This window comes from Giraffa tippelskirchi, chromosome X (assembly GCF_054371585.1).
Source record: "Giraffa tippelskirchi isolate mGirTip1 chromosome X, T2T-mGirTip1v1.2.pri, whole genome shotgun sequence".
Lineage (NCBI taxonomy): Eukaryota > Metazoa > Chordata > Mammalia > Artiodactyla > Giraffidae > Giraffa > Giraffa tippelskirchi.
The window spans coordinates 55,676,318-55,737,265 of record NC_137289.1 but is presented as its reverse complement, the minus strand read 5'-3'; the positions used below and the strand labels follow the sequence as shown (position 1 = coordinate 55,737,265).

General features: G+C 41.8%; 2 protein-coding genes across 8 annotated transcripts; both read left to right on the top strand.

The window, feature by feature from the left end:
• The first annotated feature begins 7,654 nt into the window (after positions 1 to 7,654).
• GPRASP2 (G protein-coupled receptor associated sorting protein 2) lies at positions 7,655 to 13,060 on the top strand. Of its 2 annotated transcripts, XM_081567011.1 has the most exons (4): positions 7,655 to 7,909; positions 9,029 to 9,092; positions 9,438 to 9,514; positions 9,852 to 13,060. In XM_081567011.1, exon 4 carries the CDS (start codon positions 10,183 to 10,185, stop codon positions 12,718 to 12,720), a length of 2,538 nt encoding a protein of 845 aa, XP_081423137.1. In that variant the 5' UTR covers positions 7,655 to 7,909; positions 9,029 to 9,092; positions 9,438 to 9,514; positions 9,852 to 10,182; the 3' UTR covers positions 12,721 to 13,060. The 2 variants fall into 2 exon arrangements, with proteins under 2 accessions (XP_081423137.1, XP_081423138.1); XM_081567012.1 differs by lacking the exon at positions 9,438 to 9,514.
• Positions 13,061 to 16,197: 3,137 nt separating this feature from the next.
• On the top strand, positions 16,198 to 36,053 carry GPRASP3 (G protein-coupled receptor associated sorting protein family member 3). 6 transcript variants are annotated; one of them, XM_081567005.1, is made up of 9 exons: positions 16,231 to 16,305; positions 16,461 to 16,531; positions 27,133 to 27,340; positions 28,868 to 28,966; positions 29,419 to 29,814; positions 30,893 to 30,991; positions 31,386 to 31,481; positions 31,819 to 31,897; positions 32,217 to 36,053. In XM_081567005.1, exon 9 carries the CDS (start codon positions 32,367 to 32,369, stop codon positions 34,071 to 34,073), a length of 1,707 nt encoding a protein of 568 aa, XP_081423131.1. In that variant the 5' UTR covers positions 16,231 to 16,305; positions 16,461 to 16,531; positions 27,133 to 27,340; positions 28,868 to 28,966; positions 29,419 to 29,814; positions 30,893 to 30,991; positions 31,386 to 31,481; positions 31,819 to 31,897; positions 32,217 to 32,366; the 3' UTR covers positions 34,074 to 36,053. The 6 variants fall into 6 exon arrangements, with proteins under 6 accessions (XP_081423133.1, XP_081423135.1, XP_081423134.1 ...); XM_081567006.1 differs by having other exon boundaries at positions 16,233 to 16,531; XM_081567007.1 differs by lacking the exons at positions 28,868 to 28,966; positions 29,419 to 29,814 and having other exon boundaries at positions 16,198 to 16,305.
• Positions 36,054 to 60,948: the final 24,895 nt, after the last annotated feature.

The window sequence follows — 60,948 nt, the reverse complement described above, 5'->3', positions numbered from 1 at the left end:
ACATGTGTGCCCACTATCTTGAACCCCCTTCCCACCTCCCTCCCCACCCAATCCCTCTGGATTGTCCCAGACCACAGGCTTTGGGAACCCTCTTCATGCATCGAACTTGCACTGGCATCTGTTTTACATATGGTAATATACATGTTTCAATGCTATTCTCTCAAATCATCCCACCCTTGGCTTCTTCCACTGAGTCCAAAACTCTGTTCTTTACATCTATGTCTCCTTTGCTGCCCTGCATGTAGGATCATTGTTACCGTCTTTCTAAATTCCATATATATGCATTAATATACAGTATTTGTCTTTCTCTGTCTTACTTCATTCTGTATAATAGGTTCCAGTTTCATCCACCTCATTAGAGCTGACTCAAATGCATTCCTTTTTATAGCTGAGTAATATTCCATTCTGTATATGTACCACAACTCCCTTATCCTTTGTTCTGCCAGTGAATATCGCTAGGTTGCTTCCATGTCCTAGCTATTATAAATAGTGCTGAAATGAACATTGGGGTACATGTGTCTTTTTCAATTCCGATTTCTTCAGGGTATATGCCTAGCAGTGGGATTGCTGGGTCGTATGACAGTTCTTTTCCCAGTTTTTTAAGGAATCCCCACACTTTTCCACAATGGCTGTACCAATTTGCATTCCCAACAACAGTGTAAAAGGATTGCCTTTTCTCCGCACTGTCTCCAACATTTTTGTTTGTAGACATTTTGATGATGGCCATTCTGACTGGTGTAAGATGATACCTCATTGTTGTTTTGATTTGCATTTTTCTAATAATGAGTGATGTTGAACATCTTTTCATGTGTTTATTAGCCATCTTTATGTCTTCTTTGGATAAATGTCTGTTTAGTTCTTTTGCCTGCTTTTTGATTGGGATGTCTGTTATTCTGGTATTGAGCACATGAGTTGCTTGTATATTTTGTATTATTTTTGAATCAGTTTATTTTAATTGTAGGATAATTACTTTACAATATCGTGATGGTTTTTCCATACATCAACATGAATCAGCCACAGGTGCACATGTGTCCTCCCATCCTGAATCCCCACCTTCTTCCCTCCCCACCTCAACCCTTTTGGTTGTCCCAGAGCACCAGCTTTGAGTGCCCTGCTTCATGCATCGAACTTGCACTGGTCATTTATTTTACATATGGTAATATACATGTTTCAGTGCTATTCTCTCAAATCATCCCACCCTCGCCTTCTCCCACATAGTCCAAAAGTCTGTTCCTTGCATCTGTGTCTCTTTTGCTGCCTTGCATATAGCATTGCCATTACCATCTTTCTAAATTCCATATATGTGCATTAATATACAGTATTTGTCTTTCTCTTTCTGATTTACTTCACTCTGTGTAATAGGCTCCAGTTCCATTCACCTCATTAGAACTGACTCAAATGCATTCCTTTTTATTGAGTAATATTCCATTCTGTATATGTGCCACAACTTCCTTATCCATTCTCAGCCAATGGACATCTAGGTTGCTTCCATGTCCTAGTTGTTGTAAATAGTGCTGCAGTGAACATTGGGGTACATGTGTCTCTTTCAATTCTGGTTTCCTCGGTGTGTATGCCCAGCACTGGGATTGCTGGGTCGTATGGCAGTTCTATTCCCAGTTTTTTAAGGAATCTCCACATTGTTCTCGATAGTGGCTGTACCAGGTTGCATTCCCACCAACAACGTAAGAGAGTTCCCTTTTCTCTATACCATCTCCAGCACTTATTGTTTGTAGACTTTTTGATAGTGGGCATTCTGACTTATGTGAGATGATACCTCATTGTAGTTTTGATTTGTATTTCTCTATAATGAGTGATGTTGAGCATCTTTTCATGTGTTTATTAGCCATTGCTATGTCTTCTTTGAAGAAATATCTGTTCTTTTTCCCACTTTTTGATTGGGTTGTTCATTTTTCTGCTATTGAACTGCATGAGCTGCTTGTATATTTTGGAGATTATTTGTCACTTGCTTCATTTGCTATTATTTTCTCCCATTTTGAGGGTTGCATTTTCACATTGCTTATAGTTTCCACATTGTGTAAAACCGAGTAAGTTTAATTAGGTCCCATTTGTTTATTTTTGTTTTTATTTCCATTACTCTGGGAGGTGGGTCCTAGAGGATCTTGCTGTGATTTATGTCAGAGAGAGTTCTGCCTATGTTTTCCTCTAGTTTCATAGTTTCTGGTCTTACATTTAAATCTTTAATCCATTTTGAGTTTCTTTTTGTGTATGATGTTAGAAAGTGTTCTAGTTTCATTCTTTTACAGGTGGTTGACCAGTTTATCCAGCACCACTTGTTAAAGAGATTGTTTTTTCTGCATTGTATACCTTTGCTTCCTTTGTCAAAGATAAGGTGTCCATAGGTGCACAGGTTTATTTCTGGGCTTCCTGTTTTGTTCCATTGATCTATATTTCTGTCTTTGTGCCAGTCCCATACTGTCTTGATGACTTTGGCTTTGGAGTATAGTCTGAAGTCATGAGGGTTGATTCCTCCAGTTCTATTCTTCTTTCTAAAGATTGCTTTTGCTATTTGAGGCTTTTTGTCTTTCCATACAAATTGTGAAATTATTTGTTCTAGTTCTGTGAAAAATATCATTGGTAGCTTGATAGGGATTGCATCAAATCTATAGATTGCTTTGGGTAGTATACTCATTTTCACTATACTGATTCTTCCGATCCATGAACGTGGTATATTTCTCCATCAATTTGTGTCATCTTTGATTTCTTTCATCAGTGTTTTAGATTTCTATATATAGATTTTTTGTTTCTTTAGGTAAATTTATTCCTATCTATTCAATTATTTTCAATACAATGGTAAATGGGATTGCTTCTTTAATTTCTCTGTTATTTTATTGTTAGTGTATAGGAATGCAAACGGTTTCTGTGTATTAATTTTTTATCCTGCAACTTTACTACATTAATTGAAGAGCTCTAGCAATTTTCTATTCGTATCTTTAGGGTTTTCTTTTTTTTTTTTCATGTGCAAAATAATCTGATACAAAGTTACTTTTATTTATTCTCATGTGTCATTACATGTACTTTTCAAAAGTTGTGACTTTGCTTGTGTGAAACTTTTTTTTTTATAAATTTATTTATTTTAGTTGGGGGCTAATTACTTTACAATATTGTAATAGTTTTTGCCATACATTGACATGAATCAGCCATGGGTTTACATGTGTTCCCCTTCCTGGACCCCCCACCCACCTCCCTCCCCATCCCATCTAGGGTTTTCTATGTATAGGATCATGTCATCTGCAAACAGTGAGAGTTTTACTTCTTCTTTTACCATGTGGATTCTTTTCATTTATTTTTCTTCTATGAATGCTGTGGCTCGGACTTCCAAAACTATGTTGAATAGTAGTGTTGAGTGTGGGCACCGTAGTCTTATTACTGACTTTAGAGGAAATGCTTTCAATTTTTCACCATTGAGGATAATGTTTGCTATAGGTTTGTTGTATATGGCTTTTATTATGTAGAGGTATGTTCCTTCTATGCCTGCTTTCTGGAGAGTTTTTGTCATAAATGGGTGTTGAATTTTGTCAAATCCTTTCTCTGTATCTTTTGAGATAATCAGGGTTTTTATGTTTGAATTTCATAACATGGTGGGTCACATTGATTGATTTGCAAATATTGAAGACTCCTTGCATCCATGGATCTTGTTCTCATGGGTGGGGCCATGCTCAGTAAATCTTTAATCCAAATTTCTATTGATGGTTGGAGCTGTGTTCCCTCCCCGCTATTTCACTTCAGTTCAGTTCAGTTCAGTCTCTCAGTCATGTCTGACTCTTTGCAAACCCATGGACTGCAGCACACCAGGCCTCCCTGTCCATCACCAACTCCAAGAGTTTACGCAAACTCATGTCCATTAAGTCAGTGATGCCATCCAACCATCTCATCCTCTGTCATCCCCTTCTCCTCCTGCCTTCGATCTTTCCCAGCATCAGGGTCTTTTCAACGAGTCAGCTCTTCGCATCAGGTGGCCAAAGTATTGAAGCTTCAGCTTCAACATCAGTCCTTCCAAAGAATATTCAGGACTGATTTCCTTGAGGATGGACTGGTTGGATCTCCTTGCAGTCCAAGGGACTCTCAAGAGTCCTCTCCAACATCACAGTTCAAAAGCATCAATTCTTGGCACTCAGGTTTCTTTATAGTCCAACTCTCGCATCCATACATGACTAGTGGAAAAACCATAGCCTTGACGAGACAGACCTTTGTTGGCAAAGTAATGTCTCTGCTTTTTAATATAATGTTTAGGTTGGTCATAACTTTTCTTCCAAGGAGTCAGCGTCTTTTTATTTCATGGCTGCGGTCACCATCTGCAGTGATTTTGGAGCCCAGAAAAATAAAGTCTGCCACTGTTTCCACTGTTTCCCCATCTATTTGCCATGAAGTGATGGGCCCAGATGCCATCATCTTAGTTTTCTGAATGTGGAGCTTTAAGCCAACTTTTTCACTCTCCTCTTTCACTTTCATCAAGAGGCTCTTTAGTTCTTCTTCACTTTCTGCCATAAGGGTGGTGTCATCTGCATATCTGAGGTTATTGATATTTCTCCCGGCAATCTTGATTCCAGCTTGTGCTTCCTCCAGCCCAGCTTTTCTCATGATGTACTTTGCATATAAGTTAAATAAGCAGGGTGACAATATACAGCCTTGACATACTCCTTTTCCTATTTGGAACCAGTCTGTTGTTCCATGTCCAGTTCTAATTGTTGCTTCCTGACCTGCATGCAGGTTTCTCAAGAGGCAGGTCAGGTGGTCTGGTATTCCCATCTCTTTCAGAATTTTCCACGGTTTATTATGATCCACACAGTCAAAGGCTTTGACATAGTCAATAAAGCAGAAATAGATGTTTTTCTGGAACTCTCTTGCGTTTTCAATGATCCAGCGGATGTTGGCAATTTGATCTCTGGTTCCTCTGCCTTTTCTAAATCCAGCTTCAACATCTGGAAGTTCATGGTTCATGTATTGCTGAAGCCTGGCTTGAAGAATTTTAAGCACTACTTTACTAGTGTGTGAGATGAGTGCAATTGTGTGGTAGCTTGAGCATTCTTTGGCATTGTCTTACTTTGGGATTGGGATGAAAACTGACCTTTTCCAGTCCTGTGGCCACTGCTGAGTTTCCCATATTTGCTGGCATATTGAGTGCAGCACTTTCACCGCATCATCTTTCAGGATTTGAAATAGCTCAACTGGAATTCCATCACCTCCACTAGCTTTGTTCGTAGTGATGCTCCCTAAGGCCCACTTGACTTCACAGTCCAGGATGTCTGGCTCTAGGTGAGTGATCACACCATCATGATTATCTGGGTCGTGAAGATCTTTTTTGTACAATTCTTCTGTGTATTCTTGCCACCTCTTCTTAATATCTTCTACTTCTGTTACGTTCCTACCATTTCTGTCCTTTATTGAGCCCATCTTTGCATGAAATGTTCCCTTGGTATCTCTAATTTTCCTGAAGAGATCTCTAGTCTTTCCCATTCTATTGTTTTCCTCTATTTCTTTGCATTGGTTGCTGAGGAAGGCTTTCGTATCTCTCCTTGCTATTCTTTGGAACTCTGCATTCAAATGGGTATATCTTTCCTTTTCTCCTTTGCTTTTCACTTCCCGTAGATGCTCATATATATATTCGTTGAATGAACGCAAGGCACCAGCCACTTTAAGGAGGAGAAAGAACAGTTCAGAGAGGCAAAGAGATTCACATACACCCACAGATCTCGGCAGAGCTCAGACTCCCTTCTTTAGCCTGGCATTCACCCAAGATAGAGTATATTTTGGAACAAAGAAAACATAATCCACAATTCAGCTAAGGCCATTGAAAGAGCTCAGTGAAAGACTTTCCTGTGACAACTGACATCTGTTGTCTCTAGATACAGTATAGAATTGTCTCTAGATTTTTTTCCTGTCATCTAAATATTGTACAGTTATCATGTCTCTTTGTGACCCCAATAATAAGTATCTAATAACAAGTAAAAGCTGATAGGTAAATATATGAAAATTCATGGTAAGAATAAGGTTCCCTTTTCATTCTGGTAAGCATCAGTGATTTTCAGTAAATAGGGACTTTCTCCAAGATGAACCTCAGAGGATTGTAAAATCCCTCTCCTTTAGCAAAGAGAGATGGTTCTTAAGAGGGTGGTTATAGTGGTGAGTGGTGAGAAATGAGCCCCCAAATTGATCCTCCCTGGGCATGAAGCCCAATTTGAGTGAAGAGGAATGGACAGTCAGGATGGTGAGTGAATTCCATTCCTACTGCTGCTGTAACATTATCACAATATTGCTGGTTTTAAAAAAAATCAAAAAATAAAAATACTGAAGGTTCCACATAGGAAAGGGTTTCATTGGTCTGAAATAAAGGTGATAGGAGGACTTCATTCTTCCAAGAGGTCCTGGAGGAATCTGTCTCCTTGCTTTTTCTACCTTCTGGGTCTGCATGTGGGCCTTGGCCTCTGGCTTCCTTCAAAACCAGCAACATCCTATCCACTGGTGGCATCTTGCATGCAACTTCACTGTGACACTAAATCTTCTGCCTGCTTCTTCCACATTTAAAGTAGCCTTCCATGGCATTGGCCAAGATAAAGCAGTGTAATCTTGCTTTACACTTAGCTGATTAGCAATCTTAATTCGTCTGCGATCTTAATTCTCCTGTGCAAGGTAACATCATAAATTTATAGGTTCTGGAGAACAGGACATGGACGTTTTGGGGGGACTTTTATTCAGCCTACCAAACCGAGGGTGACATTTAGTTGGGTCTTAAAATGGGCAGCAATACCAACAGGTTTGTGCTCAACCAGAGATGTTCTTAACCAAGGTTGCTGTTTGCCCAGTGGAGCACAAATGAAGGGGATGGAGACTACAAGGAGGATGTAGAAGTGTAGGAATCAGAGGATTCAAGAACCAGCAGATTTCTGTCTTGGGGAAGTGGGTGCCTGGTGGAGCCAACTCTAAAGAAAGGCTGGGGGAAGTAGACTGGTGTGTATGGCAAGCGTGTGAGATCCCAGTTGGTTCTAATCCTTGGCATATTCGTATCCTGCCAAAGATGATGAGCCCTTGGAATCCCCTGCAAGAGATGACCTGACAGGAGCCAGGAAGAGGAGCCAGGACTGCCCCTACGTGATGCCTGACCCCTGGCTATGGGGTGAGAAACGGAATTGTCTGAGCAGGTGCGGGTCCTGTCAGGGAAAGAAAGGTCCTCTTTCCTGGGCAACTGTGGGGACAGTGAATTGGTAAAGCGTGCCACCACAGCGACTGAGAGAACAGCAGTGTGGCAGAAAGAATGACGACACTGGAGCAGACAAGTGGTTTGTCTCCTCAGCCAGAGGTCTATCAGGGGCTGCCTTCCCTTAGAAGAGGGGCAGGGGCTTGGTCTCCACGGGCATCCCCTCCCACTTTCCTCCAGCCCGCGGCCCCTCAGCCACCCGCGCCCAAAAAGGATGGCCGGCGTGATGGGGGAAGGGAGGGGGCAGACACCGAACAGTCTGCAGGTTCACACGCACACACTGCGGGGCGGCCTGTATCCATCCGCTGCTCCCTGCAGTGCGACCCCTCGCGACCCTCCCAGCCCCGGCCCGCGACCCCCCTACGCTGCAGGGCCAGAAGCGTGGGGGTGGTCACCCCACGGGGGGGCAGTGGAGGACTGGCGTGGCTCCGCCCCGCAGGCGGGCGTTCCTCCCGGCCCCGCCCCCTCTGGGTCGGAACTACGGTGGGCCTGGGAGGGGGCGTCGAGCCCATTCGTGCCGTATCCCTCCGCCCCCCTTCCCGACACCCTCGCCGCAAGCCGTCGGTGCCGCAGCCTGCGCAGCCCCTACCCGGTTTGGCGCAGCGGCGCGGGAGGTGGGGACGCCTCTTTCCATTCCGCCCGCACGGCGAGCAGTGGGAAAAGCGAGAGCAGAGCTGCGACCCTGCGCCTGCGAAGGCAAGTGGGGGTGTCGCGGGGCGACGACTGGCTCACAGCCTGCCCCTGGCAGCCTGAGGACGGGGAGGCGAGCGGGTCGGAGCGGGGTCCTTAAAGAGATGCGCAGCGCTGGGGGACCCCTGGCCCTGAGACGACGGCGACCTGCGCGGGCCGGGCCCGGGGTCTTGGCCGTAGGTCTTGGTCTTGGCCGTAGGGATTCGCTCGGATGCTGAGGAGGCGTACGGCGTGGACTAGTCCCTGGCAGGCTTTCCGGGTGCCTGTGCCCCGCCCTCGACGGTGCCTGTGCGGGGAGAGGGCTGTGCGGGAAGCTGCTACCGGCGAAATGGCGGAGGGAGCCCGGCTGGGCCCTCCGGAGAGGCCGCCGGAGCCGGGACGGGAGTAGCCCGGGTTATGATTCTGCCAAGGTGCCTATCGGACCCTCGTGCCGGGTGCTGTCCCTTCCCACAGGCACCTTTTTGATGCCAAAGTCTCCTGTCTGGGCAGTAGGTCTGGCGATTTCAGACCACGGGGTGCATCTGTAGAGGAGAGGCTTGAGGAAAACGAGGGATGGGAAAAAGACCTGTTTTTCTGAACGTGTATGAGGGGTGGGGGTGGGCAGCAGCCATTGACTGGACATCTGAGTCGGGGTGGGGTGATTGCTACCAGCGGCAGGTCAGGCATGCAGGAATACTTTGTAAATTTCTTGTCTACCAGGTTTTTACACACTTCCCTTGCCTTCCTTCCTCTTCGCAATCCAGAATTGGGGGTGGAAAAGATGGACTGGGAAGTAAAGGTGGGACAGAAGCCATAGATTCAGGTACCACTGCACAACCCGTTTTCTAGAATATGCGGGCACCCTTCCCCCAATTTATGCTGCGCAAGGCAAAGGGATGTGGTGCACCTAGTGGTGAATCCTCAGAATAGGAGAAGGGAGCAATGCGAAAAATGTGACGTCAAGAGATGCTGTTTGTTATCTGGACTGCTGAAATACAGGACCTAAATAAAATGAGAATATTCTACTAAGAGGAATCTAAATGTTGAAAAACAGTATATGAATTCCCATACTCGGTGTTGATCTTTCCACCAGCCTCTTAGTTGCTACCTTGGTCTCTGAATGTCTTTTTCATCTTTTGTCCATAGACCTTCTTTAAGGCCGGTTACTTCTGCAAGGAAGGAAAGAAGGAAGAGACTGAAATCTCTGAAGGTTTGTGCAAAGAGGAGCAATGCAGGGGACAGCTACAGAGGAAGATTGACAAGTGTTTTCCATCTAGTTGGGTGTCGCTGATTCACATCTCCTATTCTTTTTTATATTTGCATGCTGCTGCAGAACCCCTTGATCATTTCCTGTCCTGCAGGAGTGTTAGGGTTGTTGGGTAGGTGTGGATTAGGCAGTGAATGGGAGAAGAAGACCAGAGAGCAGGGACCAAGAGAAAGAAAACATTAGACAAATTAGACACTTAAACAAAAAGACATATTTGTATCAGGGGTCAGGGTGTCTGTCAACCAAGCAGTCAGACTCCATTTTTACTGTATGTTTACTTATCCATAGGACAGCCTGCTGTTTGCTTAAGGCTTAATACCACTGGAACAAAACAAGGAGAGGAAGACTGGGCCACATTAGTGCAGGTATGAGAGTGGGTACAGCTTTTGGGTGAGGTAGAAAAACCAACACAGGTCCAAGAGTGATTAGGGTCTGGTCTGGGGGCTCCTCAGCCTCTCCCATTGCCAGGATACTTTTGCACTATTTGTGCATGTGTGTGGTAGCAAGCAAAGCAATGTGGCATCTCTGGAGTTAAAGAGTGTGTTTGGGTAAAATGAGGATGACAGAGAGACTTTCTAATAGCTCAACTTTGCTATTGCTATTTGTCAACCAAGCTTTTAAGGTCCAGTCTCTGTGTGAGTTCTTGCATGGAGTGACACAGTTGGAAGAGACTCAACGTCCCATGTCGTTCTTGCTTCCTAGATTGGCTTCCAGTGGCAGCTCTGGTGGTGCTGGGATTGCTGCTGACCATCACCATTGACAGGTCTGCACCCTGCCCTGGGGACCATCCATCCTCTCCGAGCTTGGTTGGGCTTCTCGTGCACTCTGTCTGTGACACTGGCTGGCGCTGGGATTGGAAAGGAGGCTGACTGAGTGCTGGACCGGCGACTGACTCTTAAGTTTTGTTTCCAACTATATTGTCTGAATCATCGAGAGATCACCGAGTGTGAAGATTCAGAACTGTGACAGGTCTGTGGTAGAGACTGAGACTTGGATCGAGGTATTTAACTGGGTCTTTTCTGTAACTTGTACTATGACCGGGGCTGAAGTTGAGCCTGGTGCCCAGGCCAAGCCTGAAAAGAAGCCTGGAGAAGAGGTTGTGGGTGGGGCTGAGAGAGAGAATGAAGTCCCAATGGTGGTCAGACCCAAGGTTAGGAACCAGGCAACATCTGGGGCAAGGTCCAAAACTGAGTCCAAGGCAGTGGCTGGGGCAAGGCCTAAAACTGAGTCACAGACAATGGCTGGAGCAAGGCCCAGAATGGAGTCGCAGACGATGGCTGGGGCAAGGCCTAAAACTGAATTCCAGGCAATGGCAGGAGCAAGGCCCAAAACTGAGGCTAGGGCAGTAGGCAGGGCACGTCCTAAGACTGAAGCCAAGGCGATCCCTGGAGCAAGACCCAAAGATGAAGCCCAAGTTTGGGCTCAGACTGAGTTTGGGGCTGAGGCAATGTTGCAAGCAGAGGGCATGCCCCAAACCAATGCAGTAGCCTGGCCATTGGTCAATACTGAGTCTGGGTCAGCCACTAAACCTATGGCCCTATCCATGGATAGGGAACTGGTCGGTATGGATAGTGAGACCTTTCCTAGCTCCCAGGTTCAGACAGGAATCCAACCCTGGTTTGGATCTGGGGAGGAAACTAGTGTGGGGTCTTGGTGCTATCCCAGGGCCAAGGCCAGAGAGGAGGCTTCTAGTGAGTCTGGATTCTGGTCAGCAGATGAGACCTCTACAATGTCTTCGTTTTGGGCTGGAGAAGAGGTCAGTATCAGATCATGGCCTAGGGAAGAGACCAATACCAGGTCTAGGCACAGGGCCAAACATCAGCCTAATCCCAGATTCAGGCCCAGATCCAAGCAAGATTCCTGTATTGATTCCTGGTCTGGGTCGGAGGAGGAGTCTGGCAACCCATTCTGCTTGTGGGCTGGAGAAAATACCAATAACTTGTTCAGGTCCAGAGTCAGGGATGAGGCAAATATGAGGTCCAAGCTCCGGACAAAAAGAGAGGACTTTTTTGAATCTGAGTCTGAAGATGAGTACCATAAGGAATCTTGGTTTTTGCCTGGAGAAGAGGCCAATAGTAGATTCAGACCCAGAGACAAGGAAGAGCCTAATACTGTCTTGAAGCCCAGGACCCAGAAAGTTGTTAATAACAATGACAGGGGCAAACAAGAACCCAGGTTTGAGGAGGAAGTCATTATTGGGTCCTGGTTCTGGGCAGAAAAAGAGGCCAGTATGGAGGCTGGAGCTTCAGCTATCTGTGAATCTGAGGCAGGGGCTGAGGAGGGGGCCATTGGCGGATCATTGTTCTGGACTGAGGAAGAGTCCAGTTTGGGAGCTGTGGCCAGAGAAGAGACCAGACCAGAGTCTGAAGAAGAGGCCATATTTGGGTCCTGGTTCTGGGACAGGGATGAGGCCTGCTTTGACTTAAATCCTCGTCCTGTGTACAAAGCTAGTCCAAGGTTCAGAGATGCAGCCGAGGAGGAAGTTAATGTATCATCCAGGCCCAAAACCTGGGAAGAGGTCACTGTCGAATTCAAACCTGGTCCTTGTCATGGGGTTGGCTTCCCATCCCCAAGCCCCTTTAGAATTCCTGAAGAAGCAACAACATCTGTATACACTGAACTGTTTGAGGGAAAGCCCAAGAATGTGGAAGTTACCCCAGAAGGGGAAGAGCAGGAATCTTTGCTTCAGTCTGATCAGCCTGACTCTGAGTTCCCATTTCAATATGATCCATCCTACCGGTCAGTCAGGGAAATTCGGGAGCATCTTAGGGCCAAGGAGAGTGCACAGCCTGAGAGTTGGTCCTGCAGCTGCATACAGTGTGAGCTTAAAATTGGTCCTGAAGAGTTTGAAGAACTCCTTCTATTAATGGACAAAATTCGAGATCCTTTTATTCATGAAATATCTAAGATTGCAATGGGTATGAGAACTGCTTCTCAATTTACTCGTGATTTCATTCGTGATTCAGGTGTTGTCTCACTAATTGAAACCTTACTCAATTATCCCTCCTCCCGAGTTAGGACAAGTTTTCTGGAAAATATGATTCACATGGCTCCACCTTACCCAAATCTGAACATGATTGAGACATTTGTGTGTCAAGTGTGTGAGGAAACCCTTGCTCATAGCGTGGGTTCCCCTGAACAGGTGCTTGGGTTACGGATGCTTAGACACCTCACCTCAACTACTGACTATCACACACTGGTTTCCAATTATATGTCTGGATTTCTTTCCTTATTAACCACAGGCAATGCAAGAACAAAGTTTCACGTTCTGAAAATGCTATTGAATTTGTCTGAAAATCCCATGGTGGCAAAAAAACTGTTCAGTGCCAAGGCTCTATCAATATTTGTGGGTCTCTTTAACATAGAAGAGACAAATGATAACATTCAAATTGTTATTAAAATGTTTCAGAATATCAGTAATATTATAAAAAATGGAACAATGGCCTTAATTGATGATGATTTCAGTCTTGAGCCGCTTATTTCTGCATTCCATGAATTTGAGAAGTTAGCTGAGGAACTGCAAGTCCAAATAGACAATCAAAGTGATCCTGAGGTGGGACAGCAAAGCTAATATGATTATCCACCTGCCTCTGATCAGCCTTATGTTCCCAAAGAACCCTGAGTAGTGCTTTGGTTTTCAGTCTGGTTTTATATTGTAACTTATATTTTAATGCTGATATTAACTTTGTCCAATTCTTTGTTTGAGCTGGATCATTTTGTGGATGCCAAATGATTATTAGTGCTGAAAAAATTTCTTGATATTTGTCTTGCTGTCAGATTGCTGTATTTTTCAGTATTGAGCTTCTAATGAACTGAGCCGCCCGTGTAAGTTACCCTGCTATTCATTGTTTAAACATATTGTTCTCTATTCGAGTCAGTGTTTTCAATAAAGTTCTGTGTGAAAAGTTGCAGAAGTGACCCTTCTTCAGTTTAAAATCTAGATGTAGATACATCGTGCACACTGACAGACAATTCATAGTATGACATACGTACCCTCATTGAAAAATCCCATTCCTGGAGCTTAAGAAGGAAGAGATTACTGTGGGCTGTGGTGCTTGAGGAACGCTTCAGAGAAGAGGGACTCAGACTGGTCACTGAATAGTAGGATGAGACAACCCATTAGGTCATTCTTGGAAGTGAGCAGTGTGGTGTGAAGAAAAGTGTGTAACTAGAAAGATCTGTTCTGGTAGCATGGCTATAACCTGACTTCCTGGAATAGGTACGACAAGTTTAGTGAGGGATACAGTTGGAATAAGGCCACTTTGAAGAACTAAGCTGGCCAAATCTGCACATTTTGCAACTCAAAGTAGAGGTGCTGCTCAGTGCCACCTGAAGAGAGGATGAGTAGAATACCAATTAAATGGAGTCAGGAATAAGATTTCCTTTGTGATCCTAATCCAAGGAAAGTATTAAGGAAATACCATGCAGCTATTAAAAGAGATCTGTTTATTGGCATGGAATGACACTGATGCTTTTATATCTGGTGACAGAGAAGACTGTGACATCATCTATGGAAAATTATTAATAGATTCCATTTTTAAAACTGGTGTGTAAACAGACACAATTTCCATACAATTTCAGTAATGACTTTCTAAGAAACTTCACATATTCCATATCCTGGAAGAAAATACTGTGCTAAAGAAGTTTTCAGAGACAGGCATTGGGGAGATACAAAATAAGACAAGGGTTTGACCTTTTAATATGCTTATAGCTAGTGCTTTAAGTTACAGGTGGACATGTTGGAAGGGATATAGTTATGTAAATGAACGTGTTAAAATAATTTTTTAGAGATTAAACTCATTTAGAAAAGTTGCAAAGGAATGAGACTTCAGAAAAAGTAGCTTATGAAACGTTTTAAAAGAAAAGTAAAATCACCAAGGTTGCTAAGTTTCTACTAGTCTCTTGATTGTATGAAGATGGCAGCCTTTTGACATGACTGTTGCATACAAAAAGATCATCACATTTCCTTTTGGAGTGGACAAAGTGGACAACAAGTTCCAGAAGCAGATAGTGGTAATGATTGCACAACACTGTGAATGTACTTAATGCCACTGAATTGTACACCTTAAAATGATTAAAATCATTAAGTTTTATGTTATGTGTATTTTCCACAAAATAAGAAAAATACTATACCATACCTTCAGACAAGAATTGCAGAAGTCAGGGATAGAGTTGGTTTGGAGAGCGAATACAGGCTTGTGGGAAATACCATATGTCTTGTTATTTTTAGACACAGTGAAAATGTTTTGTCTGAGGATGCTGTTAATTTTTGAAATGGTAAATTTATGATTCATAAATTAGAAATCACTGCAGATGGTAACTGCAGCCATGGAAGAACTGCTCCTTCCAACTGCTCCTTGGAAGAAAAGCTATGACAAACCTAGACAGTGTATTAAAAAGCAGAGACATCACTTTGCCAACAAAGGTCCGTATAGTCAAAACTATGGCTTTTCCAGTAGTCATCTATGGACATGAGAGTTGGACCATAAAGAAGGCTGAGCGCCAAAGGATTGATGTTTTCGAACTGTGGTGTTGAGAGTCCCTTGGACAGCAAGGAGATCAAACTAGTCAATCCTAAAGGAAATCAACCTGAATAGTCATTGGAAGGAATGATACTGAAGCTGAAGTTCCAATATTTTGGCCACCTGATGCGAAGAACTGACTCATTGGAAAAGACCCTGATGTTGGGGAAGATTTAAGGTGGGAGGGGAAGGGAGTGACAGAGGATAAGATGGTTGGATGGCGTCACCAACTCAATGGACATGAGTTTGAGCAAACTCTGGGAGATGTTGAAGGACAGGGAAGCCTGGCGTGCTGCAGTCCATGGGGTTGCAAACAGTCGGATACAACTGATTGAACAATAATAAAATTAGAAATTGACATATGGAAGTGTTTTTCAACACAACAGCCACTAACATTATGAGAATGGCTGAAGGAGATGTGTATATACAATATACACAATGTAAACAAAACCTGTTTAGCTGCTAATTTGAGTCTGCCTCTTTTGCGACACCCATGGACTGTAGCCTGCCAGGCTCCTCTGTCCATGGAATTTCCCAGGCAAGAGTACTGGAGTGGGTTGCCATTTCCTTCTGCAGGGAATCTTCCCAACTCAGGGATCGAACCTGCATCTCCTGCATTGCAGGTGGATTCTTTACTGCTGAGCCACCAGGGAAGCAGGCAAAATATATATGTATTAAATTTCATACACATAGAAAATTAATAAATGTTAGTATAACATCGCTGGATCAGGTACAAAGTTGATTAATATCTGAAGGGTGATAAACTGAAATCATTTATGTTTTCTATTCCACTAGACATGAATCATTTCCATATCTATTGGACAAAATACCTACAAGTTAATATCAGCCTCTCAGGGTTGAAAACTTGCTCAGTCAGCAGGAAGTGAATCCCAGCGCTGCACTGAACTAGTATCCAGTAACTTACGTGGTCTTTACCCAACTTTTGTATACTTTTTCTGACAGTGCAACACCTCCCATCCAATTTTAGGCTCCAAGGTTTTTGGAAGTGGGGCAAAGTGGCAGTTTTGCCTCCATTCACAAACCAGAAGTGATAACAGAGATCGTCCTGGTGGTGAAAACTGGAGACTGAATGTTGGTTTTGCCTATCAGTATTTTCAACACAGATCTTGCGTGTGTTTTAATACATCACCCGAGTTTTATCAGTGCAGTCGCTCAGTCGTGTCCGACTCTTTGCGAGCCCATGGACTGCAGCACACCAGGCTTCCCTGTCCATCACTCTCGGAGCCTACTCAAACGAGTTTTATACAGAACATTAAGTCAGTTGGTCTCTGAACTCCTCATGGAGTGTTCCTCGCCAGCCCTGTGTTCCTACAGAGCAAAGCCCAGGCCTAGGACTGGAAGCGTTGGCGCCAATCCAGCCTTCCTTTCAGCCATCTTCACCACCACCGGGAGCTTCAGGTTGTTCTAGCAAGCAGCTCAGCCCTAGAGGCAGAAGACTGTACCTTGCTTGCTGCTGCAGGGTTGCGGCAGACATGCCGAATGTGCGGTCACGTGAGGCTGAGGGTGGGTCACATGACGGCGCTCTGGCTTGGACCGGCGTAGAGGGGTGTAAGCACTGAAAGGGTCGGGAAAGGCTTGCACCTGACGCTTGACGGACGGCTGTAAGAGGAGTGGTAGGATGTAACGGTGGGTGGGTGGGTGTCTCTTCAAGCTGCACTAGCCTGAAAACGAATTGCTCAGGTGCCCAGGATTACGGTATTTGTTGGCAGAGGACACTATTCCTCAGCCAGTCGCGAGCGTCTTAGCTGGGGTTCTGATTTTTGTCCAGGAGCGCAAGAGGCCGGAAGTCATCCTGAGGGAGGCGTATGTGGAGAGAAGCAGCGGCCGCTGTTGGAGGAGGTGGGTTGGAGGCCGGCCGGCCGGGAAATAGCATCCATGGGAGGTGGTGATAGAGACTAGATCCTCGTGGAGGAAGCGCCTGGGACCTTCGTGCTGCCTCCTGCTCCATCCTGCTTTCTGAACGCCCCTCACCCCACCCCAGGCTCCCCGCCCAGCGCAGCGCAACTCTTGTTTCTCTGGGTAGGGGAGGTGGACACGAGGAAGCAGTTGGCTTCAGGGGTGCCTAGAGAGAGGACACGGTGAAGTGACAGTTTGTGAACACCTGTGGTCTTGCATCAGGAAATGCAGGTGTGAAGATAAGAGCTGTGAGCTACACTCCCTTCATCCCAGCTCGTTGGCCCTCTGTCTGTCTTTTCCAGCTGGTGAGACCAGCTCAAAATTGGGGCAGGCGGTGGGATATACAAGGCTCCAGCTGCCTAGAGCTGTAAGAGGGGAATTAACCCCAATCTGGGCAGCTCTGGGGAAGGGGAGATAACAGACTTAGGCGGAGGGAATCTGTTTGTTTTGGGCCCTTCGCGTAAGAGTTCTCTTTGGGATACGGCCAATTCCCAAGATGATTCCTGGATCTGTGCCCCAGGTAGCAGCTCCCTTCCATCTAGGAACTCAAAAGCTGCTACTCCTTGGAGGCTCCCTCCTGCTAGGTCTTTGAATAGGGTTTTTCTGGCAACCACCTATGAAAACTGCTTTATGGGTGGTTTCATGTGTGTCTGCTCTGCTGACACTTTGCTGTCTTTGTCTTTTGCTTTCTGCCCATTTCTTCAGGCGTGTTTCTTTGGTCTTACACTAGGTGTAGGTCCTTGGTATATCCTTATCCTCTTTCTAACTAAATATCCCCACTCCACCTACCCACTCCCTCCCACCTCCATATCCACCAGATCCCAGGGCAGTTTAAGAAAGTGCCAATAGGAAATAATGATTTTTCCTAAGCCCACTCGTATCCTTATTTTTATACTCAGTATAGAGTTGAAACTATGCAGTAATTCAACTTCAGGCCCTCCTGTTTACATTTAAAAGCTGGAATAGAGCAGTGGGCATGTGGGTAAAATTACAGAGATTGAGGCCTTAGGGCTGCCTCCTCCTCTCTTACCCCCTGCCTCTTTTGTTGTTATCCTCTTCCCTCCATTCCCCAGAATTCTGGTAATATATGTATTGGGACCAAAAGTTGTGGCCTTTCCCTGCAAGCTTTGTTGTCTTGTCTGTGTTGTTTTAGAGTTTGACAAAACACCTCAAACATTAAGTGGTATGTGAAAGTCGCTCAGTAGTGTCCAACTCTTTGCGACCCCATGGACTATATAGTCCATAGAATTCTCCAGGCCAGAATACTGGAGTGGATAGCCTTTCCCTTCTCCAGGGGATCTCCCCAACCCGGGGATCGAACCCAGGTCTCCTGCATTGGGAGGACAGATTCTTTACCAGCTGAGCCATAAGGGAAGCCCTAGAATACTGGAGTAGGTAGCCTATCCCTTCTCCAGCAGATCTTCCTGACTCAGGAATTGAACTGGGGTCTCCTGGATTGCAGGCGGTTTCTTTACCAACTGAGCTATCAGGGAAGCCCTTAAGTGGTATAAGAGAGAGTACCTCTGACCTTTGTCTCTGGATCCTTGCACAGAGCCAGGAATTTCTTGAACCTTGGGAGGATCTTTGTTATGCTTATGAATGGACTGTGGTTGGTCCCTACTTAGCTTCAGGATGTGAGAATGTGGGCTGGTCACTATAAAGGGACAACCACGTAATTAGAGTTGGAACTTTAGGCCAGCAGGAACTTCTGAGTGGGGAGGAGGCTAGATTGGGGTTCAGTCATGTGACCAGTGATTTAGTCAATCATGCCTATGTAATGAAACCCCAGTGAAAACTCTTCCTGGTCGGTAACCACACTGATTTCCAGGGAGGATGATATTGCCCTGAATCCATGAAAAGAGGGCATGGCATTTGTCTGTATGTCTGAGATGCGTCCATACCTTGTTCTGTGTGTATCCTTTCTAGTAAAACTATAATTCTACATATAGCACTTTTAGTGAGTTCTTTGAGTTGTTCTAGTAAATTATCAAACTTGAGGGGGCCATTGTTGTTCAGTCACTCATTTGTGCCCGACTCTTGGCAGCCCCATGGACTGCAGCACTCCAAGCTTCCCTGTCCTTCACTATTTCCCGGAGTTTGCTCAGACTCATGTCCATTGAGTCAGTGATGCCATCCAACCATCTCATCTTCTGTTACTTCCGTCTCCTCCTGCCCTCAATCTTTCCCAGCATCAGGGTCTTTTCCAGTGACTCGGCTCTTCGCATCAGGTGGCCAAGGTATTGGAGCTTTGGCTTCAGCATCAGTCCTTCCAATGAATATTCAGGGTTGATTTCCTTTAGGATTGACTGGTTTGATCTCATTGCTGTCCAAGAGACTCTCAAGAGTCTTCTCCAGCACCACAATTTGAAAGCATTGGCAGTCAGCCTTCTTTATGGTCCAACTCACATCCATCCTGACTACTGGAAAAACCATAGCTTTGACTATATGAAACTTTGTTGGCAAAGTCTGCTCTTTAATATGCTGTCTGGGTTTGTCATAGCTTTCTTTTGAAGAAGCAAGTGTCTTTTAATTTCACGGCTGCAGTCAACATCCACAGTGATGTTGGAGCCCAGGAAAATAAAATCTGTCACTGCTTCCACTTTTTCCCCGTCTATTTGCCATGAAGTGATTAATGGGACCAGATGTCACGACCTTATTTTTTGAATTTTGAATTTTAATCTAGCTTTTTCAGTCTTCTCTTTCACCCTTATCTGGAGGCTATTTAGTTCTTCTTCACTTTCTGCCATTAGAGTGGTATCATGTGCATAACTGAGGTTGTTGATATTTCTCCTGGCAATCTTGATTCTAGCTTGTGATTCCTCCAGCCTAGCATTTCACATTATGTACTCTGCATAGACGTTAAATAAGCAGGGTGACAATATATAGCCTTGGTGTACTCCTTTCCCAATTTTTTACCAGTTCATTGCCATGTCCAGTTCTGTTGCTTCTTGTCCTGCATACAGGTTTCTCAGGAGGCAGGTAAAGTGGTCTGGTATTCCCATCTCTTTAAGAATTTTCTACAGTTTGTTGTGATCCACACAAAGACTTTAGCATATATCAATGAAGCAGAAGTAGATGTTTTTCTGGACTTCCCTTGCTTTTTCTGTCAGATGTTGGCAATTTGATCTCTGGTTCCTCTGCCTTTTCTAAATCCATGTTGTACATCTGGCCATTCTCGTTTCATGTACCTTTGAAGTCTAGCTTGAAGGATTTTAGGTCTTCCCTGGTGGCTCAGTAAGTAAAGGATCTGCCTGCAATGCAGGTGACCTGGGTTCAATCCCTGGGCTGGGAAGATCCCCTGGAGAAGGAAATGGCAACCCACTCCAGTGTTCTTGCCTGGAGAATTCCATGGACAGAGGAGCCTGGTGGGCTACAGTCTATGGAGTCACAAAGAGTTGAACACGACTGAGTGACTAGCACTTTCACTTTTCTTTCAGTTTGAAGGATTTGAGCATTACCTTGCTAGCATGTGAAATGAGTGCAATTGTATGGTAGTTTGAACGTTTTTTGGTGTTGCCCTTCTTTGGGATTGGAATGAAAACTGACCTTTCCCAGTCCTGTGTCCATGGCTGAGTTCTCCAAATTTGCTGGCAAATTGAGTGCAGCATTTTAACAGCATCCTCTTTTAGGATTTGAAATGGCTCAGCTGGAATTCCATCAACTCCACTAGCTTTGTTCATAGTAATGCTTCCTAAGGCCCGCTTGACTTCACACTCTAGGATGTCTGGCTCTAGGTGAGTGACCACACCATTGTGGTTATCTGGATTATTAAGACCTTTTTGAGGGGGTCATGGGAACCCTTGAATTTATTGCTGGTCAGTCAGAAGTGTGGGTGGTACTCCAAGACTTGTAACTGGCATCTGATTTGGGAATGGGGACAGTATTATTGGGGAGTGCACTCTTAAACCTGTGGAGTCTGCCTCTAACTCAGGGTAGTTGGTGTCAAAGAACTGATGATGTCAAAAAAAAGTGTCACACATGCCTATTTTTAGCAGCCACCTCTCAATTCATATCTATAAACTGACCTTTGATCCTATGCACCATGCATAAACAAGTTAAATTGGGTGAAAAAAGCAGCCTGTGTTTTTGTGGCATACATCTACAATTTAGATGATTTTTAAAGTTCTCTTTCTATTTTTATTTTCTTATCACAGCTCCCTCAGTCTTTATTTTCTGTTACAGAAACTTCACATGGTGGATACACTGCATTTGTATTTGGGAAACTTCACAAGGCAGTCCAGCGAGATACCTCTAAGTCCCACATGCATCCCAGTGCAGATACTTAACTAACTCACGCCTGTGGATTTTTTCAATCTCAGCCAAAGGACAGGGAAGTGTGAGGTGTGGAAGTGTGTGTGTCTATGCATGAAGATGATTATCTCTGTTCTGATCACTCCTTGGGTAGCACTTATAAGGGCTAGATCATCCCTCAGTTTTTTTTCCTGGGAGTGTAGTTGAAGTAAGTACCTCAACACATATGTGGCCCTTTTGTTTCTCCCTCCTTTCTGGATAAATATTATGGGTTTTCTCATGTAATAAATATCAGGACCCATTCAGATGTCACTTGACCTACAGTGTTGCTACCTGGGGATAAAATTAGAGTGGAATTGTCATCTGTCCTATCATGAATGAAAGATATAGGACAGGAGACAATCTGTCTATCACAACTGATCTTCTGCTCTACCCCATTTCAAAAATGCAACCTTCAGTGGGACCTCATCTAGATAATTCTGCCAGGCTCCCAATGGAGGGTTTCAAGGCCCTGTGCAATTCTCCCATACAGTTCTACCTTTCCATCTCCATTTCCAACACATTCTTCCAAGTCTGGGCCAGAACTAGAATGAGATAAAGACATAATTTAAGGAGGCACTCACTTGTGCCTCACCCACTCTAATCCCTGCTCCACTTTGCCTGTACTCAAGCTGCATTGGACTGTCTGCCGTTTCCTAACCCAACTGTTCTCTGTACATTGCCACTTTTGTGTATCTCCCCAGGCTGTTCTCTCAGTCTTCAATATCCTCATGCTCTTTCCCTGCCTATGGGAAACATAGCCATCCTTTTAGGCTCAGCTCAAATGCTAGGACCTGTTTGAAGTCTTTCTGAAACTCGCACCCTTACTCTTTGTCCCTTGGTAGGAAGTAATTCCCCCATCCTGTGTACTTACACAGTATTTTATTCACCCCTATTTTAGCGTTTGTTTCTTTATATCGTGCACTGGAGCCTTTTTTTAATGAATAAGACAGAACTAGTGTTGATGGACAGATAGCATAGAGGAAGAAACTTGGACTCTTTTTTTTTAATTTATTTATTTTAATTGGAGGCTAATTACTTTACAATATTGTAGTGGTTTTTGCCATACATTGACATGAATCAGCCATGGGTATACATGTGTTCCCCATCCTGAACCCCCATCCCACCTCCCTCCCCATCCCATCTCTCAGGGTCATCCCAGTGCACCAGCCCTGAGTACCCTGTCTCATGCCTCAAACCTGGACTGGCGATCTATTTCACATATGATGATACACATATTTCAATGCTATTCTGTCAAATCATCCCACCCTCGCCCTCTCCCACAGAGTCCCAAAGTCTGTTTTTTACATCTGTGTCTCTTTTGCTATCTCGCATATAGGGTAATCATTACCATCTTTCTAAATTCCATATATATATGTTAATATACTGTATTGGAAGTGAAAGTTGCTCAGTTGTGTCCAACTCTTTGTGACCCCATAGACTATACAGTCCATGGAATTCTCCAGGCCAGAATACTGAAGTGGGTAGCCATTCCTTTCTCCAGGGGATCTTCCCAACCCAGGAATCAAACCCAGGTCTCTCGCATTGCAGGCTGATTCTTTACCAGCTGAGCCACCAGGGAAGCCACCAAAATATACTGTATTGGTGTTTTTCTTTCTGACTTACTTCACTCTGTATAATAGGCTCCAGTTTCATCCACCTCATTAGAACTGATTCACATGCATTCTTTTTAATAGCTGAGTAATATTCCATTGTGTATATCTACCACAACTTTCTTATCCATTTGTCTGTCGATGGACATCTAGGTTGCTTCCATGTCCTGGCTATTGTAAACAGTGCTGTGATGAATATTGAGGTACACGTGTCTCTTTCAATTCTGGTTTCCTCGGTGTGTATGCCCAGCAGTGGGATTGCTGAGTCGTATGGCAGTTCTGTTTCCAGTTTTTAAAGGAGTCTCCACACTGTTCTCCATAGTGGCTGTACTAGTTTGCATTCCCACCAACAGTGTAAGAGGGTTCCCTTTTCTCCGCACCCTCTCCAGCATTTATTGTTTGTAGACTTTTTGATAGCAGCCATTCTGACCGGCATGAGATGGTACCTCATTTGTGGTTTTGATTTGCATTTCTCTGATAATGAGTGATGTTGAGCATCTTTTCATGTGTTTGTTAGCCATCTGTATGTCTTCTTTGGAGAAATGTCTGTTTAGTTCTTTGGCCCATTTTTTGATTGGGTCGTTTATTTTTCTGGTAAACTTGGACTCTTGAAGTGTGAATCAAACCGCAGTCAGTCTGACCTCAAAGTCTGAGCCTTTTACTGCTTTTCACAGTACAGTCATCCCTCTGTATCCAAAGGGGATTGGTTCCAGGACTACCCAGAGATAGAAACCTCCACAGATGCTCAAGTCCCTTGTATAAAATGTCATATATTATTTGCACATAACCTGTGCACATCTCCCCATATACTTTAAATCATCTCTAGATTACTTAAAAATGCCTAATACAAATCACTTTCACTTTCAATACAATGTAAATTCTACATAAATGTAAATACAATGCCAATGCTCTATAAATAGTGAAAGTGTTAGTCAGTCACTCCTGTCCAAGTCTTAAACCTCATGGACTGTAGCCCGCCAGGCCCCTGTGTCCTTGGAATTCTGCAGATAAGAATAGTGGAGTGGGTAGCCATTGCCTTCTCCAGGGGATCTTCCTGACCTAGAGATTGAACCTGGGTCTCCCACATTGCAAGCAGATTCTTTACCATCTGAGCCACCAGGGAAGCCCATAAATAGTTGCCAGTGTGGCAAACTAAAATTTTGATTTCTGGAACTTTCTGGAGCTCTCTGTTTCACATATTTTTGATCCCTGATTGGTTGAGGACATGGAAAGGTGACTGTACTTGTTAATATTAAGATTTAATAAGTGCTTTGTAAATGCCAAACACTCTTCTAAGGGTTCTAAATATATTAACTTATTTAATCTTCAAAACAAACGTATAGACTAGATGTTGTTATTGTCTGTGTTCTACACATGAGGAAGCTGAGGCACAGACTGGTAACTTGGCAAGCTCAGTTAGCTAGCAGAGCTTGATTTTTTCTCTTTTTTTTCTTCTTTTGCCAGCAGAGGTTGATTTGATTAGCAGAGGGGTTGTGGTTAAAACCTTTGTAGTTTGAATCTGGAGCTGGTGTATGTTACCACTATGCTACATCTGTATTCCTCCAGTGTTAATTATCAATAAAAGCTACCATCATCACCAACACTATCTTCATCATCGGATTTTCTCTTCCTTACAGCTTGCAGCAAAGTTTTTATTCATCATAAAGAAACTTGAACCTGATTGTTGGGAGACTCCCTGTCCCTTATCCTTTTCTACCTGTGAATCAGCATACTCCAGCTTTTCCTTCCTTCTCAGTTTAATGAAGCATCATGTACCATAATTTTTACTACTTGCCTACCTCATTCCTCTAGTGCCTGGCTCCACTGTCCTGGAAAAATCTCAGCTCTTGATAAATCCCAAATATCTACTTCTTTTTATACCTGTGTTGCTTAGTACAGTGCACCTGGAGAAAGGTGACCAAAGCTTTCTGACCGTTGACACTATAAATTTATCTTTCTCAACCTCAGTACAGTCGTCTGGGTAGAAAGCAGATAACCTTTGATATCTTTACACTATGGATATTTCACATGGGTACACTTTGACAGAGTGACTCTCTGAATTGAAACTAGGCTTATCTATGAGCTCATGTATTTAGTGTACCTCTAAACCCCCTAGATAAATAAGGTTTAGGTATTTTTCGCAAAACTTTCCTTCTCAATCTAGAACAGAAGCCAATCACAGTTGTCAGACCTCTAGCAATCACTAGGCAAGACAGTCAGAATCTACAGTTTTCCTTTCACATGGAAAGATGTGTTTTGCCGCTGGTTTCAAGAGATAGGGCTTACCAACAAACAAAGGTCAGAAACTGTTACTCATTGAAGCATTATTTTGTGCTTGAGCATATAGTAATTTAGGGTTGTTCTATGGAACAGGAATTTAACTAAAACTAACTTAATAAGAACATTTATTATTCACTGGTTGGAAGTACTGAGGTAGGGCAGTCTTGATGATTGTTTGATTCAGCTAAGGACTCAGCTTTTTTCCCATCTCTTTCATTTGCCACTCACAATATCAGCTTCTATCCTAAGGCTGGAAACTTGATGTGTGCAAGGAGTCAAGCAACTTTTGAAGGAAGAAAAGAAGACATCTTTATTGATGGCCTTTTCTTATGAGTGAGGACACTTTCCTCAGAAATTCTTCTGCAATCTTCTCTTCACTTCTCACTGAGCAGAGTTACATCACCACCCATTCCAGAGCACCAAGGGGATGAATTATCCCTAGACCAAGCAGACACCTCTGGAATTGGGATCAGCTTCCTTGTGGTACATCACTATAAGGAGGAGGGAGACATATTTATGTAAAAGTGATGTTCTTTTAGTATAGTAAAGGATTATGTTAAGCAACACATAATATACAGAGCACCAACGTTACAGTGAGAAAGAGCACAATGGCAATGTCTTAGCAATTATGACCTCTAAAAGCCACCAAGGAGATCTCATCTACTCTTACTGCTTTTCCCAGCCCACCCCATAATATGACTAGATCACAATTTTAAAAGGAATTAGAAAGACTTGATACTTGCAGATATTTCAGAATATCAGATAGTTTCTCAAGTATATACAAGAATCCTGTAAAGTAATTACCAATCCCCTTGGAAGGATAACTGAGTTATAGAAACATTACGTACCTTTTCCAAAGTGACACAAATGGTTAGTGGTAAAGTCTCTACTCATGCTTTGGACTGCATAGCTCTGAAGTCTGGCCATGTCCCAGAGTAGAGCCCGCAGTAAAGAGTCCCTACTCTACTATGCAGCCTCCTTTGAGAAAGTGCTTACCGGGCTTTTTGAAATGTTTGAAATGCCAAACATTAGTTATGCTTGGAAAGAACTTAAAGAGTAACTGGGTGAGGATATTGATTACAAAGTGAAGGGAAGGGTCTTTCTCAAAGGAAAGCAGGGTGTTTGCTTTGATATCCCTACTGCATCAGTAACAGAAGTACAAGGAAAGTGGCATGATTCACGGCACTGGCAGCTTTCTCTGGCCATGGAGCAACCAGAGCTAGAAGGACCACAGGAAGGATATCACAACTTCTGGGGACAGCGGGAAGGCAGTCAAAGTTTCAGGGGACAACACAAGGGCAACCAAGGTGTCAGGGGACAGTGGGAAAGAAGTAGAAGCTTCAGAGGACAGTGATCAGCAGGTGGCAACGAAAGTAACAGTTTCCAAAACAAAGGCCAGGAGCAGAGTTTTAGTAAAGCATTCAGACAGTAATTTGAAGTAGAAGATTTATGTGGCAAAAACAGAACTATGTTCACCAGCATGGAACTGAACATTATTTTTCATACAAAGTTAAAAGCACATTGTAGTTCCTTCATGGCCACTTGTCCAGTCCCCCTCTCTTCGAGAGAAACCAGCTTCATCTAAATTATTTCATCTCATTGATGGTTGTCATGTATAACTATTGCTACTTCTGTCTCTGGTATTCCTTTGGAAAAGGTGTATGGATTCATTACATATTCTAACGTATTGTCTATAGATTATAAGATAAAGTCAAGGATGTATCTGCTGATACTTTTTAAGATGACCTGTCTTTATACTTAGAAATGTCTCTTTAACAGTACGCTTCCCTTGTGGCTCAGATGGTAAAGAATCTGCCTGCAATGCAGGAGACCTGTGTTTGATCCCTGGCTCAGGAAGGTGCCCTGGAGAAGGAAACAGCAACCCACTCCAGTATTCTTGCCTAGAGAATTCCATGGACAGAGGAGCCTGGCAGGCTACAGTCCATGGGGTTGCAAAGAGTTGGACACGACTGAGTGACTATCACTCACTACAGGGCTTGGAAACTGGTAACTCTAGTCTACGAAAGCACCTAGTAGTGTAGCGCACCACCTCTTTATGGTAGTGGTGGTAACAGAGATGACTTTTCTCCAGAGGTTAAGTCACAGTTGTTCAGACCTCACCATATCTTTGATTCAGGAAGTCTGAATTCTAATCTGCACTCCACATTAAGAATCTGGGGGCTAAGATGCCAAGTTCAGGGAGTCATGTAAATTTTCTATACTTGGGAGAGAAAAGAGCAAATATTCATTGAGCAGCTAGGTTTTCAAGAGCAACTTTATTCCCAGATCTGAAGTTCAGCTGAAAAGAAGAGAATGAAAGCTGTGTTCACTGATCTTTAGTTACCCTGTTAAAATCCCTAGGCCACACTTTCAGTTCTGACATGCAAAGAGCTTGGAAGTCCTGTACTTACAAGAAAAAAGCTGAACAAACTGAGAATCAGTGACTTAGAACCATCATAGAACTGACGTCACAAGGCAGATGACCACCCCAAATTCTGGAGAAAAGACAAATTGGAGAGTCACAGCCTATCTCTCTACATAGAGCAGAAACTGCTGGAGATGTAAACAGGTAAGAACACTTAAGTGGGACAAACTGCTGGAGACTGAGGGTGGAAAAGTATGAGAATGCAAAACCCCTAAGGGACCTGCAGTGGACTTTACCTCCAGGAACTCATAGTGGAGATACCAGAAAGATCTCAGTGCTCTGGCAGTGGGAGGGGAAGTGTACACTCAAGAAATACACTCCCCAGCCTTCTCCATAACAAAGGGCTACTCTCCAGTGGAAAAGACCTTCCCAGAACATTATCCCAGCTGAGGGAAAGGCATTCCTTATATCCAGCCCACTCTAACCTTCCATTCTCCTGTAAGGAGAAGAAAGATGCTAAAGAAACATTTGTGAAGGGCAGAATCTAGAGGCACAGGCCCACAAAAGACTGGAATTTAACTGTAAGATTTTAGAACACTTCCTCTCCTCCACATGCTAACAGGCCTCCAGTACAGTAACAGTGAAGTGCAGCTGAAAGAGTTGCAAACGCAGACTCTCTGAAAGATATAATTAGGGAAGCCCAAAGTTAAGAGGAGAGACAAAAATAAAGAGGCTAGAGGAATTTGAAGACTGGCACCTACAGTTACAGCAAACATTATGCACAGCCCAACTGCTACTAAAAGTCGGTTTACCTTAGTTCTTATTACCATCATCCAACTTTCAACACAAAATTATAAGATGTACTAAAAGGCAAGGAAAAGCATTTAAGGATACAAAGCATCAGAACCAGGCTCAGATATAATGCAGATTTGCTGCTGCTGCTGCTGCTGCTAAATCGCTTCAGTCGTGTCCGACTCTGTGTGACCCCATAGATGGCAGCCCACCAGGCTCCCCCGTCCCTGGGATTCTCCAGGCAAGAATACTGGAGTGGGTTGCCATTTCCTTCTCCAATGCATAAAAGTGAAAAGTGAAAGTGAAGTCGCCCAGTCATTTCCAACTCTTAGCGACCCCATGGTCTGCAGCCTACCAGGCTCCTCCGTCCATGGGATTTTCCAGGCAAGAGTACTGGAGTGGGGTGCCATTGCCTTCAAACAGGCAATTTAAAATAAACATGATTAACTTGGTTTTTTAATTGAAGGATAATTTCTTTACAATATTGTGGTTGTCTCTGCACTATATCATCACCAATCAGTTATATATATTATATGTTTACAATTTATATAGTTTTATTACATCCCCTCCCTCTTGAGGCTTCCCCAAATTCACACCTTCCACCCCTCTAGGTCATCACAGAGCACCAGGCTGGGATCCCTGTGTTTGTTATACAGCAGCTTCCTGCTAGCTATTTCTTTTACACATGATAGTGTATATATGTCAATGCCACTTTCTCAATTTGCCCTAGCCTCTCCTTCCTCTACTGCATCCACAAGCCCATTCTCTATGTCTGCATCTCCATTTCTTCTCTTAAATAGGTTCATCAGTACTATTTTTCTGGATTCTCTCTGATTAATATGTTAATAGCCATAGTAGATAAAACTAGACTGGTGTGTATGGCAAGTGTGTGAGATCCCAATTGGTTCTAATCCTTGGCATATTCCCACCCTGCCAAAGATGATGAGCCCTTGGAATCCCCTGCAAGAGAAGACCTGACAGGAGCCAGGAAGAGGAACCAGGACTGCCCCTACATGGTGCCTGACCCCTGGCTGTGGGGTAAGAAACAGGATTGTCTGAGCAGGTGCAGGTCCTGTCAGGGAAAGGTCCTCTTTCCTGGGCAACTGTGGGGACAGTGAAATGGTAAAGTGTGCCACCACAGCGACTGAGAGAACAGCAGTGTGGCAGAAAGAATGACGACACTGGAGCAGACAAGTGGTTTGTCTCCTCAGCCAGAGGTCTATCAGGGGCTGCCTTCCCTTAGAAGAGGGGCAGGGGCTTGGCCTCCACGGGCGCCCCCTCCCACTTTCCTCCAGCCCGCGGCCCTTAAAGGTGAAAGCAGCCCCCCTGCCACCCGCACCCAAGAAGGATGGCCGGCGTGATGGGGGAAGGGAGGGGCGGACACCAAACAGTCTGCGGGTTCACGCGCGCGCACGCGCGCGCACACACACACTCTCTCTCTCTCTCTCACTCACTCTCTCTCTCTCTCTCTCTCTCTCTCTCTCTCTCAGCCCCGGACCCCCTACTACGCTGCAGGGCCAGAAGCGTGGGGGTGGTCACCACAAGGAGGGCGGCGGAGGGTGGCAGAAGGCTGGCGAGGCGGGATGGCGTGGCCCCGCCCCTCAGGCGGGCGTTCCTCCCGGCCCCGCCCCCTCTGGGTCGGAACTACGGTGGGCCTGGGGGGGGCGTCGAGCCCATTCGTGCCGTATCCCTCCGCCCCTCTTCCCGACACCCTCGCTGCCAGCTGTCGGTGCTGCAGCCTGCGCAGCCCCTACCCGGTTTGGCGCAGCGGCGCGGGCCGCGGGAGCCCTCTTTGCCATTCTGCCCGCACGGCGAGCAGTGGGAAAAGAGAGAGGAGCTGCGACCGGAGGGAGGAGGCCGATCACCGAGACCTTGCGCCTGCGAAGGCAAGTTGGGGTTTCGCCGGGCGACGACCGGCTCACAGCCTGCCCTTGGCAGCCTGAGGACGGGGAGGCCAGATTGTCGGAGCTGGGCCCTTAGAGATGTCCTTAGCGCCAGGGGACCACTGGCGCTGAAAATGCGGCGACCGGCGCGGGCCGGGGCCGGGTCTTGGCCGCAGGGACTCCCTCTGATGCTGGGGAGGCTTACGGCGCGGGCTTTCCGAGTGCCTGTGCCCCGCCCTCGACGGTGCCTGTGCGGGGAGAGGGCTGTGGGGTGGCTGCTGCAGGCGAAATGATGGAGGGAGCCCTGGTGGTGGCCCCGGGGAGTCCGCTGGAGCCGGGACAGGAACAGCCCGGGCCATGATTCTGCCAAGGGCCTGTTGTGCCCCTCGTGCCGGGTGCTGTCCCTTCCCACAGGCACCTCTTTGATGTCAGTCTCCTGTCTGCGCAGTTGATCTGGCGATTTCAATGGAAGGGGAACTGAGCGCGTAGATTATGAAGACACCAAAATGACAAATCTGTTGCTTCTTAATACAGCTGTTTAGTTGCCTTCCGTATTTAGCTCTTGCACGTGTCAAATGCAAGCAGATGACACGGTGAGGAGTCCTTAGGCTTTCACAGGAAGGATCCATATAAATAAATAATGTATTAATCCACGTTTCTCGTTTGGAACCTGTTTTCTGAACATCCTAGCGCACTTGAATATGTTGAAGTGTGGGAATGGCTCTTCAGAATAGTGAGGAAAATTTTCTACAGGGTCAGTTTAGAACGCATGAAGTCAGTCTGCCCATTCAGTTTCTGGTTCTGGAAACCCAAACCCATTTTCCCTTCACAGCCCCTCTCATTTTGGTGCAGAAGCAGTCCCACAGATTTTTTGGAGTTACTGGGAGTGGGTATCAATTTCTGGAAGGTGAGAGATGTTTATTTACTTATTCCTTGATTCTTCAAAAGGACATTTTAGGACCTGAATTCTGGGAATCTGTTCATTAACCAGCAGCAGCAGCAGTTCATTAACCTGATACTTTTCTACCATTGTCAACATACTGTTTTGGTATTTTACTGAATGTCCCTCCTTTTTATCCAGGGTGTGACTCTTCAGCTAGTGGACTGTTCTGTAGTGGTGAAGATAGCATCTCCTGAAACCACCTGCTGTGTGGCCTGGCTGGCATAGGTGGTGAATGAGGTAGGAACTATGTATGTGTGGGGAAGAGGAAAAGGCTGTGGGCATGCAAGATGGTGTTGAAATAATAGCCCCCATTATCTTCACTGCCTGCCTTCTAAATACAGTTGCCTATGTTCCACTACCCACTCTTGCATCTCATATTTTTGTTCAAGGGAGAAGGTGTGGCCTCTGCTAGGCAAATGACTGACTTTAGAGTTGGGAGGTATTATTAGACAAGCTGCAGGTCTCTAGCAAGAGAGTGGATGGGAGATCACTTGGGAAGAGCAGAGAGATGAGAGACATTTTTCATGGCCTTGAATATGCAGAAGCATGTGTTGTAACACTTGTGATGGGTGCTAGGTCATCTCAGTCTCTTCTGTTTTTTTTTTTTCCTATTTTTTTTTGTCATTCCTAGGTTTGTTCTTTTCAGAGTCCCGTAGAAATCTGCAGGTAGCTGTTCTCTTTGAACTTGATTAAGAAAGAGGACGAAAGCTATTCATTTGAATCCAAGGTGAGTGTGAGCATGAGCACCCCCATTGATTGGGAGTGGGAATTGGCTATTGACAAGTAAGACCAGATCATATCTTGAAGCCATTGTATTCCAACTTCCCACACACCTTTGCCCTCACATTTATGTATAGGAGATGGGGATGGGATAAGACACAATTGTGCCTATAGGGTAATTGATAGATACCCAGGAAGTGGGGAAGGATAACACGGAAGAGGATCAAGGAGGCCAGAAACAAAGCTCTAGATTTGGAAAGGCGGGTATTGGGTTTAGAAGCCAGAGTGCATATCTGTCTACCAAATGCTTAGAGTTCCAATCCCTTCTGTGTTTTTGTTCATAGGTCCACCTGTGAGTTGGCTATAGGGCTTATCAACGCCAGAAGCAAGAGAAGAGGAGAAAATTCCACCATATCAGTGCAGGTTGGCGTGAGGCATGCCAGGACAGACCTGTAGAGTGTAGTGGTATATTCCAAAGGGGCTGTACCCCTTAGTCTCGCTCACTTTCACCAAACTTTCTCATCATCTCTGTTCCTGTTTGATGTAGAGAAAAGAGAAGTGTCTGGACAGGGCATTGTTGGGCATTAGTGGGACTATGGTAGGGATAAAATGAGGTAAAAACATTTTCTACTATTCCACTCTTACCACACAATCCATCTGTACTCTCACGTTCTTTGTGACTTTCTGCATAGAAAAATGCAGTTGAAAGAGACTGAAAGCTCGTTTTTTTCTTCCACCTCAGGTCTATCTCCAGTGCTAGCTGTGGTGGCTTTGGAGTGACAGAAGATCATCACCTTCAACCTAGTAAAAGAATATTAGGACAGTGACCCAAGACATACTGAGAACCAAGGCCAAGACTGTGTAGAGTTATCTATATAACTGGGCTTCAGCTATGGCTGGAGCTAAGAGTAGAAGGAATAGGAATAGAAAGAATGAGAATAAAAAGAAGGCCAAAACTGAAAAAAGGGCTGTTGTAGAAGCCGAAGGAAAAAGGGAGGCCACTGATACAGTCAGATCAGCTGAAGGAAAGAGGGAGGCTCCTGGTGCAGCCAAGACCCAGGCCAAAGCAATAACCAAGGCAGGGCCTCGGGCAGATGCAGTGGCAGTGGTGAAGGCAGCGTCTAAGAACAAGATTGTTACTGAGATGAAAGAACATCTGCCAGATGTCCGTCCCAAAGCTGAAGATGAGGCCACTAGAGCAGCTCGGTTTTGTTCTGCGGCTCAGGCTAGTGCTGAGTCCAGGTTTACATGTAAAGATAAGACTCGTATTGATACCTGGTTTGGGGCTGGGGAAGAGGCCAGTGTTGGTTCCTGGTTCTGGAATGGAGAAGAGATTGGTAAACATTTCAGTGCTAAGGATGAAGATAAAGCTGATACTGGTCCCCCATCCTGTGCTGAGAAGTTGGAGCCTGTGGCTGGGACCAGCTGTAAGGCTAGGTCAGGAACTGAGGAGGAGGAGGAGGATAACGTTATTGGGAGCTGGTTTTGGGATGGAGATGAAACTAGTTTTGACCCTAACCCTAGACCTGTGAGCAGGATAATTAAGCCTCAGCCTGTGGATGAAATTAATGAAAAAGATAGGCCCAAGGACTGGTCTGAGGTAACTATATGGCCCAAAGCTCCTGCTGTAACTCCAGCAGTGTTAGGCTTTAGATCCCAAGTCACATTTGAGAAAAAGCCTCCTTCATATGTTGTCCTGGCCTCTGCTGAGGAGAATACCCGTTCTTCGCCTGTGGCAACAGCGGCAGCATGCCCTTCTAGGAGCACTCCCTCTAGCTCACAGCCTGTCTCTGAGTTCCCATTTGGTTCTGACCCTTGCATCCAGACTATAGAGGAAATTAGGCGCCAAATCAGGATCAGGGAGGTGAATGGAATTAAGCCATTTGCTTGCCCTTGCAAAATGGAATGCTACATGGATTCCGAGGAGTTTGAAAGACTTATTACCTTACTTAAGTCAACTACTGATCCTCTCATTCATAAAATAGCTCAAATTGCGATGGGGATCATTAATGTTCATCCATTTGCTCAAGAGTTCATTAATGAGGTGGGTGTAGTGACACTTATTGAAAGCTTGCTCAGTTTTCCTTCGTCTGAAATGAGAAAAAAGGCTGTCATTACTCTGAATCCCCCCTCTGGGGATGAAAGACAACGCAAGGTTGAATTACATGTTAAGCATATGTGTAAGGAAACCATATCTTTTCCCTTGAATTCACCTGGACAGCAATCTGGATTAAAGATACTAGGACAACTGACTACTGATTCTAACCATCATCACATTGTTGCCAATTACTTTTCAGAGCTTTTCCATTTGCTGTCCCTTGGAAATCGTAAAACTAGAAATCTTGTTTTGAAAGTACTTTTGAATATGTCTGAAAATCCAACTGCAGCCAGAGATATGACCAATACAGAATCATTAGCAGCATTAAAACTCATCTTTAACCAGAAAGAGGCAAAAGCCAATCTCGTTAGTGCTGTGGCCATATTTATTAACATAAAAGAGCATATCAGAAAGGGCTCGATTGTAGTTGTTGATCACTCCAGTTATACTACACTCATGGCCATTTTCCGTGAAGTTAAAGTGATCATTGAAACAATGTAAAATGAGCTAGAAATAAAAGAGAATTCTCTGAACAATCTACACACTCGAATAGGCTGTCTGTTCCTAAAGAGCCATGCATAATGTTTTGGTTATTACAGTGTGCATGTTATGAATTACATCTTTAACACAATATTACCTGTGACAGTCTAGGCCTGAGCTAGACCATTTTGGGGTGTCAGTGTTTCATTATGAGTTGAAAACATCTGTGAGTTATTATCTTGTATAGATGGAGAGATTTTTAATGTTTTACTTAATTTAAGATAGTAAACTGGTGCATCGTAAGCTAAACTTGTTCATTAGTATCTGCTTAAATCCATTTGCAACTTCAAATGATTAAAAAAGATAATATCCTTGAATTTGTAATCTAGTTGCATAAACAAGGCATATACACAAAAAATATCTAATGACACACATATATTCATATATATATATATATATGCACACATACATATATGTATACTGCACATGCTCATTGCCAAATGTGCCCTCTCAATATATAATGGCAGGGTTGCTTGCTACAGGCTGTTTAATGTAAAAGGAATTACTGTTTTTCCCCTATTCTACCTGAATCAGATAACTCCTACAACATACAAATGGCCCTGAATCTCAGATAAAATGTAATATTCATTTTTATTTTGATAACTACATTTATAACTCATTTTTTGGCTATTTCATTTATGTCAAGTCATAAAGACGAGGAAGGAGGTAGGTGTAGAGAAGAAACAATTTCCAGAGTACCTACTGTTAATGTCAGTTACTGTGTTAGCACTACATATTACAGGTTTCCTCTTTTCAACAATGGTTCTCTGAGCTACGTACTGGTATTTTTTTACGATTATAACTTATTATTCTGGATCACCTCCAATGAGAATTAGGAAGGTTAAATCATTTTTCCTAGATTTACATGGCAGACAAGTGGCATTGCTGTTTTGTCTGATACCAAACCCACTCTCATTGCCCTACTACCTTATAGCCCTCTTCCACTTTTTTGTGTGGCAGCCTTCAAGGCTCACAGATTGATTTTAATGATTAAATTTTGCTGTAGATAATGCTCCTGCCAGTCTTGCAATTCTTAACTTCCTCTGAATGCACATGTCCATTAGGCATTTGGCTAAACCTTGCTGAAGTTAGAAGAAAAGTCTAGGATGAATGTGTATGGATTTGAACTGGTAGTGTCTGGGAAACAGTTGGTGCCCAAAACAGTTGAATGATAAGATGTAAATTTGGAGTCAAAACAACTGAAATTTGCTATATGACCGTATGGGCTTCAATCTGTATGTACTTTTTCCCTCCAAAGAACTAGAATCATTCTGTACATTGTTTCATATCTTACGTTTTAAAAGATAATTGTTTTCTTCCTCCTTGCAAAGCTACCTTAATTTACCATTTGTAATTTATTCTCCTGTGAGTCATGAAAAGATAAAACAGTTCTATCTTTTACTAGTAGGCAAGCCTACTCTCTGCATTTGTACCAGCTAAAACTGTACAGGATAAACTTAATTGGAGAAATTTAGGCCCAGGCCTAGAACTGCAGCTTCACACAAAACAGGAAAGCTAGGAGAGAAGCTGATGCCTCAGTCTACATGATACTGATTCCTGAAGGTCTGTGGTCCAGAAAGCATTTCCAGGACTTTTGGACTATAGCTCTGTTTTCTAAAACTCATGGTAGGAATTAGAACCTCTTATCTGAGTTGAAGTGAATGTCTCAGTATGTAAAAATATTGGATTATATACTTTGAGATTGTTAAACAGTTAAAATGAAGGAGGACCATACAGTAAATACTGTTTGTGACTTGCCTTCTCCCCATCCTCCACTGTCTATTGTGACCATCTTTCTGTATCAATAAATAGACTTCTACAAATATTTTTGAATCTCCTATTTAAAGTTTATCTTGTGTTAACATTTGGTGCATAGTACTCTATAATCTTTCATTGCATATCCTCTTAATAAAGAATGTGCATAAATTTATTCTATAAAAATAAGACTACGGTATTCTGCAACTTTCCTTTTTGTCCTTTCAGTTATCTTTCCAATTTAGTATTCTGCATATCTACCACATGCTTTTTATTTAATAGCTTTATTGAGATATAGTTGACATATATCAAACCCTACATATTTAAAGTATACAATTTGGTAAGTTTTAACATATGTATTACAGACATGAAACTATCACCATAATCAAGATAGCAAACATATCCATCACCTCCAAAAGTTTTGTCATGCCCCTTTGTGATCTTTCCTTCCCATCTCTCCCTATGCTGTCCCAGACAACCACTAATTTGTATTTTGACAATATAGAGTCATTTTCATTTTCTGTAGTTTTATATAAAAGGAATCATACAACATATATTCTTTTGGAGGGAAGGAGATCTCATTTCTTTTTTTATTTTCTAATTTGAAGAAAATTGCTTTACAATGTTGTATTGGTTTCTCCCATACAGCATTGCAAATCAGCCATAATTATGCATATTATCCCATCCCTCTTGAGCTTCCCTCCCCTTCCCCTATCCCACCCCTCTAGGTCATCACAGACCTCCCTGTGTTATAGAGCCACTTCTCACTAGCTATTTTACACATGGTAGTGTATATATGTCAATGTTACTTTCTCTGTTTGTCCCACTCTTCTTCCCCTATTCTGTCCACAAGTCAGTTTTCTATATCTGCATCTCCATTCTTTCCCTGTAAATAGATTCATCAATACCATTTTTCTAGATTCCATATATATGTGTTGATATACATTATTTGTTTTCCTCTTTCTGACTTACTTCACTCGGTGTAACAGGTTCTAGGTTCATCCACTTCAGTAGAACTTGCTCAAATTCTTTTTAATGGCTGAGCAATATTCTATTGTGTGTGTGTACACACACACACACACACACACACACACACACACACACATATACTGGAGAAGACACTGGCGCCCCCACTCCAGTACTCTTGCCTGGAAAATCCCATGGACGGAGGAGCCTGGTAGGCTGCAGACCATGGAGTCGCTAAGAGTCGGACACGACTGAGCAACTTCATTTTCACTTTTCACTTTCATGCATTGGAGAAGAAAATGGCAACCCACTCCAGTGTTCTTGCCTGGAGAATCCCAGGGACGGCGGAGCCTGGTGGGCTGCCATTTATGGGGTCGCACAGAGTACAGAGTCGGACACAACTGACGTGACTTAGCAGCATATATATATATATATATATATATATATATATATATACACCACATATTTATACATTCAGCATAATTATTTGAGATCCATGTAAGTTGCATGTATCGACAGTTCATTGTTTTTCATTGCCAAGTAGTATTCTACTATATGGCTATACCACCGTTTGCACAGTTTATCCACTCACCTGTTAATGGACATTTGGGTTGTTTCCAGATTTGAGCTGCTGCAACTGTTTCATGTAGAACTGTTATTATGGACATATGCATTGCTTTTCTCTTGGATAAATACCTAGGAGTGAGATGACTGAATCATATGGTAGGTATACATTTAACTTTTACATTTTCCAAAATGGTTGTACCATTTTACATTCTCATAGCAATGTGTGAAAGTTCTGATTCCTTCACATCCTTCCTAACACTTGATATGACTGGTCTTATAATTTTAGCCATATTTCATTGTGGTTCTAAATTGCACTTCTCTAATCACTAATGATGTTGAGCATCTTTTCATAGGCGTATTTGCCATCCATATATATTGAGTGAAGTATCAATATATATAAATATATAAATATTTTGCCCCCTTTTTAAATTGAGTTGTTGATTTTAAGAGTTATTTGTATATATGCTGGATATATTATTGGATATAAGTTTTACAAATATTTTCTTCCAGTTTGTGAATTGTCTTTTTATTCTCTTAAAAATGTCTTTTGGAGAGCAGCAGTTTTTCATTTTAATGAAGAACAATTCTTTTATCAGTTGTGTTTTGGTGCTATATATAAGAAATTATTGCCTAACCAAGGTCATAAAGATTCTATCTTATATTCCACAAGTTTTACAGTTTTAGGTTTCATATTTAGGTCTATGAACCATTTTTTTCATTTTTAAATTGGAGGATGATTGCTATACAATATTGTGTTGGTTTCTGCAACATGAATATTGATGGAGAGCATGTGGATAAAAGGGAACCCTCTTACACTGTTGATGGGAATGTAAAGTGATACAGCCACTATGGAGAATAGTATGAAGGTTTCTTAAGAAACTAGGAATGAAACTACCATATGACCCAGCAATCCCACTACTGGGAATATGCACTAAGGAAACCATATTTCAAAAAGACATATGTATGCCGATGTTCATTGCAGCACTATTTACAATAGCCAGGATATGGAAGCAACCTTGATGCTCATTGACAGATGAATGGATGAAGAAGCTATAGTACATGTATCCAGTGGAATATTACTCAGCAGTAAAAAGGAATGAATTTGAGTCAGTTAAACTGAGGTGGAGAAACCTATAACCTATTATATAAAGTGAAGTAAGTCAGAAAGAGGAAAAACTAATATTGTATATTAATACATATACGTGGAATCTAGAAAAATATCCATTTTGAGTATATGGTACACATACATAGGCTGAAGTTCAATTTTGGCATAGTGATATCCAATTGTTACAGTATCATTTGGTTAAAAGACTCTTCTTTCTCCACTGAGCTGCCTTTGCGTCTTTGTCAAATCACTTGTCCCTGTATATAATGGGTCTACTTCTGGACTCATTATTTTCTTCCATTGATCTACTTGTGTATCTTCATTACAATCCACATTGTCTTGATGATTGTAGCTTTATAATGTCTTGAAATTATGCAGTGTGAGTCTTCTATTAGATTTTGGTTATTTGGGTTATTATTACTCTGCTTTTCCATATGAATTTTAGAGTCATCTTGTCCATTTCTACAAAAACTCCAGCTGGAATTTTGATTGGGATAGCTTTGAATCAATAGATAAATTTGGGGAGAACTGACACCTTAACAATGAATTTTCTATTTATGTCTCTTTTAATTTCGCTCAGCAGCATTTTATAGTTTTTATGCAACATATTTAGCTTATTCTGTCATATACTTCTTTAGCATATTTTTATATTATTTTTTTCTGTGAAAATTGATGCATCATTGTTTATGTCTTCATGCCTGTTTGAACATTTCTGTATGACAAATGTCTTGAAATAGAACTACTTTGTCAAAGATCATGAATGGCAATGTCCTCCAGACAAAAACCACCAGTATTTGAACAAGTCAGGTTACAGAGAGGAAGAACACACATCATGGTGTGCTTCAGTAAAGGGGTTTTAGAAACAACTTATTTTAAAATTAGAACTCGTGTTCGGCGATTTGGAGGAGAGTTTAAGAAAGTGAGGCTTTGCTGTAGATTGAAAGCTGTCAGGAAATATGAGTACAGTACACCCTTGAAGAAGACGAGTTAGAACTATGTGGATTTTTTTCAATAAATAGTACTGCAGTACTACATGAATTTCTGCTTTATTGACTATGCCAAAGCCTTTGACTGTGTGGATCACAATAAACTGTGGAACATTCTGAAAGAGATGGGAGTACCAGACCACCTGACCTGTCTCTTGAGAAACCTGTATGCAGATCAGGAAGCAACAGTTAGAACTGGACATGGAACAACAGACTGGTTCCAAATAGGAAAAGGAGTACGTCAAGGCTCTATATTGTCACCCTGCTTATTTAACTTATATGCAGAGTACATCATGAGAAACGCTGGGCTGGAAGAAGCACAAGCTGGAATCAAGATTGCCAGGAGAAGTATCAATAACCTCAGATATGCAGATGGCACCACCCTCATGGCAGAAAGTGAAGAAGAACTAAAGAGCCTCTTGATGAAAGTGAAAGAGGAGAGTGAAAAAGTTGGCTTAAAGCTCAACATTCAGAAAACTAAGATCATGGCATCTGGTCCCATCTCTTCACGGGAAATAGATGGGCAAACAGTGGAAACAGTGTCAGACTATATTTTGGGGCTCCAAAATCACTGCAGATGGTGATTGCAGCCATGAAATTAAAAGACGCTTACCCCTTGGGAGGAAAGTTATGACCAACCTAGATAGCATATTAAAAAGCAGAGACAGCACTTTGCCAACAAAGGTCCGTCTAGTCAAGGCTATGGTCTTTCCAGCAGTCATGCATAGATGTAAGAGTTGGACTATGAAGAAAGCTGAGCGCTGAAGAATTGATGCTTTTGAACTGTGGTGTTGGAGAAGACTCTCGACAGTCCCTTGGACTGCAAGATCTAACCAGTCCATCCTAAAGGAGATCAGTCCTGGGTGTTCATGGGAAGGACTGATGCTGAGGCTGAAACTCTAATACTTTGGCTACCTCACGCAAAGAATTGACTCATTGGAAAAGACCCTGATGCTGGGAAGGGTTGGGGACAGGAGGAGAAGGGGACGACAGAGGATGAGATGGTTGGATGGCATCACCGACTCGATGGACATGAGTTTGAGTAAACTCCGGGAGTTGGTGATGGACAGGGAGGCCTGGTGTGCTGAGATTCATGGGGTCGCAAAGAGTCGGACAGGACTGAGCGACTGAACTGAACTGACTACATGAATGTGGTTGGTTGAATCCGTGGATGTGCAATAACATACAAGGAGGGCCGACTGTAAAGTTATACACAAATCCCAACTGCATGGAGGGTCAGCTCCCTTAACCTCCATGTTTTTCAGGGATCAACTGTAATTCTATGATTTGGTATCTAAGTAAACCTTGTTCGACAAATGGGGAAGACAAGGCCAAGGCTAAAGTTATGATAGGTAAAGAAGCAGCACCCACTTATATTAGCCAGAATAGGAGGATATTTGGCCTTTTTTGTGATTGGGCAATATTTCTCTGTGCTTATACATGATCACAGAGTGAGCTTGTTTTTCTCTTGATAGGTCACAGTCTCAGAGTGGCCTTATCAGATGTTAATGTTCTGTGAAAATGTTTGTATTCGAAGAAAAAACACCAAGGCTTAACTGTGAGTGCTGGGCCAACTCCTGGATTTCAGAGGCTGCTTTTCTCCTCATGGATATTTTCAAATTTTGACATATATTGGCTTACTGACCTTCAAAATATATCCCGTCAACCCAGGCTGCATGAATGTCTATTTCTTCATATACTTGTCAACACTTGGTATCAATAATTTCACTGTTGCTACTCTCAAAGACAGAAAAATCATCTCTCTGTTATTTTTATAGCATTTTAAAGGTTATATAATATTCTGTATATGAATGTGACAATTGAATCACATCTCTGTATTCCATTGGGTTAATTCTAGGAGTGTAAGAATGGGCCACATCACTTACTGGAAGAGGACAGTGAAATATACTTATATGCATGCATCACTTTGCTATTTTACTTATGTCCCCTCATCGCTACCCCTCCCATATGATCTCCAGATTCAAGCACTCACAAGTACCACCAACTGACAGCCAGAAAAGTTGTACCACTTACACTTTGTGAACTAAATTTAAAACAGAAGTGTGAAGAGTTTAGCTTGCTGATACTATGTTACAGAGTGTAGGTCCTGAACTCTCTTATGGACCCATACTCAGGCAACAAACACAGGCAGTAGACTAGTAACTGATATGTACACGCAAGTATAGCTGAAGGCAGAATAGGGGTTATTGTTGAGACAAGCAAAAGCTTTGAAGTGAGCAAGATTGCTTTCTGGTTATTGCCTTATAACTCAGATGGTAAAGTGTCTGTCTGCAATGCAGGAGACCCAGGTTCAATCCTTGGGTTGGGAAGATCCCCTGGAGAAGGAAATGGCAGCCCACTCCAGTACTCTTGCCTGGAAAACTCCATGGACAGAGGAGCCTGGTAGGCTACAGTCCATGGAGTCACAGAGTCAGACATGGCTGAGTGACTTCACTTTCACTTTCAAAGATTGTATAAACGTATTTCAGATTCTTCAGATTAAAGAGACTTGGTCATTATTTTATAAAATAAGCTTCAGAACAGCATCATAATTAATCATGAGTTGACAAAAAGTCTTTAGTAAACCAACATGCAGATTTTGCTTTAAGAGTACATAGAGCCTTCTTAGTTTATCTCTGGACACTTGCTCACAGGTAAACAGTGTTACGTACTCTGTCAACAAGTCTGAAAGAAGCTCTGGCTATCTCTCTCCTGAAAGTGAAAGTGAAAGTGAAGTCACTCACTTGTGTCCGACTCTTTGCGGCCCCATGGATGGTAGCCTACCAGGCTCCTCTGTCCATGGGATTTTCCAGGCGAGAGTACTGGAGTAGGTTGCCATTTCCTTCTCCAGGAGATCTTCCCTACCCAGGGATTGAACCCAGGTCTCCCGCATTGTAAGCAGACACTTTACCATCTGAGCCACCAGGGAAGTCCTAGAGGTGCCATATCCCTTTCAATAGTCATTGCCAAGGTTTCCCTGAAGGAGAGGAAAACTCCAGAAACTTGCAAAATGTTTGTTGTGGATGTTGAACATTTAGCAGTCTAAAATATGTCAAGAAGAGAATAAATGCCTAGTATGTTACCAATGGTTGGGGGGAAGAGTATTGCAGAAAGTAATAGTGTTTCCAAGTGTTTTGCTTTGCATCAAGAAACTGCTAATTCCTTTCCTCCTTGATGATAGAATGTCATTTTAACATGAAAGTGGAAAATGAATATTGCACTGGAGAGAGTAGCTTCCTTTAGGCCAATATAGTATTATGTTACTTTCATGTATAGCTATGCTACTGTGGTTTAAGAATGTGAGCATTAATCTTTTATCAGAACTATCTTGATTCTATACAATATGACAATATGAGATTTATTGCAAACCCATGGACTGCAGCATGCCAGGCGTGCCAGTCCATCACCAACTCCTGGAGCTTGCTCAAACTCATGCCCATCGAGTCGGTGATGCCATCCGATGCTCTCACCCTCAGCCATCCCCTTCTCCTCCTGCCTTCAATCTTTTCCAACACCAGGGTCTTTACCAATGAGTCAGTTCTTCGCATCAGGTGGCCAAAGTATTGGAGTTTCAGCTTCAGCACCAGTCCTACCAATAAATATTCAGTACTGATTTCCTTTAGGATTGACTGGTTTTATCTCTTTGCAGTCCAAGGGACTCTCAAGAGTCTTCTCCAATACCACAGTTCAAAAGCATTAATTCTTCAGTGCTCAGCTTTCTTTATGGTCCAACTCTCACATCTATATGTGACTACTGGAAAAACCATAGCTTTGACTAGATGGACCTTTGTCGGTAAAGTAATGTCTCTGCTTTGTAATATGCTGTCTAGGTTGGTCATAGCTTTTCTTCTAAGGAGCAAGTGTCTTTTAATTTCATGGCTGCAGTCACCATCTGCAGTGATTTTGGTGCCCAAGAAAATAAAGTCTGTCACTATTTCCATTGTTTCCCCATCTATTTGCCATGAAGTGATGGGACCAGATGCCATGATCTTGGTTGTCTGAATGTTGACTTTTAAGCCAACTTTTTCACTCTCCTCTTTCACTTTTATCAAGAGGCTCTTTAGTTCTTCTTCACTTTCTGCCATGAGGGTGGTGTCATCTGTATATCTGACGTTATTGATATTTCACCTGGCCATCTTTATCACAGCTTTTGCTTCATCCAGTCCAGCATTTCGCATGATGTACTTTGCATGTAAGTTAAATAAGCAAGATGACAGTTTATAGCCTTGACATACTCCTTTATCAATTTTGAACCAGTCAATTGTTCCATGTCCAGTTCTTGCTGTTGCTTCTTGACCTGCATACAGATTTCTCAAGAGACAGGTCAGGTTGTCTGGTATTCCCATATCTTTAAGAATTTTCCAAAGTTTTTTGTGATTCACACAGTCAAAGATTTTAGCATAGTCAATGAAGCAGAAGTAGATGTCTTTCTGGAATTCTCTTGCTTTTTCTATGATCCAACAGATGTTGGCAATTTGATCTCTGGTTCCTCTGACTTTTCTAAATCCAGGTTGAACATCTGGAATTCTCACTTCACTTGCTGTTGAAGCCTGGCTTGGAGAATTTTGAGCATTACTTTGCTATCATGTGAGAAGAGTGCAATTGTGCAGTAGGTTGAACATTCTTTGGCATTGCCTTTCTTTGAGATTGGAATTAACACTGACATTTTCCAGTCCTGTGGCTACTGCTGAGTTTTCCAAATTTGCTGACATATTGAGTGCAGCACTTTCACAGCATCATCTTTTAGGATCTGAAATAGTTCAGGTGGAATTCTATCACCGCCACTAGCTTTGTTCATAGTGATGATTCCTATGGCCCCCTTGACTTTGCACTCCAGGATGTCTGGCTCTAGGTGAGTGATCACACCATCCTGGTTCTCTGGGTCATGAAGATCTTTTTTGTATAGTTCTTCTGTGTATTCTTGCCACCTCTTCTTAATATCTTCAGCTTCTGTTAGGTCCATGCCATTTCTGTCCTTTATTGTGCCTATCTTTGCATGAAATGTTCCCTTGGAGTCTCTCAGTTTCTTGAAGAGATCTCTAGTCTTTCCCTTTCTATTGTTTTCCTCTATTTCTTTGCATTGATCACTGAGGAAGGCTTTCTTATCTTTCTTTGCTACCTTTGGAACTCTTCGTTCAGATGGATATACCTTTCCTTTTCTCCTTTGCCTTTCACTTCTCTTCTTTTCTCAGCTATTTGTAAGGCCTCCTCAGACAACCATTTTGCCTTTTTGCATTCCTTCTTCTTGGGAATGGTTTTGATTACAACCTTCTGTACAGTGTTACAAACCTCCACTCGTAGTTCTTCATGCACTCTGTCTATCAGATCTAATCGCTTGAATCTATCACTTCCACTGTATAATCGTAAAGGATTTGATTTAGGTCATACCTGAATGGTCTAGTGGTCATCCCTACTTTCTTCAATTTAAGTCTGAATTTTGCCATAAGGAGTTCATGATCTGAGCCACAGTCAGCTCCTGGTCTTGTTTCTGCTGACTGTATAGAGGTTCTCCTTGTTTGGCTGCAAAGAATAAAATCAATCTGATTTTGGTATGGACCATCTGGTGATGTCCATGTGTAAAGACATCTCTTGTGTCATTGGAAGAAGACGTTTGCTATGACCTGTGTGTTTTCTTGGCAAAACTCTGTTAGCCTTTGCCCTGCTTCATTTTATACTCCAAGGCCGCCTCCTGTTACTCCAGGTATCTCTTAACTTCCTAATTTTGCATTCCAGTCCCCTATGATGGAAAGAACATCTTTTTTTTTTTTTTTTTTTGGTGTTAGTTCTTCATAGAACCGTTCAACTTCAGATTTTTTGACATTAGTGGTTGGGTCATAGGCTTGGATTACTGTGATATTGAATTGTTTGCCTTGGAAACGAACAGAGATCATTTTGTCATTTTTGAGATTGCACCCAAGTACTGCATTTTGGACTCTTGTTGAGTATGAGGGCTACTTCATTTCTTCTAAGGGATTCTTGCCCACAGTAGTAGATATAATGATCATCTGAATTAAATTCGCCCATTCTGGTCCATTTTAGTTCACCAATTCCTAAAATGTCACTGTGTACTCTTGTCATCTCCTGTTTGACCACTTCCAATTTACCTTGATTCATGGACCTAACATTTCAGGTTCCTATGCAATTTTGTTCTTTACAGAATCAGACTTTACTTCCTTCACCAGTTACATCCACAGCTGGTCATTGTTTTTGTTTCGGCTCAGCCTCTTCATTCTGATTCCTTTAATGGAGAGCAAATGTACATATATTATCATTTTCTATGAGTTCCATTACGTAATTTTACATGCCAGAAAAAAAAAAAAACCCTGAAATAACAACAACATCTAACTAATTATACCTGGTTCTTTTTTTTTTTTTTTACATGATTGAAGGAAAGAATGAGTAAGGTACAAGGCCCTAGGTATTGAAAAACCAATCCCTCATCTTTCAAATGTAAGTTGAGAAATAAATATTAGTTCCATGGATAGCCTTTGCCACCAGGAATTTTATTCATGTAAAAATCTCTTGAAAGGAATGGACATTCTTCAAGATATTTCAACTGTGGTAGAAATAATGCATTGCATTTGAGTAGGTCCCTTCTTCAGTCAGGGCTTCCCAGGTCGTGCTAGTGGTAAGGAACCTGCCTACCAATGCAAGAGACAGAAGAGACACAGGTTCGATCCCTTGGTCAGGAAAAGCCTCTGGAGGAGATCCCCTGAAGGAGATCATTGCAACCCACTCCAGTATTCTCTGGTCCAGGAATTGGCTGGTGTAAACTTTAACTGGTATGACGTCTATGGTGTATCATTAACATACAGATACTCACACAACACCCTAGAGGTAATGTGCTTTTCCTGGGGTGTTGTGTACATATGTGCTGATGACAATAATGTAATGTGATTTTTCTGTTCACAATAGAACTCATTCTGGGAGATGTATTTTATGTTCCTTAAGCACCAAGAGATCGGAGGCCTGGCGTGCTGCAGTTCATGGGGTCGCAAAGAGTCGGACACGACTGAGCGACTGAACTGAGCACCAAGAGGTGTAGCAATTAGAGCCGAAAAGCAGGAAGATTTCATGATTGTCTTCCATGTGCCAAGCACAATGTTACACACTTTATGGCATCTCATTTCACCATTTTCATTCATATTTCCTAAATGAAACTTTCAGAGATAAAGTCATTTGCTCAAGGTTACACAACTGTATAGCAGCAGCCTACCTTTTACATCATTACTTTCATTACCCTGAAACACTTTATGTTACATTTATCATGTTATCTTTTATTGCCCTTTTGGCACTGGTGGGTGCTCAGTAAATATCTACTGGTTAACGAGTCGACAAAGATGAGGAAATTCATTTGTTGAATGCAAAGAATGGGCCAGAAATTAGATGCTGCCATTAAAAAACAAAATAGGATTAGATTCTTTTCTCTTGCTTGTCCTGCAGATCTCTAAAACAGGCACAAAAAATCCAAATGAGGATATATTTGCCAGTTATATCCATATTATCTTTTCCTGATAACTTCAAAACAACTCCTGTATGGGAAGTGACTAAAAATAATCTCAGGCAAAGGAAAGGATTTAAAAACCAAATTATTTCCAAGAAAATGAGAATAGTCAGAACATAATTTTCCTCTCACACAGCAGGCACTGGATGCTAGTGATTTACCCTAGTTCTCTAGAAAACAGGAGACTTGTTATTTCAGGTGACCTTGGTATTACATCAACAGACTTCAATAAATAACATTAATACTAAGAGTTAATGATGACCTTGTTCCCAACAGAGTTCCTTCTTTTCTTCCTATCAGTACGTCAGAGTAAGCAACATGATGCAATTTTCTTTTTGTTTTGTTAGACTTTTCCATCTGTACTTAAACTAATTCTTTGGCTTTAACAGAGTTCCTTCCTTTCTTCCTACCCTTCTGAAAGCCTAGAGTGTTTTCCCAACTGGGATCTTGTGGTTTGCCGCAATACTCCAGAACAGCTGGGAAGGCTCCCCAGTTTCAACCTGGTGATCAGTTTGGGCCTGTAGAAGGGAACCGATTCACCCAGTGTCCTATCATTGGTGATGCCTCTGACCATGGAACCCAGGAAACTCTCCTGACCCTTACCCCAATGTCTTTGCCAGCAGATCAGTCATTGTGCTTCTTGTAATACATCGTCCTTCTGGATCTCCAAGAGTATCACAGACACCTAGCTTATGTGCACACTATAATCTGCAGTAGCTCAGACATTGGGACCCAGTTAGACCTCCTAATCTTCACTCCATGTGCCCTCTGTGCAAACCTATGTCATAGATTTTTGTCTAGTATCTTGTTTTTCTAGGGCTTAGGGGATATCATAGATAGCCAGCCCATGTGTATCCTTGAGATTCACCTAGAGCAGTGGTTTTCAAACTTATGGTCTCAGAAGACATTTGTATTTTTAAAAATTATTGAGGATCCCAAGGAGCTTTAGTTTATATGTGGATTATATTGATCGACACTTACCATATTATTAAGTAAAACTGAGAAAAAATTAAATATTTTAATTTTGGGACTCATTGGCAAATAAAACTCACTGTTTATCCTAACAGTCTTGTCCTATGCATATGCATTATATTTTTCAAAAATAATCAGATTAACTTGCCTTACAAGAAATGCTAAAGGGAACTCTTCAGTCAGAAATAAAAAGATGCTAATTAATATCATAAAAACATATGAACATAGGTGTAAAGCTCACTACTAAGGGTAAATATGTGATCAAAGTCAAATTCTCTAACATTGGAATGGTATTGTATAATTCACTTACAATTGAAGCATAAAAGCAAATGTGTTAAAAATAATCGTGACTACTATAATTTATTATTGGATACATAATATAAAACATAGGTAAATTGTAACATCAATACCTAAAACATAAGGAGGGATGGTAAAAGTGTGAAGTTTAGGAATGCTATCAAAGTTGAGTTGTTATAGCCTAAAACAGGATATTATAAGATATTTTATGAAAACATTATGGTAACACATCAAAAAAACCAAAAACCAAAAAACCAGCCCTGTAGTAGTTACACAAAAAATGAAGGAGTCAAAGCACAAAGCTAAAAATGTCAATATATCACAGATAAAGATAGCAAGATAAGAAGTAAGTAATAATGGACCTACAAAGCAGACTTTATTTTCTTGGGCTCCAAAATCACTGCAGATGGTGACTGCAGCCATGAAATTGAAAGACACTTGCTCCTTGGAAGAAAAGCTATAAAAATCTAGATAGCATATTAAAAAGCAGAGACATTACTTTGTCAACAAAGGTCAGTATAGTCAAGGCTATGGTTTTTCTAATAGTCATGTATGGATGTTAGAGTTGGACCATAAAGAAGGCTGAGAGCCAAAGAATTGATGATTTTGAACTGTAGTGTTGGAGAAGACTCTTGAGAGTCCCTTGGAATGCAAGGAGATAAAACCAGTCAGTCCTAAAGGAAATCAATCCTGAATATTCATTGGAAGGACTGATGCGGAAGCTGAAGCTCCAGTACTTTGGCCACCTGATACAAAGAGCCAACTCATTAGAAAAGAACTTGATGCTGGGGAGGATTGAAGGCAGGAGGAGAAGGGGACAGCAGAGGATGAGATAGTTGGATGGCATCACCGACTCAATGGACATGAGTTTGAGCAAGCTCTGGAAGATGGTGATGGACAAGGAAGCCTGGCATGCTGCAGTCCATGTAGTTGCAAAGAGTCAGACACGACTGAGAGACTGAACAACAACAACAAGTCTTTAGCTAACAATCATCACTTAAAAGGTAAATGAATTAAATTAGCCAATCAAAAAATAGAATGACTGAATACCAGATAACAAAACAGAGTTCAACAATATACTACATACTAGAGACTCACTTTAGCTTTAAAGACACATGTAGACTGAGAGTAAAGATTCAATCGAATAGTAATCAAAAGAATGCAGGGGCAATTTTAATCAGAGAAAACAGGCTTCAAGCTAAAAATGGTGAAAAGGTCATTATATAATGAAATAAGGTCATTATATAATGATAAGGAGTCAGTCTATCAATAAGATATAACTATTGTAAATATTTATGTACACAATATCATAGCACCTAAATATATAAAACAAACACTAATGAAACTAAAGGGTTTCCCTACTGTCTTACATGGTGAACAATCTGCCTGAAATGGGTTTGATCCCTGGGTTGGGAAGATCCCCTGGAGAAGGGCATGGCAACCCACTCCAGTCTTCTTGCCTGGAGAATCCCATGGACAGAGGAGCCTGGTCCATAGGGTCACACAGAGTTGTGCATGACTAAAACTGAAAGGACTTAACATGCACTACAAAACTAAAAAGGGAAATAAACGGCAATGCAATGATAGTTAGGGACTTTAATACCCCACTCCTGACAATGGATAGATCATCCAGACAGAAAATCAATAAGGAAACAACTGATTTGAACAACACTGAAGACTAAAGGTCCGCAACCCCTGCGCCACGAACCAGTACAGGTACAGGCCCATGGCCTCTTAGGAACTGGGCTTCACAGCAGGAGTTGAATGGCAGACTAGAGAGGGAGTTCAGTTCAGTTCAGTTGCTCAATCGTGTCCGACTCTGTGACCCCATGGACTGCAGCACACCAGGCCTCCCTGTCCATCACCAACTCCTGGAGTTTACCCAAACTCATGTGCATTGAGTCAGTGATGCCATCCAATCATCTCATCCTCTGTCATCCCCTTCTCCTTCTGCCTTCAATCTCTCCCAGCATCAGGTATTTTCAAATAAGTCAGCTCTGGCCAAAGTATTGGAGTTTCACCTTCAACATCAGTCCTTCCAGTGAACACTCAGGACTGATCTCCTTTAGAATGGACTGGTTGGATCTCCTTGCAGTGAGAATCTTCATCTATATTTACAGCCACTTCCCATCACTTGCATTACCTGAGCTCTGAGCTCTGTCTTCTGTCAGATCAGCTGTGGCATTAGATTCACATAAGAGTGTGAACCCTAATCCTAAAGTCAAGGTGGAATATTTTGAGATTGCCACAAAATAGAAATAAAGTGTACAATAAATGTAATGTGCTTGAATCATCCTGAAACCATCCCCACTCCTGCCTCAGCCCATGGAAATGTTGTCTTCCATTCCCTTGGTGCCAGAAAGGTTGGGGATTGCTGCTATAGACAAATACTACCTAACAGACGTATATAGAACATTTCATCCAACAACAGCATGATACACAGACTTATCACACTCACATGGAATATTTGCTAGATAATATGTTATCCTACAAAATAAGTCTTAGCAAATTTTAGAAAGATTGAAATCATACCAAGAATATTTTTCTGACCACAATGGTATGAAACCAGAAATCAATAACAGTAGGAGAACTGGGAAATTCAGAAATACGTGGAAATTAAACAACACTCTCCTGAACAACCAATGTATTAGCCAAGAAAAAAAAAGAGGACCTAAATAATAAACAAAATTATCAATCAAAATTCAGACATTATGACTGACACCACGAAAATACCGGGTTGGCCAAACAGCCTGTTCAATTTTTAAGTAAAAATAAAAGACATATATTCACCCAGCACTTTATTGAAAAATGTATTTACAATTTTGTTCCACTACCTTCTGCCAGTTTTGAGGCAACTTCATAATTCTTTCCAAAACTTTTTGTCCTTTTAAGCAAAGAATTGTTCCAGGTGCTTTTTGCAGTCTTCCAGGAAATTGGAATTTTTTCCATTCAGAGGAATTTTTAAAGACCAAAATAAATGGACATCTGAAGGTGCAATGTCTGGTGGATATGGCAGAAGAATCAAAACTTCCAGCCAAACTGTAACAGTTTTTGCCTGGTCATCAAAGAGACATCGTTTTGTGGTATCCTGATGGAAGATTATGCATTTACTGTTGACTAACCTCAGATATTTTTCATAGAGTGCTGCTTTCAGTTGGTCTAATTTGGAGCAGTACTTGTTGGAATTAATGCTTGGTTTTCTGGAAGTAGCTCATAATAGAGGATTCCCTTCCAATCCCACCATATACACAGCATCATCTTCTTTGAATTAAAACTGGCCTTTGGTATGGTTGGTGGTGGGTTCATTTTGCTTGCCTCATGGTCTCTTCTGTTCCATATTATTGTACAGTATTCACTTTTCATCTCCTGTCACAATTTGTTTTAAAAATGGAATGTTTTCATTGTGTTTAATGAAGCATTTCATTATGCATGTGGAAATATGGTCAAGAAGGTTTTTTTCACTTAACTTACGTGGAATCCAAACACCAAAGTGATTAATGTAGCCAAACTAGTGCAAATGGTTTTTGACGCTTTATTTGGAAATTTTGAGTATGTTGGCTATCTCCTGTATGGTATAATGCTGATTGTCCTCAATTAATGTCTTGATTTGAATGCTATCAACTTCAACTAGTCTATCTGACTATGGAGCATTGTCCAGTGAGAAATCTCCAACACAAAACTTTTAAAACCACTTTTGACATGTTCAATCAGTCACAGGACCTTCTCTGTACACTCACAAATCTTGTTTTCCATTTCAGTTGTGTTTTCACCATTCTTGAAATAAAAAAGCATGATATGCTGAACATTTTGCTTTTCTCTTCCATCTTCATTATTAAAATGGCTATACAAAAATTCACCAGTTTTGATGTTTTTTTAAATGCATCCTGATATGACAGCTGTCACAATACAATCTAACAAAATTGTTTCAAATGAAATTAGAGACAACTAAGCACTACTGGAGCCACCTTACAGAAAAAATGAACAAACTTTTTGACAACCCAATACAAATGGTCATAAGAGACTACTATGAACAACTATATACCAACAAACTAGACAACTTAGAAGAAATGGGTAAATTCCTAGAAGCATACAACCTACCAAGACTGAACTGGGAAGAAAGAGAAAATCTGAACTGACCAATAACAAGTAAGAACATTAAATCATTCCAAAGAAAAGCCCTGGACCAGGTATCTTCACTGGTGAATTCTACCAAACATTTAAAGAGGAATGAATGCCCATAGATCTCAAACTCTTTCAAAAAATTGAAGAGGAGAGAAGAAATTCATGAGGCCAGCATTACCTTGATACCAAAGCCAGATATGGACATTACAAGAAAAGAAAACTAAATGTCAATATCCATAAAGAATATAGATGCAAAAATTCTCAACAAAATACTAGCAAGCCAAATTCAGCAACACATTAAAAGGATCATTCATCATGATCAACTTGGATTCATCCCTGGGATACAAGGATGAGTCAACATGTGCAAATCAATAAAAGTGATACATGACATTGGTAGAATGAAAGATAAAGCTCATATGATCATAATAGACACAGAAAAAACATTTGACAAAATTCAATATCCCTTTATGATAACAACTCTCAATAAATCAGTATAGAAGAATCATTTGTTGTTGTTGGTTAGTCACTATATCTACACATAAAAAGGACATATATGACAAGCCCACAGTTAACATCATATTTAACAATGAAAAGTTGAAAGCTTTCTCTCTAAAAGATCAGGAACAAGACACTCTTACTAATCCTATTCAACATAGCCTTGGAATTCCTAGCCAGAGCAATCAGGCAAGAAAAAGAAACAAATGGCATCATAATTGTCTCTATTTTCAGAAGATATAATTTTTATATAGGAAATCCTAACGAATCCATCAAAATTGTTATACCTAATCAATGAATATCATATAGTTGCAGGATACAAAATCAACATACAAAAACTCAGTAGCATTTCTATATACTAACAACATGAATTATATGAAAATAAAACAATCCCATTTTCAATAGCATCAGAAAAAATACTAAGAAATAATTTTAACTAAGAAGTTAAAAGATCTCTAAATGGAAAAATGTAAGACATTAATGAAAAAAAATAAGGAAGACACAAATAAGTGGAAAAATATTGCATGTTCATGATTTAGAAGAATTAATTTTGTGAAAATGTTCATATTACCCAAAGCCATCTATAGATTCAATGTAATCCATATCAAGATTACAATGACTTTTGTTTTTTACAGAAATAGACTAAACAATCCCAAAATTTGTATGGAATGACAAAAGATCCCAAATAGCCAAAACAATATTGAAAAAGAATAATAGAGCTGAAGGCATCACACATTCTGATTTCAAACTATATTAGAAAGCTCTAGTTTATAGCTATAGACTATAGTTAATAATACTAAATTGGATATTTGAAAGACTTTCAGAGATTAGACCTTAAATGTAGTAATCCAAGAAAAAAAATCTTGTAACCATTTGTTGTTCAGTTGCTCAGTCGTGTCTGACTCTTTGTGACCACATGGACTGCAGCACGTCAGGCTTCCCTATTATTCACCATCTCCCAGAGTTTGCTCAAACTCACGTCCATTGAGTCAGTGATGCCATCCAACCATCTCATCCTCTGTCATCCCCTTCTCCTCCTGCCCTCAATCTTTCCCAGCTTCAGGGTCTTTTCTAATGTATCAGCTCTTCGCGTTAGGTGGCCAAAGTATTGGAGCTCCACCTTCAGCATCAGTCTTTCCAATGAACATTCAGGACTGATTTCCTTTAGGATTGACTGGTTTTATCTCCTTGCGTTCCAAGGGACTCTCAAGAGTCTTCTCCAACACCACAGTTCAAAAGGATCAATTCTTCAGCACTCAGCCTTCTTTATGTATGGTCCAACTCTCACATTCTTACATGACTACTGGAATAACCATAGCTTTAACTAGATGGACCTTTGTCAGCAAAGTAATGTCTCTGCTTTTTAATATGTTGTCTAGGTTTGTCAAGTTTTTCTTCCAAGAAGCAAGCATCTTTTAATTTCATGGCTGCAGTCACCACTCACAGTGGTTTTGGAGCCCAAGAAAACAAAATCTGTCACTGTTTCTATTGTTTCCTCATCCATTTGCCATGAAGTGATGGGACCAGATGCCATGATCTTAGTTTTTTGAATGTTGAGTTTTAAGCCAGCTTTTTCATTCCCCTCTTTCACCCTCATCAAGAGGCTCTTTAGTTCCTCTTTGCTTTCTGTCGTGAGGGTGTTGTCATCTGCATATCAGAGGTTATTGATATTTCTCCCAGCAATCTTGATTCCAGCTTGTGTCTCATCCAGCCTGGGATTTTGCATGATGTACTCTGCATAGAAGTTCAATAATCAGGGTGACAATATACAGCCTTGACATATTCCTTTCCCAATTTTGAGCCAGCCCATTGTTCCATGACTGGTTCTAACTGTTGCTTCTTGACCTGCATACAGATTTCTCAGGAGACAGCTGAGGAAAGTGGTCTGGTATTCCCATCTCTTTAAGAGTTTTCCACAGTTTGTAGTGATCCACACAAAGACTTTATATGGCTTTGTAACCATGTGAGGTGACTAATGTTAACTAGATTTATTGTAGTCATCATTTCACAATGTATATACAAATATCAAGTCATTATGCTATACACCTGAAAGTTATATGAAAATTTATGGAATTTAAAAAATATGTGTATGTTTACATGTTTATACAACAACAAAAACTATAGTAATCAAAACAGTATAGTACTGGCATAAAAACAAATAAATGGGTCAATGGAACAGAAATGAGGGCCCAGAAATAAACCCACGCATACACAGTCAACTAATATTTGACAAGGGAGCCAAGAATACTCAATAGAGAAAAGATAGTATCTTCCATAAATGGTATTAGTGCTAGAAAAATTGCATATTCACATGCAAAAGGATAAAACTAAACCACTGCCTTATATCATTCTCAACAATTAATTCAAAATGGATTAAAGACTTAAATATAAGACCTGAAACCATAAAACTCCTAGAAAAAATCATAGGGAGAAAAGCTTCTCAACAGGAGTCTTGGTAATATTGATTTTTTAAATATGTCATCTAAAGCACAAGAAAGAAAATAAAAATAAACAAATGGGACTATATCAAACTGAAAGACTTCTGCACAGCAAAAGAAATGATCAACAAAATGAAAAGGCAATCTAAGGAATGGGAGAAAATCTTTGCAAGTCATATATCTGATAAGGAGCTAATATCAAACTATATGAGGGACTCATACAACTCAATAGCAGAAAACAAACAAACAAAAATCAATAATTTAAATAAAAATGGGCAAAGGAGCTGAACAGATATTTTTTCAAAGAAGACGTTCATATGGTGAACAGGTACATGTAAAGGTGCTCAATAGTTATCACTAAAACACAAATAAAACCACAAATAAGATGTCATTTCACTGTTAAAATGACTATCATAAAAAACACAAGAGATTAAAAATTGCTGGAAAAAATGTGGACTATCCCAAATAGATATCTGCATCCCCATGTTCACTACAGCATTATTTATCGTCTCAAGACATAGAAACAGCTTAAGTGTTCACTGATGGATGAATGGATAAAGAAAGTGTGATATACATATTTGTATATGTATGTGTGTTATTAGAATACTATTCAGCCACAAAAAAGGTAGTTCTGCCATTTGCAAAAACCTGATTGAACTTTGAGGGTGTTATGGTAAGTAAAATAAGTCATACTCAGACAAATACTATATGATCTCACTTACATGTGGAATCTAAAAAACAAAACCTCATACATAGAAACAGAACAGGTTTGTGTTTGCCAGAGGTAAGGGGTGGGGGAGGTGGAATAGGATGAAAGTGGTCAAAAGATTCAAATTTCTAGTTATAAAATAAGTATGTTCTGTAGATGTACAAATGACTTTTATTAATAATACTATATTGCACATTTGAAATTGCTAAGAAAGCAGATCTTAAAAATTCTCATCACAGAAAAAAATGCATATGTGAGGTGATGAATATTAAGTAAACTTATTGTTGTAAACATTTGGTAGTATATGCATATATCAAATCATTATGCTTTACACCTTAAATACATAAAATGCTCCATGTTGATTATATCTCAAAGTGGGGATAAAAGAATCATATTATACTGTAGTTTCATAATCCACTTTCCAAAATTAACAATTATTTCTTATAATCTTCTCTGAAAAAAATAATACATATTCCTTAAAGCAGGTTTCTGAAAATTTATTTTACATACGAATCATCTGAGCATCTTATTAAAATGCAGATTCTGATTCAGTATATTAATCTGTGACTCTGCTGTATTTATAATAAGCTCCCAGATGATTACAGTCCATGGAACACACATTTTTAAAAGCAACTTCAGTTATTTAGTGGGTATAAAGTTTCAGTTTTGCAAGATGAATAAGTTCTAGAGATCTTTTGTGCAACATTGTGTCTTTTGTTAACAGCACTGTATTGTACACTTAAAATATGTTAGGAGGGTAGATTTCATGTTAAGTGTCTGTGTGAGTGCATGCTTAATTGCTTTGGTTGTGTCCAACTCTTTGCAACCTTATGGACTCTAGCCCATCAGGCTCCTCTGTACATGAGGTTCTTCCGGCAAGAATACCAGAGTGGGTTGCTTTGTCCTTCTCCAAGAGATCTTCCCTATGCAGGGATCAAACCCAGGTCTCCAGCATTTCAGGCAGATTCTTTACCAACTGAGCCACCAGCTTTTTCACTCTCCTCTTTCACCCTCATCAAGAGGCTCTTTAGTTTCTCTCTGCTTTCTGCCATAAGGGTGGTGTCATCTGCATACCTGAGGTTATTGATATTTCTCCTGGCAATCTTGAGTCCACCTGTGATTCATCCAGACTGGCGTTTTGCATGATGTACTCTGCATAGAAGTTAAATAAGCAGGGTGCCAATATACAGTATTGATGTACTACTTTCCCAATGTTGAACCAGACTGTTTTTTCATGTCTGATTCTAACTGTTGCTTCTTGTCCTGCATGCAGTTTTTTTTTCAGGAGACAGGTAAGGTGGTCTGGTATTTCCATCTCTTTAAGAATTTTCCACACTTTGTTGTGATCCACACAGTCAAAGGCTTTAGTGTAGTCAATGAATCGGAAGTAGATTTTTGGGAGGGGAGGAAGATTCCCTTGCTTTTTCTGATCCAAAGGATGTTTGCAATTTTATCTCTGGTTCCTCTGCCTTTTTAAATTTCAGCTTGTACATCTGGAAGTTCTCCATTCATGTACTGTTGAAGCCTAGCTTGAAGGATTTTGAGCATTACCTTGCTAGCATGTGAAATGAGCACAATTGTACAGTAGTTGGAACATTCTTTGGCTTGCCTTTCTTTGAGACTGGAGTGAAAACTGACCTTTTCCAGTCCTGTGGCCACTGCTGCGTTTCCCATATTGCTGGCATATTGAGTGCAGCACTTTAGCAGCAGCATCTTTTAGGATCAGCTCAGCTGGAATTCTATCACCTCCACTAGCTTTGTTTGTAGTAATGCTTCCTAAGGCCCAGCTGACTTCACACTCCAGGATGTCTGGCTCTAGGTGAGCGACCACGCCATTGTAGTTATCCAGGTCATTAAAACCTTTTTTTGTATAGTTCTTCTGTGTATTTTTGTGGGCTTCCCTGATGACTCAGATGGTAAGGAATCTGCTTGCAATTCAGGAGACCCGAGTTCAACCCCTGGGTCAGGAAGATCCCCTGGAGAAGGGAATGGCTACCTACTACAGTGTTCTTGCCTGGAGAATTCCATGGACAGATAATGCTGACAGGCTACAGTCCATGGGATCACAGAGTTGGACGTGACTGAGCGACTAGCACTCTGCACTATTTTACATTCCAAGCTCCCAGTGAGATGCCAGCACTAACCCTCATGCATGTGAATGGGCTCTCTTGGATGTTCTGGATGAGAGGTGCCTCCAGATAAGTGCAGCCTCAGGTAACAGACACCAATCAGAGCAGAAAAACATCCAGCTGAGTCAAGTTGACCCATAGAATCCTGAGCAATAATACAAGGTTATTGTTTTGTTTACTGCTAAGCAGAAATGAACATTCAAAACATTGTGATCTTGTGAATGTTGCTTCTTTTTTTCCCCTGTGGTCTGTTATCATTGGATAGTATAGGGATTCTCTTATCCTTGAAGAGTTGATAGAACTTTGTTTTCACTTTGACTACAATTTTTGTGTTGGTTTATGAGAGGGAGTGCATTTCTGAGCATTCCATCATTTCTTCTTGAGGAGATTATCTACAGAAATCTTCACAATATATGATATTCACACTAGTCTTGGAAGTTGGAAAATAATTCCATAATGATAAGGGAATCACATTTCAATGATACAAATCAAGGTACTGAGAAAGTGTTGCCACAATGGCTCCATGGAGGCAGACTCCAAAGGTGACTTGGTGAGTATTTATTCAGAACAAGGGGTATTCTTTCACTCAGAGAAAATTTTCTCAAAGATGTCCTGAAACATTTTCTCCTGCTACAGAGACTGCCTTTGGCAAGAAAGCCACTTTTCTTGAGTACACATAGACATGACTCTTCAACCAGACAGCAGATAGTTGTCCACTGCAGCCTTTGACCTTAGGGACTGTCCCAATGCAACACTGCCAAGTGGACAAGTCTGTCCAATTCTGGACATCATTGATAGGAAACCCATTTGCCAGAAAATCTAAGCTGCTTTCTCCGATTTCACCTTCATAAGGAATCAAGTCGATACATTGTTCTTATTTTTTTTTCATATTTCCCAGCTGGTTTACATAGCTCAGGGTGTATCTGGGGGGAGAAATAATGACATAAGCATTTTAAAACAATAACATAAGAGTTGGTGAACTAGAGAGACACAAAAAGGGAGAACTGTAAGCTAATTGTAAGAGCCACCCCTAAGGGCAGAGTAGAACGCATGCTTCCCTATGAGCTACTCGCTACAAGAGTTTTGAAAAGAGAAGGTCTGTGCTGTGAAACCCCTATTTCTCCATCCAACCTCATGAATAAGATAAGCCATTCCTGCAAAAGAGAAATAGGAAGTGTGGAGGGGCTGGAGGTGTTTTCATAATGAGTGTCCTTCCATATGCAAGAAAATGGGAATGGTGGATAAGAGTTCCCCAGGAGAAGCAAAGTTATGGATTAATTGATTTGGTTTCTGCCAAACAAATGACTCTTGTTCTATGCCTGCCTCCATGAAAAAGCTCTGAGATTTCTCAAATGACTTTTTTTTTCTATATTAAGTCATACGGTTATAGACCGTGTCTTAGTTTTCTGCTACAGGTGGCAAAGTGCTTAACATGGCCTGTGATTTTACATGTTCATCCTATCATCTCCAAGAACCCTAGGATACCTCCCTAGGTCTTTCTGTATAGTGACAATATTCTCCTGTTGCTTTTTTAAAGGAAAAAATTTCTGACTGTAGTGTAGGAACATGCTTTGTTCCGACAACATGTGCAGAGTTCTGCCAACTACCGGTCCTTGTCTAGTGCCTCTAATCATTTTGCTTTCTCAAGTGGTGGCCTGAAGCAAAGGTGATTTTCTTCAGCGAAACACCATTGGTGTAGCAATGTGAGGAGACATTTCCTGTGCGGAGGATAAGCCTACGTAAAGCGGTTGCCATAGAAACTGAATGTCACTATGGCGACCATGACGACTCTTCTACCGAGATAGATGTGGCCTGAGAAGAGAAGGTCACGCCTTTAGGTGTTTGGAAAACAGCTCAGGGTGTGGGTACCCGCGGGGCGGGGGCGGGGGGTGGTGGTGGCGGGGGGGGGGCTGGACCACCCTGGGATGTGGGGAGACAAAAGGATCCACATCCAAGTTGCCTCTTCCTCGCTTTGGGGCTCGGTTGTATCGAAGGTAAAGCATTGGGGTCTCTCCTGGCTCCAGTGAGTGCAGTGTCCTCCTGCTCCAGGGTGTCCTGGAGCCACCTTCCTCCTAAAGGCTGGGTTGCGGGAGGTGGGACAGGTAGCGACTCTTCGAGCCTCAGCTCTCCCGTCTGTAAAATGGTAAGAATATATCATCTACAGGATCGCTGTGAACATTCAGTGATAACACGCGAGTAAGCCCATGGTCCCGTGGTTATTGGGGGATCATGAATGTTTTTATGAATTCAGGCTACTTCTTATTCCTTTTCCTCTTTGTTGTTAAGGGATAGATGAGGAAAGGAGAAGAAAAAGGCTGTGGTGGGAAACCCATTGTAACATCTGGTTGTTGTGATCACTACCCAGTTGTTTCAGTGTCATTTTCACTAACCTAGTGCCTAGCACTGTGCAAGTCACAGTTACATTGGTAAAGCATGGTGATGCTGGATGTATCTCTCCCTGTGCAGCAACTCATGCCGATGGCCTTGCTCATATCAGGTGTCTGAAGGAGGCAGCTTCTGAGGCTCAGTGTCATGGCTGATGGAGCTTCTACTCCAGGTTCAAGGGCAGCGGTCCTTGGGAGACCCCAACACTTCACATCTTCAGTTGGATATGACACTTGACTCAAGTGAGTTCATAGATCTGAAAAAAAGTGTGTTATGGGATAGCTCCTATGAGGTTCACCAAGTGAAATGAAGTGAAAATTGTTCAGTTGTGTCCGACTGTTTGCGGCCCCATGGACTGTAGCCTGCCAGGCTCCTCTGTCCATGGAATTCTGCAGGCCAGAATACT

What these genes read in the sequence shown, in the direction of transcription:
- GPRASP3 (XM_081567007.1), top strand. Translation starts at nt 32,367, where the DNA reads ATGGCTGGAGCTAAGAGTAGAAGGAATAGGAATAGAAAGAATGAGAAT.
- GPRASP2 (XM_081567012.1), top strand. Translation starts at nt 10,183, where the DNA reads ATGACCGGGGCTGAAGTTGAGCCTGGTGCCCAGGCCAAGCCTGAAAAG.